The 72,089-nt window shown below is 43.9% G+C and overlaps 2 protein-coding genes across 6 annotated transcripts; one reads left to right on the forward strand and one right to left on the reverse strand.

Moving 5' to 3' along the window:
• Positions 1 to 6,119: 6,119 nt before the first annotated feature.
• On the reverse strand, positions 6,120 to 36,739 carry LOC110536408 (protein prenyltransferase alpha subunit repeat-containing protein 1). Of its 4 annotated transcripts, XM_090191183.1 has the most exons (8): positions 36,399 to 36,507; positions 31,785 to 31,954; positions 31,163 to 31,566; positions 29,469 to 29,535; positions 23,119 to 23,223; positions 15,653 to 15,893; positions 10,813 to 11,183; positions 6,120 to 9,228 (listed from the first exon to the last, which is right to left on the reverse strand). In XM_090191183.1, exons 6-8 carry the CDS (start codon positions 15,752 to 15,754, stop codon positions 8,838 to 8,840), a joined length of 864 nt encoding a protein of 287 aa, XP_090047309.1. In that variant the 5' UTR covers positions 15,755 to 15,893; positions 23,119 to 23,223; positions 29,469 to 29,535; positions 31,163 to 31,566; positions 31,785 to 31,954; positions 36,399 to 36,507; the 3' UTR covers positions 6,120 to 8,837. The 4 variants fall into 4 exon arrangements, with proteins under 4 accessions (XP_090047309.1, XP_021477846.2, XP_090047310.1 ...); XM_021622171.3 differs by lacking the exon at positions 31,163 to 31,566 and having other exon boundaries at positions 36,399 to 36,739; XM_090191184.1 differs by lacking the exon at positions 23,119 to 23,223 and having other exon boundaries at positions 36,399 to 36,495.
• Positions 36,524 to 46,374, forward strand: LOC110536409 (cilia- and flagella-associated protein 95). 2 transcript variants are annotated; one of them, XM_021622173.3, is made up of 6 exons: positions 36,524 to 36,969; positions 37,065 to 37,176; positions 37,404 to 37,537; positions 39,196 to 39,267; positions 44,767 to 44,827; positions 46,001 to 46,374. In XM_021622173.3, the coding sequence occupies exons 1-6, from the start codon at positions 36,920 to 36,922 to the stop codon at positions 46,184 to 46,186; spliced, it is 615 nt and encodes a 204-aa protein (XP_021477848.3). In that variant the 5' UTR covers positions 36,524 to 36,919; the 3' UTR covers positions 46,187 to 46,374. The 2 variants fall into 2 exon arrangements, with proteins under 2 accessions (XP_021477848.3, XP_090047311.1); XM_090191185.1 differs by lacking the exon at positions 37,404 to 37,537 and having other exon boundaries at positions 36,601 to 36,969.
• The last annotated feature ends 25,715 nt before the right edge of the window (positions 46,375 to 72,089 follow it).

Genomic DNA, 72,089 nt, shown 5'->3' on the forward strand with positions numbered 1-72,089 from the left:
CCAAATGTTAGGCTAGAAGCAGGGGGAGATGATGTCTAGATGCCTTTTTACACTTGGAGATCAAGTTAATGAATTGTCTGGCTGAGCTGAGGGATTTCTCAGATGGAACAGGGGGAAAAAAAGCCTATTTTTTTGCGTTACAGGCTTAGCCGTGCTAAACAGGTTTTTTAGTATGGCTTACACAATGCTTGTTTTGACCAACCCGTTGTAGAATCAGATTTTATGACTTTTGTGGCTGCACCAGTTAGTGACCACTATACAGAGCTGACTCCAGAACATTCATGGTGATACCTGATACTACCGCACTGTATAATAACCACTTTGACAGATGAGCTGGTGTGACTCAGGGGCAGATCACCAATCAGATCATAAGCGGGAGGTTTAAGAGATGTTAAAGTAGGTTAACCATTCCCTTTAAGAAGAGAGACACAGGTGGTGAACTATCCCATTTAAAGATAACCAGTTTATAATAGCAATAAGGCACCTCGGGGGTTTGAGGTATATATGGCCAATATACCACAGCTAAGGGCTGTATCCAGGCACTCCGCTTTGCGTCGTGCATAAGACCAGCCCTTAGCCGTGGTATATTGGCCATATACCACACACCCCCGTGCCTTATTGCTTAAATAATCCCTTAACCTTATGTGCTGAACTGCGTGTTACATACACCTCTAGGAAGAGGGAACGCAACACCCCAACTCCCCGTGGAGTGAAAGAGTTACGGGACTGTAGGTGCGAGTAAGAATGACAAAAACGCAGAGAATTACCGTTTACAAGGAATGTATTCCGTCACACGGTAATTTTGGGGAAATGGGGCTGGACGGAACCAAAGCAAAGAAAGTAAGTATCAAAGCCCCCAATCTCCTACCTTACCTGCCTACCCACTACTTACCTAACTAGCACCACCTGGTGCACTAACCAAAATACAGGGGATGGTCCGCCTCTAACGGCTTTCTTCCTGGGAAGGAGAGACGGACCAAAACGCAGCGTGGTTAGGGTTAAACATCTTTAATCAAGACGAATACCGAAAAAAACACTACAAATATACAAAACAATAAATGTGAAAACCGAAACAGTCCTGTGTGGTGAAACAAGCGCAGACACGGAAATAATCACCCACAAAACCCAACACAAAACAGGCTACCTAAATATGGTTCCCAATCAGAGACAATGACTAACACCTGCCTCTGATTGAGAACCATATCAGGCCAAACACAGAAACAGACAAACTAGACACACAACATAGAATGCCCACCCAGCTCACGTCTTGACCAACAATAAAACAAGGAAAACACACAAGACCTATGGTCAGAACGTGACACCGCCCAGGTCTTACCTAGTGTGCATAGACAGTAAATACTACGGGTATACGTATGCCCGCAGGCCTCTTGCCTAAGCACTCCCAAGGTGCCTTCCCCTTCGCCCTGGGAACAAAAACAGAATCACAAAAACAATTTCAAGAATCAAAACCACTACATCCTATTGGCACACACACATACCTCAGAAGCAGCGGCTACACAATACTGAGCAACAACTAACACAGAATTTACCCATCAGCTCTATTCTCTGCAACAACCAAGACAGGACGTCAAATAAGGTCTGAGCAACAACCCACACATTACATACCAATCAGCTCCCCAGCAACAATCAACACAGGACACACTCATCTCCCTTCAGAGCAACAGAACACTGGCTTATATTGCTTCAGAAGGAGTCTGTAATTGAAGACAGCTGCGTCCTCTGACGAGAGGACGGGGTCAGCTCCAATTTGCCATGGAGTCGACCAATCAGCTGCTTGGGGGATTCCAGGAAGCCATTTTCCTGAAACACACATATACAAAACCACAACACAGGAACTGGGGAACGTAACACACCCACTACAAAAAATGCAAACATACAGTTTGCAATAACAAAACCCAACATATCCCAACAAAACCCAACATATCCCAACAAAACCCAACATATCCCAACAAAATCCAACATAACCCAACATATCCCAACATATCCCAACAAAATCCAACATAACCCAACATATCCCAACAAAACCCAACAAAACCCAACATATCCCAACATAATCCAACATAACCCAATATATCCCAACAAAATCCAACATAACCCAACATATCCCAACAAAACCCAACAAAACCCAACATATCCCAACATATCCCAACAAAATCCAACATAACCCAATATAACCCAACATATCCCAACAAAATCCAACATATCCCAACAAAATCCAACATATCCCAACAAAACCCAACATATCCCAACAAAACCCAACATATCCCAACAAAACCCAACATATCCCAACATATCCCAACATATCCCAACAAAACCCAACATATCCCAACAAAACCCAACATATCCCAACAAAACCCAACATATCCCAACAAAACCCAACATATCCCAACATAACCCAACATATCCCCAGTTACTAAACCTTGACCACTTCAAATAGTGAATCTGTACATTGTATCCTTGTACGATCAGAGCCCAACGCATAAGGCGGCGGTTCTGATTGTACATTTGCTTCAAGAACACCAAAGGATTATGGTCTGTGAAGACCAGTATAGGCAAGGCACTGGAGCCCACATACTTCAAAGAACTCTAAGGCAAGCAATAAAGCCAGCTTCTCTTGTTCAATGGTGGAGTACCTTGACCGACACGAGTTGAACTTAAGGGAGAAGAAACTGACAGGCAGATCCACTCCATCTTCCTGCAAAAGAACCGCACCCACCCCCACTATACTTGCATCTACCTCCAGCTTAAAAGTTTTGTCAAAGTTGGGGGCGGCAAGCACTGGGGCACTGCAAAGTAGCGCTTTGGTGGACTCAAAAGCATAGTTACAGTCCTTGGACCACTTAAATGGTACCTTGGGACTAAGCAGAGATGAAAGGGGAGCTACTACCGTCGAGAAATTCTTACAGAACGTACGATAGTACCCTACCATCCCTAGGAATCTGCGCAACTGGCGGCGAGTCGTGGGAGCAGAAAAAGCAACAATTCCTCCACTTTGCCAGTTACTGACCTCTCGAGCTTTGGACATCTCGGCTTTCGTTGCACCTGATAACTTTGTACAATACACTGTGATGCCCTTTGGAATGTGTAATGCACCTGCAGCTTTTCAGCGGCTAGTTAACATTGTGTTTGCGGATGTGCCAAATTGTACTGCTTACCTTGACGATGTGGTGATTCATTCGTCTACTTGGTCTGATCATCTCTCCACCTGGGTGTTTCAGTGGTTGTTTCAGTGGTTGGAGAATGCTTCTTTAACCCTCAATTTGGCCAAGTGTGAGTTTGGGAAGGCTACTGTGACTTACTTAGGGAAACAAGTGGGACGAGGTCAAGTGCGCCCAGTAACTGGCAAAGTGGAAGCAATTGTTGCTTTTCCTGCTCCCACGGCTCGCCGCCAGTTGCGCAGATTCCTGGGGTTGGTAGGGTACTATCAAATGTCTTATATTAAGTAAAGCAGACGGCATCAATTTCTTGATTTAAAAATGTATGGATAGCAAGGGGCAAAACTCATTACTTACAAAAGATGCATGTGTGTTAAATGAGCCAGAACATAGGCAGAAGGGATGACCACATGTTCTCTTGATAATTGCGTGAATTATGGGTTGTCAAGGAAACTTTTACGGAGTTAAAAAGTAAAATATTTTCTTTAGGAATGCAGTGAGGTAAAAGTTGTCAAAAATGTAAATAGTAAAGTACATAAACTAATTTTCAGCAAACTTAACATATGTAAATGTTTGTATGACCATAAGATTCAACAACAGACATAAACTGAACAACTTCCACAGACATGTGACCAACAGAAATTGAATAATGTGTCCCTGAACAAAGGGGGGGTAAAAATAAAAAGTCAGTATCGGGTGTGGCCACCAGCTGCATTAAGTAATGCAGTGCATCGCCTAATGGACTGTACCCGATTTGCCAGTTCTTGCTATGAAATGTTACCCCACTCCTGGATATTTCTGCGGGGAATGGCCCAAGCCCTCACCCTACAATCCAACAGGTCCCAGACGTGCTCAATGGGATTGAGATCCGGCCTCTTCGCTGGCCATGGCAGAACACTGACATTCCTGTCTTGCAGGAAATCACCCACAGAACGAGCAGTATGGCTGGTGGCATTGTCATGCTGGAGGGTCATGTCAGAATGAGCCTGCAGGAAGGGTACCACATGAGGGAGGAGGATATCTTCCCTGTAACGCACAGCATTGAGATTGCCTGCAATGACAACAAACTCAGTCCGATGATGCTGTGACATACCACCCCAGACCATGATGGACCCTCCACCTCCAAATCGATCCCGCTCCAGAGTACAGGCCTCGGTGTAACGCTCATTCCTTTGACGATAAACGCAAATCCGACCATCACCTCTGGTGAGACAAAACCACGACTCGTCAGTGAAGAGCACTTTTTATCAGTCCTGTCTGGTCCAGCGACGGTGGGTTTGTACCCATGGGCGACGTTGTTGCCGGTGATGTCTGGTGAGGACCTGCCTTACAACAGGCCTACAAGCCCTCAGTCCAGTTGTTACACATGGTCTGCCACTGCGAGGACGATCAGCTGTCCGTTCTGTCTGCCTGTAGCGCTGTCTTAGGCGCCACACAGTACGGACATTGTAATTTATTGCCCTGGCCACATCTGCAGTCCTCATGCCTCCTTGCAGCATGCCTAAGGCACGTTCACGCAGATGAGCAGGGACCCTGGGCATCTTTCTTTTTTGTGTTTTTCAGAGTCAGTAGAAAGGCCTCTTTAGTGTCCTAACTTTTCATAACTGTGACCTTAATTGCCTATAGCTTAGGTATGATAATTTTCTTGTCCCTAAGAAGCTTAATCAATTGGGCCGATGTTCGAGCCGGAGCACAGCCTGGGGAGCACACTATCCTAGTCTACCGGTCATTCCATAATCTGATTATTAAAAATAAAATATATATATATATATATATTTCAGTGTAAATTCATTGGGTATAGGCTATTCACTGCATTATTAGGCCTTATTTTCAGCTGATGAATTATGGGTTGCATACGCTTCTACAACTTAGGCTAGCAACACCTGTCTTCACGTTTCTCTTTGCGCAATTACGCACCTGGCCTCTGCTGCCTCTCAGCTCCAGCTGTTCCTCTGAGCTTGTGGAGTCCCAGGAAAAGCTACACTACAATAGCTTGTGTACAATTAATTTGAGCATTTTATTTACTACTACTAGCCTATCAAGGAGAGATTCCAGAGACAGCGAGAGCGTGCGATCAAGATACACAAAAGTCCTGTCCTCGGAACATCTCATTCCAAAATCATGGGCATTAATATGGAGTGGCCCCCCCCCCCCCCCCTTTGCAGCTATAACAGCATCCACTCTTCTGGGAAGGCTTTCCACTAGATGTCACCACAGCAATGATCCAACTTGCTTCCATTCAGCTACAAGAGCATTAGTGAGGTCGGGCGTTCCAATTCATCCCAAAGGTGTTTGATGGGGTTGAGGTCAGGGCTCGGTCAAGTTCTTCTACACAGATCGAAAACCATTTCTGTATGGACCTTGCCTTGTGCACGGGGACATTGTCATGCTGAAAAACAAACTTTTGCCACAAAGTTGGAAGCTCAGAATCATCTAGAATGTCATTGTATGCTGTTGCATTTAAGATTCCCCTGCACTGGAACTAGCCTAGCCTGAACCATGAAAAACAGCTCCAGACCATTATTCCTCCACCAAACTTTACAGTTGGAACTATGCATTGGGCCTGGCATCCGCCAAACCCGTATTAGTGTGTAGCCCAAACTGCGTGGACGCTGCAGATTTTCAGGGATTGTCTCCTGGTCTGTAAAAAAACGCTGTAGCTTGGCCACCTTCCACCGCAGAAGTCCGACATTGGCGGATGGATTTTGACAGGGATGTAAAAAAATAAATGGCATAATATGCCTCAAGTGGAGAAATGCATTAGTTTTATGCCCAGCTCACGAGACCCCTTGATGAGGCCCGAGGCAATTACCTCTTCTACCTAATGGTAAGTCCGCCAGTGCTAACAGGCTGGTCATAAATTCTAATATGCTTTGCTATGTTAAACAAATCAATGGCATGCAGCTAGCTAGCAGAGGTTCAATGACGACAAGAGACAAGAACTTCAATAAATAATGATTTTAATAAATATTTTATAAATAGGCAACAACCAGCTGATTGTCGAGTCAATAAGATATTTATGGGATAGCTAGACTAACGTTACTTCTCCTTATGGGATAGCTAGGCTAACGTTACTTCTCCTTATGGGATAGCTAGGCTAACGTTACTTCTCCTTATGGGATAGCTAGGCTAACGTTACTTCTCCTTATGGGATAGCTAGGCTAACGTTACTTCTCCTTATGGGATAGCTAGGCCAACGTTACTTCTCCTTATGGGATAGCTAGGCTAACGTTACTTCTCCTTATGGGATAGCTAGGCTAACGTTACTTCTCCTTATGGGATAGCTAGGCTAACGTTACTTCTCCTTTGTTAGCCAACAAAAGCTAACACAGTCACATCAAGCAGCTGAAATGATAAACTAGGTGCACTTTCATTGGTTTCAACTTTGTTTATATTGGCATATCTTTGGATATATTAATTTTAAATAGTCATGATAAATTCATTTGCCCTGGATCAGAGAAGCAGTCAGTCTCGTCACGTTCATATATGCGTGACACGGTGGAGATCACAAAAAAACTGCAACATGTTGCACAAGTCAGATAGTCACACAGCGAGACTTAGCTATTACCCCGCTGTACCCAAACCAATGCTAGGCTAGTAGCATGGGGAAATCTTGTCTAGACGCTTTTTTCAAAGGTTGATTGACTGGCTGGGCTGACCATGTAATAGAAACCATTATGATCTAAGGGCCAAACTGATCCTATATAAAGGACTCGGAATATAACACTTTGTGAATACAATCCCAGGTATCATTGACTCTGTACCCTGTATATAGCCTCGTTATTGTTATTTTGTGTTACTTGTATTATTTTTTACTTTAGTTTATTTGGTAAATATTTTCTTAACTCGTTCTTGAACTGCACTGTTGGTTAAGGGCTTGTAAGTAAGCATTTCACAGTAAGGTCTAAACCTGTTGTATTCGGCGCATGTGACTGATAAAGTTTGATTTGATCACTAAGAGTAAGTACCACTAACAGGGTGAAATAGAACAGACAGAAACAAAGCAGCAACCACTCCTGGAAAGTCAATAGGATGCCTCCCAAATGACACCCTATTCTCTATATAGTGCACTACTTTTAACCAGAGCCCTATGGGTAGTACTGCACGAAGAAGGGAATAGGGTGCCATTTGGGACACAAAACAATGAAGATCAAACCTATAAGGGCAATTCCACAGCAGCAGGAGTGTGAAATGTTTTTTTTGGTATCTCAGATTGGTCTCACATAGGAACTCCACTGGGAGGAAGTATGTTTATTAACATTTGTATCAAACCATTTTTTTTTTTAGAAAATCAGGATGAAATTTAATTGAATAAGGCCCTTTTTAGACTTATACATGCCTCCTGTAAGAACCTATGATCTGTGAACCGTACACGATACAGACATCTTGGTGTCGTTATAGTACTTTGTGTTCTGAAATACACATTTTCACATTCATTTATTCAACATAAAAAATATTAATCTCAACTACCCTTATTGATTTTTTTTAACAATATACTCTTCAAACATCACATTTCCAGAGTTGGATCTCTGGTACTTTTCATAATATGACCCATTTTACACAGAAATTGACATTGGTCATGAACCAATCACAGCCCTTCTTTAGGATTGCACATTCAGCAAGTCACCAGCAGAGGGCGTTCCCTTTGAATCCATTTCCCATTCAATGTGCTGGTGGTGATAATAACATTGCTAAATTTGAAGGTATGATCAGAGAGCCCACTCTGGAAATGTGATGTACTAGTAGAGTATATTGTTCCAAACACATGAACTAAAAAAATAAACAATAATTACAAGGGGATAGTTTATGTTGAATAAATGAATGTGAAAATTGTATTTCAGAATCTAGTCATACTCCATATTTTAGAGCACACTATAAGGTTTATTAGGATGACACCAAGATGGCTAACTTGTACGGTTCACGGATCATAGGGTCTTAGAGTTTGGTTGGTTCATGATTGTGCTCTGTCTTAAGGTTTTATAGTTGTACGGTTGTCCGTAGCGACACATCAGTAATGGCTTGACTAGTTTTTCCTTCTTTGTTTTTGTATGTTGACAATTCATTATTTGCTGCACTGCTCATCTCAAAGTAAGTCAGCAGAACTGACTAGAAAACGACAAGATTAGTGATGGATAACCATGGCAGCTTCACATAGGCTATTCTTCTACAGTTAGTGGGAGAACAAAAGGAATGACACGATGAATGAAACCGAGACATGGATCTCATAAGTGAAACAACTAAAAGGACTGACAGAATGGTTGTTCTAGTCCCTAACATTGAGAGAGACCTGAACTACAAACAGGCCAAGGTGACACACTGTACTATTCCAGAGAAAAGCCCTTCTCAGATATCCATCCCCAGACAAAGCTCTGCGGATGAATCAGAGTCCAGGCATTTTTGGGAGGGGCCACAAATTACTTGACCTATCAGAGACCCCAGCCCCCTTCACGAGTATTGAAGAATAGGATGAATTGACCAGCCACTAGACGCTGATCTAGGGACAGTTCTTAGTAGTTCTCGCCCTAATGGTTAAGGTTAGGGGTTGTGTAAGGGTGAGAGGATGCTAGATCTGTGCAGGTGGGCAACTTCTAACCGCTGCCCATCTCCGGTGGAACAGGAAGTATATCCTCTCACTGACCAATGACAGAGTCAGTCTATATCTCACTGACCAATAACAGAGTCCAACCACTTCCTGTATGCGAGGGCGAAGCGTCCCTGCTCAGGGGAGCGGCAGCTGTCCAGGACACTGGCTACGAAGCTGTGCTCTGAGGGAAGAGCAGGGGGGCAGGGGCCAGGGGGACCCCTCTTCAGGCGCTTGGTGTCACGGGGGTCCGGGACCCCAACCCCGTCCACTTCCATGGCATCCTGACCCTCCTGAGCCTGTCCATTCCTGCGCTGCACCCTGTCTAGACCCACACCTCCAGGGCAGGCCGTGTGAGGGTGGCTGCTCAGCCCAGCATCGGTGTGGTTCGGTTGGGGAGACTCGCTGCCGAAGCCCTGGCCGTAGTGGTGGTCCCTCCTCCAGTGGTGCCAGAGGTAGAAGACGTGTCGCCTTGAGAAGATAGTTGTTATGAAATACTGCATGAGCATTAGACTGGAATCATGTCAATGTGAACCAGTACGCTACACTGCAAAGCCTTGAGGGTGCTTTATTATTTATTTATCTGTACGGAATGAGAAGCTTAAAAAATAAATAAGCACTTGATGTTTTTAAAGGGGGAAAAGATACAAAATTATGTAGGCTAAAAACAATATCCTTATTAATAAAGTATTTGAGGAAGAGCACAACTGTTGTGATCTATACGTGTCTCACACATTCAACAAGGATGTGAACACTGTTGCCATGGCACCACTCACTTCTCCCTATCACAACAAAGCTGGTCAGGATAAACACTTGACTGTGCAGCTGGTCTTTAGCCTCGGGGCAAAACATCTCTCTCCCTCCCTCTCATCTATCTTCTCTCTTTTCTTTCTCTCCCTTGCACTCTCCCTTTGTTTTCCCCCTCTAGAAGGAAGAATGTTCCACAGCAAAACAACATCAATGTCATGATAACCCCCAACACATCTACTCCTGAGAACATTGTCATGGTCTAACAGATTATAAACTGGGTGGTTCAAGCCCTGAATGCTGATTGGCTGACAGCCGTGGTATATCAGACCGTATACCACGGGCATGACAAAACATTTACTTTTAACTGCTCTAATTAGGTTGGTAACCAGTTTATAATAGCAATAAGGCACCTCTGGAGTTTGGTATATGGCCAATATACCACGGCTAAGGGCTGTATCCAGGCACTCCGCGTTGCGTCCTGCCTAAGAACAGCCCTTACCCGTGGTATATTGGCCATATACCACACCCCCTCGCACCTTATTGCTTAAATAAACATGATTGTCATAAAGCATTTGCCACCAATATGGAAGGTAGAGAGACAAACTCTGTACAGTATCTATGACTAAGGCTATGGCTGGAGTTAGGCCACACCCTAGATAAAGAGACATGGAGTTCCTGTATGCTCTTACCTGTGACGCCAGAGCATGTCAATATAAAACGTGTTCTGTGATTGACTAACATTGTAGTCCCAGGTTGAGTGACAGTAATATCTAAAAGACACTAATAACTAACCCAAGATTGGTGTCGTATTGGTGTCGTTTCCAATGGATGGAAATTAAGCATAGATCATAGACCAAGAAAGGAGGCGGGCACAGACAAGCACGAGCTTGTGAGATATCCAATTGGCCTATTTTAGCATGCATTTGCACATTTCCATTAGGTAAAGTCTACTCTGAAGTGTGTGTGGGGAAATAACTCAATTTACCCTCGCACTCCTTCTAACAATGCAACTCTTTCAAACTTGTAGAAAGGGGGCAAGTCTCCAAAGTGCACTGTTCGTAACAGATTATAGTTTTGGGAACAGAAAACGGTATTGAGATCAAATGTTTCATTGATGACAATTTGCAGAATGTCGGACAGGTTTTTATCTAGCTCCATTTTATCCCATTTCCCGCCGCTGGACTTCCTCTCATGACCATATTTGGTGGTGAGTGGAAGTTCTAAACGCATGCTTGAGATTTATGCCCCGTGACATATCTGGGTTTCCCTTTTAGTCTGCGGTAATATTGTCTTGTAGGCTCGTACCTGTGACACCAGAGTGTCTCGTGTCCCGGGAAGGACTTGATGAGGTCAGTACATAGTTCCACCTCCTGGTGGAAGAGCTGGGGCAATGCCGGCACCGAGGCCAGGTCCTCTGGGGAGGGGGGAGAGGGGCAGGGGGCTGCTGCTGTGGCCTCTCCGTTGGCCTGGTGGTGGGGGTTGGCTTTGTGGGGGCTGTGGCTAGGGTTAGAGCTGGGCTGAGGATGGTAGTGTTGGGGAGAGGAGGAGGAGGACAGGGACTGGCTGAGCTCCCTGACCAGAGCCTTGAGCAGGAACTGGCGGTAGTGGAAGCCACTGTGGTCCGACACGTGCATGGAGACCCACTGACGCATAGAGGAGAGCTCATCATGGAGGACCTGGAAGGAGGAGACAGGTCTTACAGCACTAACCATATGCATAACCATTAATCTCATGGTATGTTCATCATCATGGGTGATTTCATTCACCAGTTTCATTCACATGGGAGTTTTTTTTTTTACAAGCGAAGGGCACAGCATTATTCTGGAGCAGAATACAATAGCAAATTCACAGAGAAGAGAAGGAAATTAAAGATTAAATTTGACGACATTTGGATGAAACCAGATCAAAGTATGATGACAAAATTATTAAAAATGTATGTTGGTTCTAAACTGATAAAGTTGATCATATACACACCCCCCCCCCCCCCCCCCCCAACTCACCCTTAACTCTCATTTTAATACACCAATGGTAACATGATATTCTATTACCTAGTTCAAATACCGCTTTGTAACCAACATCGGACATGGGCGTGGTTAGGGCTGTGGCGGTCATTACATTATGTCAGCCAGTTATTGTAATGCAAATAACTGCCGGTTTCACAGTAACTGACCGTTAATTAACATGAACATGTTTAGCATCTGCGGGCCTTGGAAAATACACATACAATTCTATATGATACCCACCGTTACAATAAATCCATTATTTTAGGCAGAAACATTATGATATGAAGAAAATGCACTTCAGAAGAACAGAATATGAGTTTGCCTACTGCATGTTATCTGGCTATGCTCCGTGCCCTAGGCTGTAGGATTATTCATTTACCTGAAAAGATATGCTTATAAATCGCGTGCCATTCTTTTATATTATAGTATTTTACAGTAAGAAGAATATACCTTAGCTGAATAAAATAGAAAGGATATGTTTTCCCCATTCTGGAGCGAGTGCACATATGAAGTGGCTTATTTTTTTTTAAATATATATTTTTTAATTATACTTCCCAATTTCGTGGTATCCAATTGGTAGTAATTACAGTCTTGTATCATCGCTGAAACTCCTGTACGGACTCGAGAGAGGCGAAGGTCGAGAGCCATGCGTCCTCCAAAACACAACCCAACCAAGACGCACTGCTTCTTGACACAATGCACATCCAACCCGGAAGCCAGCCGCACCAATGTGTCGGAGGAAACACCGTACACCTGGCAACCTGGCCAGCGTGCACTGCGCCCGGCCCGCCACAGGAGTCGCTTGTGCGCGATGAGACAAGGATATCCTTACCGGCCAAGCCCTCCCTAACCCGGACGACGCTGGGCCAAATTGTGCGCCGCCCCACGGGCCTCCCGGTCGCGGCCGGCTGCGACAGAGCCTGGGCTCGAATCCAGAATCTCTGGTGGCACAGCTAGCACTGCGATGCAGTGCCTGGTGGCTATGGTGAGCATTAAAGTGATCATTAGAAACAGGTCCTAAATGCTATATTTAGAGTTATTTATTTGGCTACTTAAGTTGTGAATGATACAAACCTTAGAATGTCTTAGAAATCTAGGCATATATGGGCTGCATGATGCGACTACAGGATATTGATGATTTTAGAAGGTTCCGGGGGGGGGGGGGGGGGGGGGAATGAAAAAAGCTTGCTCTCTGTTCCTCGCCTCAGGCTGCACAGCTGTTCTCTCATCAAGTGATCACATTTTCACCCATCAGACTATTCTCACCGTAATCTTGTCTTTACTAATATGTAAAATGAGTTTTGATTTAGTATGGTCTGTGATTCAATAGACAGGATCAGAGGCAGGGGAAAAATACATGTCAGCCGTGTGCACTCGAATAGCGACTGGGTGTTTGATGTGGTCTTCCATTGCATTTGCATTGATGTCAGAGTGGTTAGAGGGACAATAGAGCCCCGAGTACCAGGCCGTCAGGACCCGATGGTCATTAGCAAGTTGGGCACTACCATAGCATGTTCAGAGTGCATAAAAGGAGATTATCGTGGAATATTTACTGTGGTCATGACCACAGACCTCTATCTATCCAACCCTGCCTTTCTAAGGTCATCGAAAGCCAAGTTAAACAGATCACCGACCATTTCGAATCCCACCGCACCTTCTCCGCTATGCAATCTGGTTTCAGAGCTGGTCATGGGTGCACCTCAGCGACGCTCAAGGTCCTAAACAATATAACAGCCATCGATAAAAGACAGTACTGTGCAGCCGTATTCATTGATCTGGCCAAGGCTTTCGACTGTCAACCACCGCATTCTCGTCGTCAGACTCAAAAGCCTTGGTTTCTCAAATGACTGCCTCGCCTGGTTCACCAACTACTTCTCAGATAGAGTTCAGTGTGTCAAATCGGAGGGCCTGTTGTCCGTACCTCTGGCAGTCTCTATGGGGGTGCCACTGGTTTCAATCCTCGGGCTGACTCTCTTCTCTGTATACATCAATGATATGGCTCTTGCTGGTGGTGAGTCTCTGATCCACCTCTACGCAGACGACACCATTATGTATACCTCTGGCCCTTCTTTGGACACTGTCTTAACAAACCTCCAGACGAGCTTCAATGCCATACAACTCTCCTTTCATGGCCTCCAACGGCTCTTATAATGCAAGTAAAACTAAATGCATGCTCTTTAACCGATCGCTGGCCGCACCTGTCCGCCCGTCAAGCATCACTACTCTGGACGGTTCTGACTTGGGAATATGTGGACAACTACAAATACCTAGGTGTCTGGTTAGACTAAACTCTCCTTCCAGACTCACATTAAGCATCTCCAATCCAAAATTACATCTAGAATCGGCTTCCTATTTCGCAACAAAGCCTCCTTCACTCATGCTGCCAAACATACCCTCGTAAAACTGACTATCCTACCGATCCTTGACTTCGGCAATGTAGTTTACAAAATAGCCTCCAATACCCTACTCAGCAAATTGGATGCAGTCTATCACACTGCCATCTGTTTTTTCACCAAAGCCCCATATACTACCCACCACTGCAACCTGCATGCTCTCATTGGCAGGCCCTCGCTTCATATTCATCGCCAAACCCACTGGCTCCAGGTCATCTATAAGTCTTCGCTAGGTAAAGCCATGCCGTATCTCAGCTCACTGGTCACCATAGCAGCACACAACCTGCTCCAGCAGGTATATTTCACTGGTCACCCCCAAAGCCAATTCCTCCTTTAGCCACCTCTCCTTCCAGTTCTCTGCTGCCAATGACTGGAATGAACTGCAAAAATCACAGAAGCTGGAGACTCATATTTCCCTCTCTAACTTTAAGCATCAGCTGTCAGAGCAGCTTACAGATCATTGCACCTGTACATAGCCCATCTGTAAATCGCCCACCCAACTACCTCATCCCCATATTATAATATTTTTGCACCCAAGTATCTCTACTTGCACATTCATCTTCTGCACATCTATCACTCCAGTGTTTAATTGCTAAATTGTAATTATTTCGTCACTATGGCCTATTTATTGCCTTACCTCCCTAATCTTACTTCATTCGCAAACACTATGTAAACTTTTCTATTGTGTTATTGACTGTACGTTTGTTTATTTCATGTGTCGCACTGCTTTGCTTTATCTTGGCCAGGTCGCAGTTGTAAATGAGAACTTGTCCTCAACTAGCCTACCTGGTTAAATAAAGGTGAAATATGACTTATTTTTGAATGACTGCCAGTGAAGCAGTAATATGGTCACTAACAGCCCTACGTGTGCTTTATATAGATTGGTGCCAACATTATACTGTAGGGTGTCAGCAAAAATAATTAAACATCTACCCTATTTGTTTACAAAGATAAAAAATATTTGGTTAATTTTGAACATTTCTAACCCACAGAATATTATTGTAGATATTTTAGCCACTCAAAAGGCTATTTTACATGGGAATCAGAATGACTGTTCGAACCTTTAAGACAATGTAGAGACATTCGACCAATCAAATGTCATCAGCCATTACATAACCCAAACACCAATGGCTGATCAGAGAGCAGGGCATCTTACCAATAACAGGAAGTGCATATTGCAGTTCCATATCCCTGGCCCTACCATCGCTCCATATCCCTGGCCCTACCATCGCTCCATATCCCTGGTCCTACCATTGCATCACTCCATATCCTGGGAATGCCACTGCGGCTTAAAAACAAGCCATGTGTTCACTGAGGCACAACAAAACACTCTCCATACACCTTTAAATCCCTAGGGCTCAGTCCAGAGGGGTTGGCTGTTCCCAGATCAGTTCAGTGGACCAGAAAGGTCCTATCGTCATGGTCACACAGCGACAGGCCAGAGAGAGATGAGACGTGAGGCAGGGAGGCTGGAGACACACTGTCCCTGTTGGTGATACACTATAGACCCTACTGACTGACACACAGAGCGGCCGGTCGGTCAGGATTCCTTACCTTCCTGGCAGTATAAGACCTGCTAGCTGCCTGCCTTGCTAGAACCCAGAGAGGTTACATTGAAAGAGCAGTTGTTTTAACAGAGACCGTGTACAATTAACATAAATATAGCCTAAGAGGCTGAGAGAGATGAAGATGGAGAAAGAAACAAGGGAGAGAGAGACATATGTAGAGCCCATCTCGTCCTACTCCTACCTTGAGGTTGCCCGGGGCCATGTTCTGCAGAACCCAGATACGATGCGACCAGGCATTGTAGTTGCTAGGGTAACGGCCGGCGGCGTCGGCACACACCTTCATCTCTTCGTGTAGGACCCTGTGGAGGTGCTCACTCAGACGTGTCTTCTCTGCTGCGTCATGCCGATCACCGTCCCCCTGCTCCTTCCTGTCCGGCCCGGGGGAAGAGCACTCCCGTAACACCTGCTGTAGTATCCAACGTCTGAAAACACAGGGGACATGTTGGAGTCACGCAGGCACACACACACACACACACACGCACTTCAATCACCCTCGGCTGGCATCCCAAAACAACAGCCCTAAACACAGAACCAACCACAACCTAAGCATCTGGTTAAACAACAGAGCCAGGACACAAACACAACATGGATAACACCAATATAAGATGGCTACTTCAGTGAAATATCAACTCCCATAGCATTTCTCTGTATACATGGGGCAATCGCAGTCTTCTCACGCTGCTAAACCCTTTGCTGGTAAGATGAGATGTTGTTTGGAGTTAGGGCTGACCCCAATTAGTCGACTCGTCAATTGTTTGGTGATAGGCTGTTGGTTTTTGCTTTGTCATTATGGGTTATTGTATATTGAGATTTGTTTTATTTTTTTTATATCAATTTTAGGAAAAAGGCTTTAACGTAACAAAATGTGGAAAAGGTCAAGAGGTTTGAATACTTTCTGAAAGCACAGACCACACACACAGTACCAGTCAAATGTTTGGACACCTACTCATTCAAGGTTCTCTATTTTTACTATTTTCTACATTGTAGAATAATAGTGAAGACATCCAAACCATGAAATAACACAATAACACAAATAACACTTCACCTGGAATGCTTTTCCAACAGTCTTGAAGGAGTTACCACATATGCTGAGCACTCGTTAGCTGCTTTTCCTTCACTCTGCGGTCCAACTCATCCCAAGCCATATAAATTGGGTTGAGGTCAGTTGATTGTGGAGACCAGGTCATCTGATGCAACACTCCATCACTCTCCTTCATAGTCAAATAGCCCTTACACAGCCTGGAGGTGTGTTTTGGGTCATTGTCCTGTTGAAAAACAAATGATAGTCCCACTAAGCCAAACCAGATGGGATGGTGTATCGCTGCAGAATGCTGTGGTAGCCTTGCTTGTTAAGAGTGCCTCGAGTGTCACCAGCAAAGCACCCCCACACCACCTCCTCCAAACTTCATGTGGGAGCCACCGGAGGTTGGAACCAAAAATCTCAACTTTCCACTGGTCTAATGTCCATTGCTCAAGTTTCTTATGCCCAAACAAGTCTCCTCTTCTTATTGGTGTCCTTTAGTAGTGATTTCTTTTGCAGTAATTTGACCACGAATGCCTGATTCACGCAGTCTCCTCTGAACAGTTGATGTTGAGATGTGTCTGATACTTGAACTCTGAGGTGCAATCTGCGGTGCGGTTAATTGCTGATTTCTGAGGCTGGTAACTGTAATGAACATATCCTCTACAGCCAGGGTAACTCTGGGTCTTCCTTTCCTGTGGTGATCCTCATGAGAGCCCATTTCATCATAACGCTTAATGGTTTTTGCGACTGCACTTGAAGAAACGTTGACATTTTCCGTATGGACTGACCTTCATGTCTTAAAGTAATGATGGACTATCATTTCCCTTTGCTTATTGAGCTGTTCTTGCCATAATATGGACTTGGTCTTGTCATGCCTTTGGCCTGTTGGGGGAGGTTTTTGACCCACATAAATACCACCCCCCCACCCCCCGTTTCTCGCTCTCTACTCTATAGAGTTGACTCTTGAAAAGCCCTTTGCTAACAGAGAGATTCTGGTAACATCAAAAGGTGGGAAACGGAACCATATTTCGGTAATCCAACCAGTTGAAAATATGCGTTGGTACGATCAGTTGGCGTCTGAGACATGATTACTGATGATAGGACGACAAACTGTATCTTGGAAAATCTACACATTAGTTATCAGATTCACATTGAATTGTTGTGCAATCTAAATGTTTAAATATGAAACTATTTGTGAAAAGATGAAATGTAATTTTAGCTTCTTAAATGAGAGAATGGTTTGTCAGAGAAACTCTGCTCACTCAGAGGCCCCGCCCAAGTGAACAGACATGGGTTGTAAACTATGAAACATGCCTTTCTTTCACCACTATATAAACCCGTTGACGAAAATTCAACTTCCTGTTCCGAGGATGACGGTCCTATGTTAAAAGGGCTCAGATAATAACCTAACGAAATTAGCATCGTGTTCAATGCGAAGGTGATGATCGACATGCCGAAAGGATGAATTTCGACTATACCAGCCAGAATATAGCACGAGCTTAAAAGTATGGCAACTTGGTATGAACTTTGAACTCTTACGCACTCCAGAAGTGATACCTCCTAGCCATTGAGTTAGCCGCTGTAAACGTGGGCTAGGAGAGGACGGACAGAGGATCCATTCTACCACCCTCCAGTTCACCATTAGACAGTCTTCAGAGGACAAGAAATCCATGCTGGACAACCCAATCTACCGAAGCACAGCTCAGAGTAAATATTTATTGCATTTTCCTTTTTCAAATGGCTGGTTATTTAGAATGCATAAGATACTGTATTTACGATAGCATAGCTGCCTACGGCCCGATAGAGAGGCAAAATACTTTTGATCCTCAGTCTTCCCGCTCTTTCATTCAAAACCCAGCCGCCTTTTCTTTGTGTAACCAGCCGTCATATCTGTTCCGTCCGCTAGGGACTTTTTCCTTTATGACATATATTGATTACAAATTATGATCCATTCTGTGTAGATGTAATTCTGTGTGATTATTTAGGTATTTAGTAAAAAAATAATTAAACCAAATGTTGTATTGCTGATTCAACTTGTTAGCCAGGGTTCATGAAGATAACCAAGAATTTACAACTTTCAGATGAGACTGAATAAATTGACAATTAAATATTGACTGCTACTGATGTAAAAGATTACTAGGTCTTTAAGAGTTTTTATTCGGAAGGTAACAGCTCTAAACATCCTTTCGTGGTGCCCCGACTTTCTAGTTAATTACATTTACCTGAATAGCTTAAATCAGGTAATATTAATTACAGAGAAATTATTTGATAGAATAGCATGTCATATCACTTAATCCGGCATAGCCAAAGACCAAATGGGGCAATCTTCTGTATACCATCCCTACCTTGTCACAACACAACTGATTGGCTCAAACACATTAAGAATGAAAAAAATTCCACAAATTAACTTTTAACAAGGCACACCTGTTAATTGAAATGCATTCCAGGTAACTCCACCTCACGAAGCTGGTTGAGAGAATGCCAAGAGTGTGATCCAGGCAAAGGGTGGCTACTTTGAAGAATCTCAAATATAAAATATATTTTGATTTGCTTAAGACTTTTTTTTGGTTCCTACATGATTCCATATATATATGTTACTTCAGTTTTGACGTCTTCACTATTATTCTCCGATGTGGAAAATAGTAAAAATGAAAAAGCCCTGGAATGAGTAGGTGTGTCCAAACTTGACTGGTACAGTGTGTCTTCATCCTCCATTACTATGACATAATAATCCCTCTTCACATGCTACTGCTAGATCAGTGGTAGTCAAACTTCTTATTTTCCCTCGAAATTATGAGTACCCCATTTTTTGGGGCAAAAACAATCCCGCAACCCCACCGCAAATCTAATGACAACCTTAAAAATTTTACATTTAGATTTTTACATCAGCAAATAACCTTCAATTCAATAGACTTTCATATCTTAAAATTAAAATTAACCAAATAAATACATTGACTTGATAAGTTGTATTTTTCTAATTATCTTTAAAAAATATATATATATATATTGTCACATACCATAATTTTAAGGCCACAGATTATTGTAACTTTTTTGTTTGAGTTTTTTGGGGGCGACCCCACTACAGACCTGACATGGAAGACCACTGAGCTAGAGGTGGAACCCCCATCTGGAACCTCCTCACCGGCAGGCAGCACACAATGACAGGATGTAACAATTCCCACACAACAGCCACGCCATGACCTTGCACGGCACAGATGTTTGGGGGTAATATAGCCCTACCTCTCTCTCTCTGGTAAACTGTGGGAATTAGGCTGACCTGCTCCATTCAGTCTCAAAATAAATATCTTACTCATCGCCCTCTCCCTCTCTCTGTTTCTCTCCCTCTTTCTGTTTCTCTGTCCTTCTCCACCCTTTTTCCTCTCCATCACCCCCTCTCCCATATGTTGCTTACGAGCTCTTTCCAACAATGCAGAGTTCAAAGAATATTTGGACAAAATAAAAACAGGTACGAGGCAGTTGAGGTAATATGTACATTTAGGTAGGGGAAAAAGTGTCGAGCCAATCAGGATAAATAAACAGCACAGTAGCAGCTGCGTGTGAAGCGTGTGAAAGAGCGTCTGAGTGTGAATTGTGTGTCATATGTGAGATATATATATATATATATATACACATATATATATATACACACACACACACACACACACACACACACACACACGGTAACACAAAAATAACACATCCTAGATCTGAATGAATTAAATATTCTTATTAAATACTTTTTTCTTTACATAGTTGAATGTGCTGACAACAATTATGTGCTCACACAAATAATTATCAATGGAAATCAAATTTATCAACCCGTGGAGGTCTGGATTTGGAGTCATACTCAAAATTAAAGTGGAAAACCACACTACAGGCTGATTCAACGTTGATGTAATGTCCTTAAAACAAGTCAAAATGAGGCTCAGTAGTGTGTGTGGCCTCCACGTGCCTGTATGACCTCCCTACAATGCCTGGGCATGCTCCTGATGAGGTGGCGGATGGTCTCCTGAGGGATCTCCTCCCAGACCTGGACTAAAGCATCCGCCAACTCCTGGACAGTCTGTGGTGCAACGTGGCGTTGGAGGATGAAGCGAGACATCATGTCCCAGATGTGCTCAATTGGATTCAGGTCTGGGGAACGGGCAGGCCAGTCCATAGCATCAATGCCTTCCTCTTGCAGGAACTGCTGACACACTCCAGCCACATGAGGTCTAGCATTGTCTTGCATTAGGAGGAACCCAGGGCCAACCGCACCAGCATATGGTCTCACAAGGGGTCTGAGGATCTCATCTCGGTACCTAATGGCAGTCAGGCTACCGCTGGCGAGCACATGGAGGGCTGTGCGGCCCCCTAAAGAAATGCCACCCCACACCATGACTGACCCCCCGCCAAACCGGTCACGCTGGAGGATGTTGCAGGCAGCAGAACGTTCTCCACGGCGTCTCCAGACTGTCACGTCTGTCACATATGCTCAGTGTGAACCTGCTTTCATCTGTGAAGAGCACAGGATGCCAGTGGCGAATTTGCCAATCTTGGTGTTCTCTGGAAAATGAAAAACATCCTGCACGTTGTTGGGCTGTAAGCACGACTCCCACCTGTGGACGTCGGGCCCTCATTACCACCCTCATGGAGTCTGTTTCTGACCGTTTGAGCAGACACAGGCACATTTGTGGCCTGCTGGAGGTCATTTTGCAGGGCTCTGGCAGTGCTCCTCCTTGCACAAAGGCGGAGGTAGCGGTCCTGCTGCTGGGTTGTTGCCCTCCTACGGCCTCCTGATGTACTGGCCTGTCTCCTGGTAGCTCCTCCATGCTCTGGACACTACGCTGACAGACACAGCAAACCTTCTTGCCACAGCTCGCATTGATGTGCCATCCATGATGAGCTGCACTACCTGAGCCACTTGTGTGGGTTGTAGACTCCGTCTCATGCTACCACTAGAGTGAAAGCACCGCCAGCATTCAAAAGTGACCAAAACATCAGCCAAGGAGCATAGGAACTGAGAAGTGGTCTGTGGTCACCACCTGCAGAACCACTCCTTTATTGGGGGTGTCTTGCTAAATGCCTATAAATTCCCCCTGTTGTCTATTCCATTTACACAACAGCATGTGAAATTTATTGTCAATCAGTGTTGCTTCCTAAGTGGACAGTTTGATTTCACAGAAGTGTGATTGACATTGTGTTGTTTAAGTGTTCCCTTTATTTGTTTGAGCAATATATATATACACACACACACAATATAGTGTGTCTATGTGGAGTCAATATAAAATATAGTGTGTGTGTGTGTGTGTGTGTGTGTGTGTGAAAGTGTCAGTGAAGCATGTGTGAGTCGAGTCCAGTGCAAGAGTCAAGAGTGTGTATATGTGTGTATTTACAGTGGAACCTTTAAATACCATCACTTTAGAGGCACTGAAGTACACTACATGCCCAAAAGTATGTGGACATACGGGGGCATTGTCATGCTGAAACAGGAAAGGGCCCCAAACTGTGGCCACCAAGTTGGAAGCACAGAATCGTCTAGAATGTCATTGTATGCTGTAGTGTTAACATTTCCCGTCACTGGAAATAAGGGGCCTAGCCCGAACCATGAAAAACAGCCCCAAACCATTATTTCTCATCCACCAAACTTTACAATTGTTACTATGCATTCGGGTAGGTAGCTTTCTCCTGGCATCTGCCAAACTCAGATTCGTCCATCAGACTGCCAGATGGTGAAGCGTGACTCATCACTCCAGAGACCACGTTTCCACTGCTCCAGAGTCCAATGGTGGCAAGCTTCACATCACTCCAGCCAACGTTTAGCATTGCGCATGGTGATCTTAGGCTTGTATGGAGCTGCTTGGCCATGGAAATTCATTTCATGAAGCTCCCAGCGAACAGTTATTGTGCTGACGTTGCTTCCAGAGGTAGTTTGGAAATCGGTAGTGAGGGTTGCAACCGAGGACATTATTTTTACGCTGTACACGCGTCAGCACTCGGCGGTCCAGTTCTGTGAGCTTGTGTGGTCTACCACTTGGTGTCTGAGCCATTGTTGCTCCTGGACGTTTCTACTTCACAATATCAGAACTTACAGTAGACCGGGGCAGCTCTAGCAGGGCACAAATTTGACAAACCGACTATGACGGTGCCACATTGAATGTTACTGAGCTCTTCAGTAAGGTCATTCTACTGCCAATGTTCGTCTATGGAGATTGCATGGCGGTGTGCTTGATTTAACACGCTTGTCAGCAACAGGCGTTGCTGGAATAGCCAAATCCACTAATTTGAAGGGGTGTCCAAATACTTTTATATATATATACACACTATTTTGGTCCACTGGCGATGAGACATGCATCGTAAAATCGCCACAGTTACTATAGGGCTGGGAATTACCAGGGACCTCACGATACCATATCACGATACTTGTGCATTGCGATTCTATATATGTATTACGATTTGATACTGCGACTCAATGTTCCAAACATATTGTTCCCCATACGCTGAAAACATAAATTGCTTCATTTAAGAAGATGAGAACAACCTATGAACGAAAAAGCCTGGAGATTTGGTGCCGGTACAGCTAACTAGCTAAAAGTTACCAAAAGGATGGTAACGTGGAAACTCCACCCCCCCACCAGTCCTACCTGTGTATCCATGTCTCAGGGCTCTTGGGGAACTTGGTGAGGGCCAGTTTTCCCAGGTACAGGTCTCTCTCTGGACTCAGGGCTCCGCATTGTAGCAGTTCCTTCCTGCCAGAGCAGACAGAGGAACTATTCAATGACATTACATCTAAATGTTGCTGATGTGAATCTTATGTTACCGCACTGTAGTTTTGTGTGTGCTATTTGTGTACTTCTGTTTGTTTTAAGAAACACTGCATAAAATAAATTCCCAAAAGAATAGATCAATCATCTCACACACACAGAAAAATTGTCTCTGAATTTTTTTATATATTTTTTTATGAGTACATAGACCATGGCAGGGCTGCTGACTGTGGTTACATTCTCTGGACAAGGTCTTGGTTTAAAATACAACAGGCACAGATTAGGTTGTGACCTTGACAGTTGGATACGGCATTTGGTATGACAGAATTATTTGACCGGGCGTTGTTTTGAAGGGAAGACCTGTGTCTTAACGGTGTTGGTTCACTCTGAACTCAGGGGAACACGTAGCTGAGCTGACTGGTGTTAAGACACAGGGCAGTGGAGAGTGTTGGGAGTCAGGTCAATGTGTTAAAGGAAATGTCATCAACAGAACAACAGGTTAGGAGACACAGATTAAACATAGTCCTGGTCAGTTGATAATCTCCTTTGAGCCTATTCCAGGACTAAGCTTAATCTGTGTCTGGGAAACCGGTCCACAGAGTCAAACACCCTTAAAATACCTCCCTGGAATGGTCTTCAACCCTAGTATTACAACCCAACACTAAATCACCTTGGTGACTAGTGATTAGCTGAATTAGGTGTGTTAGTGCCGGGATTTAACCAAACCCTGCAGCTCTCCAGGAAGAGGGTTGAATAAGACTGCCGTTATGTTGAGCCACTACCCACTGCATGTGGTTAAAATATGATATTTAGCTCCATCTCCTGGCCAAAACTGGAAGCACAAGTTGCAGGTATCAGGTGTAATTTCAGTGTGCAAACAGCTGGATTTTAAAACAGCTGCTTCACGTCTTGCATCCCCTTGACATAAAATCAACTGCATTTATGAACTTAAGTACTAAGCTTATAACGACAACTGCCTGAAACAAGAATCAACTACCAGGTCAAACATTAAGGCCAGGCTAGTCTAAAGAAAGTCTACTGTGACAAAATATATGAATCAAATCAAAGTTTATTTGTCACGTGCGCCGAATTACAACAGGACCTTACAGTGAAATGCCGAATTACAACAGGACCTTACAGTGAAATGCCGAATTACAACAGGACCTTACAGTGAAATGCCGAATTACAACAGGACCTTACAGTGAAATGCCGAATTACAACAGGACCTTACAGTGAAATGCCGAATTACAACAGGACCTTACAGTGAAATGCCGAATTACAACAGGACCTTACAGTGAAATGCCGAATACAACAGGACCTTACAGTGAAATGCCGAATACAACAGGACCTTACAGTGAAATGCCGAATTACAACAGGACCTTACAGTGAAATGCTGAATACAACAGGACCTTACAGTGAAATGCCGAATTACAACAGGACCTTACAGTGAAATGCCGAATTACAACAGGACCTTACAGTGAAATGCTGAATACAACAGGACCTTACAGTGAAATGCCGAATTACAACAGGACCTTACAGTGAAATGCATACTTACAGGCTCTAACCAATGATGCGGAAAAAGAAAGGTGTATAGAAAGGTGTGTATATATATATATATATATATATATATATATATATATATATGTATATGTGTGTGTGTGTGTGTGTGTGTGTGTGTGTGTGTGTGTAGGTAAGTAAAGAAATAAAACAACAGTGAAAAGACATTTGAAAATAACAGTAGCAAGGCTATATACAGACACCTGTTAGTCAGGCTTAGTGAGGTAGTATGTACATGTAGGTATCGTTAAAGTGACTATGTATATATGATGAACAGAGAGTAGCAGAAGCTTAAAAGAGGGGTTGGCGGGTGGTGGGACACAATGCAGATAGCCTGGTTAGTCAATGTGGGGGAGCACTGGTTGGTCGGGCCAATTTAGGTAGTATGCACATGAATGTATAGTTAAAGTGACTATGCATATAAGATTAACAGAGAGTAGCAGCAGTGTAAAAGAGGGGTTGGGGACACACAATGCAAATAGTCCGGGTAACCATTTGGTTACCTGTTCAAGGAGTCTTATAGCTTGGGGGTAAAAACTGTTGAGAAGCCTTTTTGTCCTAGACTTGGCACTCCGGTACCGCTTGCCATGCGGTAGTAGAGAGAACAGTCTATGACTGGGGTCTTTGACAATTTCTAGGGCCTTCCTCTGACACCGCCTGGTGTAGAGGTCCTGGATGGCAGGCAGCTTTGCCCCAGTGATGTACTGGGCTGTATGCACTACCCTCTGAAGTGCCTTGCTGTCGGAGGCCGAGCAATTGCCGTACCAGGCAGTGATGCAACCGGTCAAGATGCATCACGATGCTGCCAAATATTTTTAGTTTCCTGAGGGGGAATAGGCTTTGTCGTGCCCTCTTCACGACTGTCTTGGTGTATTTGGACCAATCTAGTTTGTTGTTGATGTGGACATCAAGGAATTTGAAGCTCTCAAACTGCTCCACTACAGCCCCATCAATGAGAATGGGGACGTGCTCGGTGCTCCTTTTCCACAACCATCTCCTTAGTCTTGGTTACTTTGAGGGATATGTTGTTATTCTGTCACCACCCGGCCAGGTCTCGGAGCAGCGAGCAAGAGTATAGAGACCTACAGCAGGGAAGAGAGAGGCCCGACTAGACTCTGAAGATGATGGGCCATATCGGGGAGGCAGGTAGCTTAGTGGTTAGAGCGTTGGGGAGGCAACCGAAAGGTTGCTAGATCGAATCCCCGAGCTGACAAAGTAAAAATCTGTCGTTCTGCCCCTGAACAAGGCAGTTAACTAGGCCGTCATTGTAAATAAGTATTTGTTCTTAACTGACTTGCCTGGTTAAATAAATAAATAAAAACTGGGTCAATACCATGCACTGCCTTGTTAGTTTCTCTGATCCACCTCTACGCAGACAACACCATTCTATATACTTCTGGCCCATCTCTGTGTTAACAAACCTCCAGATGAGTTTCAATGTCATACAACTCTCCTTCCGTGGCCTCCAACTGCTCTTAAACGCTAGTAAAACTAAACGCATGCTCTTCAACCGATCACTGCCCGCACATGCTCGCCCGCCCGCCCGCCCTGGACGGTTCTGTGGACAACTACAAATACACTGTAAACTCTCCTTCCAGACTCACATTAATCACATTAATCATCTCCAAACCAAAATTAATTATAGAATTGGCTTCCAATTTCACAACAACTCATGAATGCATCATTCACTCATGCTGCCAAAAATACCCTCGTAAAACTGACTATCCTACCGATCCTTGATTTCGGCAATGTAATTTACAAAATAGCCTCCAACACTTCTCAGCAAATTGGATGTAGTCTATCACAGTGCCATCGGTTTTGTGACCAATGCCCCATATACTACCCACCACTGCGAACTATATACTCTTGTTGGCTGACCCTCGCTTCATATTTGTCACCAAACCCACTGGCTCCTGGTCATCTATAAGTCTTTGCTAGGTAAAGCCCTGCCTTATCTCAACTTACTGGTCACCATCGCAACACCCACCCATAGCACGCGATCCAGCAGATATATTTCACCGGCCAAAGCCAATTCCTCCTTTGGACGCCTTTCCTTCCAGTTCCTCTGCTGCCAATGACTGGAACTAATTACAAAAACCACTGAAGCTGGAGACTCATATCTCCCTCTCTAACTTTAAGCATCAGCTGTCAGAGCAGCTCACAGATCACTGCACCTGTACATAGCCCATCTGTAAATAGACCATCCAACTACCTCATCCCAATACTGTAAACATTTTTTTTGCTTCTTTGCCCCCCAGTATCTCTACTTGCTAAATTGTAATTATTTCGCCACTATGACCTATTTATTGCCTCACCTCCCTAATCTTACTACATTTGCACACACTGTCAATATACTTTTCTATTGTGTTATTGACTGTATGTTTGTTTATTCCATGTGTAACTCGGTGTTGTTGTTTGTGTCCCACTGCTTTGCATTTATCTTGGCCGGGTCGCAGTTGTAAATGAGAACTTGTTGTCAACTAGCCTACCTGGTTAATAAATAAAGGTGAAATAAAATAAAAAAGTTCCTGACTGTACACACAATGGACAGTAGTAAGACTTTAAAAAGGTAAATGATTTACATGATATTCTGAGTTGAGTAGATTTAAGCAAAACTCTGAGTTGCGGGCCTCCCGGGTGGCGCAGTGCTAGCTGTGCCACCAGAGACTCTGGGTTCGAGCCCAGGCTCTGTCGCAGCCGGCCGTGACCGGGAGGTCCATGGGTCGACGCACAATTGGCCTAGCGTCATCTGGGTTAGGGAGGGTTTGGCCGGTAGGGATATCCTTGTCTCATCACGCACTAGCGACTCCTGTGGCGGGCCTCTAACCAAGGTTGCCAGGTGCACTGTGTTTCCTCCAACACATTGGTGCGGCTGGCTTCCGGGTTGGATGCGCGCTGTGTTAAGAAGCAGTGCGGCTTGGTTGGGTTGTGTATCGGAGGACGCATGACTTTCAACCTTCGTCTCTCCCGAGCCCGTACGGGAGTTGTAGCGATGAGACAAGACTGTAACTACTAACAATTGGACACCATGAAATTGGTGAGAAAAACAGGGTAAAAAGTCAAAAAATGTAACTCGGAGTAACACACATTTATCTTAACTCTGAATCAGGCCCGAACTAACAGACTATAGCTCCAGCATTTATGATGGTAGCTCCAGCATTTAAAGGCTTGTGTGGGGTATGAGAACAATGTGACATAAGAACATTCCTGAGAGGATAATCAAATATATCATTTACAAGGAGTAACTCAGAGTTCACCCTGTCCAGAAACAAGTTACCACAGAGATCATACATCCATTTAGAGAGCATCAGAGTTATCCTCAGAGGACAAGTTACCACAGAGATCATAATACATCCATATAGACAGCATCAGAGTTATCCTCAGAGGACAAGTTACCACAGAGATCATACATCCATATAGACAGCATCAGAATTATCCTCAGAGGACAAGTTTCAGACACAGATACTATAGTATCATTCTGTCACAATAGTCGTCTGGATTAGAGGTCAACCGACTGATTTTTCAACGCCGATACCGATTATTGTTGACCAAATAAAAGCAGACACCGATTAATCGGCCGATTTTTAAAAAATGTATTTGTAATAATGACAATTACAACAATACTGAATGAACACTTATGAATGAACACGAAGTTGGCTGTCTTCGTTAGGAAGAAATAGTCTTCACAGAGTTCGCAACGAGCCAGGTTAGCAGGCAATATTAACTAAATATGCAGGTTTAAAAATATACACTTGTATTTATTTTAAGAAAGGCATTGATGTTTATGGTTAGGTACACATTGGAGCAAGACAGTCCTTTTTCGCGAATACGCACCGCATCGATTATATGCAACGCAGGACACGCTAGATAAACTAGTAATATCATCAACCATGTGTAGTTAGTTATAACTAGTGATTATGATTGATTGACTGTTTTTTATAAGATAAGTTTAATGCTAGCTAGAAATTTACCTTGGATTCCTACTGCATTCGAGTAACAGGCAGTCTCCTCGTGGAGTGCAATGTAATCAGGTGGTTAGAGCGTTGGACTAGTTAACTGTAAGGTCGCAAGATTGAATCCCCAAGCTGACAAGGTAAAAATCTGTCGTTCTGCCCCTGAACAATGCAGTTAACCCACTGTTCCTAGGCCGTCATTGGAAATAAGAATGTGTTCTTAACTGACTTGCCTGGTTAAATAAAGGATGAATAAAGGTGTAAAAATATAAAAAATAAAAAAATTGTCCAAATCGGTGTCCAAAAATACCGATTTCCGATTGTTATGAAAACTTTCCATTCCGATGAATCGGTCGACCTCTAGTCTGGATACTGTAACAGAGAGACATTTTGTCCCCTCAGAGGGGGAAGGGCGTACTGACCCTAAGGCATCGTCTTGGCAGTTATTTCAAAACGTATAGGTTCATTATAATTTTGACATACTTAATATCTAGTTTTACATGTTGAAGAGTGGCCTGGAGTGTTTTTTAGCCCCAAATAATAAATCACCCCCACACAAAAAAACAAAAAAAATATCAAACCTCCCGCGGGCAATATGTTGCCCACCCCTCGCCAATGGGGAGTGAGGATGGAGTGGGGTCTATTTAGAGGGCTTATTATTGTGTCTTCAATGTGGCCACAACGTATACAGATCAGAATGGTGTGAGCCAGAGTCCTTACCTGACATTCCAAGCAGTGGTGAAGTCTGGGTTGAGCAGCAGCAGAGTGCAGGTGATGTCTACCAGAGCTTGAAGAGGGAGAGACAGGGCAGTATATCAACTGATTATCTTCAGTAAAAGTAAAGTCATTTATAATGCCCATTTTGTTTAGGTACAATAAATTCTGTCTGTCCAAAATGGTAACGAAAGGATTTTGCCACATCCCCAAAAAGCTCATTTATACGAAGTAGACTGAGTTCATCCTTCCTCTAGAAACCAACATGTTTTAGGTATAGGCCAGAGCTGTGTTCGAATACTCATACTAACCATACTATTTGTGGGGTAAATTCAGTATATAGTATTGCTTACTGGTCATAGTGTTGGTAGGCCAAAAGTTCCCGGATGTTGTACTACATTCGCCAAAATACGAAGAAAACAAGCAGTGGACACTATTTTTGTGCTTTTAGGACCCATAATGCAATTCTTCTGAAAATGGGCGTGGCTTCACATCATTTTCAGATTTGAAGAAAATTGTGTTAAATATGCAGCCGAAGTCCGACGAGAGCCCCTACAAATTCATTGCTTTAACTAATTATGACAAATGTTAAGAAAACGTTGGGCAATGTAATAAAGTAAGTACTTTTCAAATAAGTTACCTTAAACGTTATGTTGGCTGACAATTTGTTAGCAAAGCTATCCTTACGAACCACAGAGCATTACAGCAGTATGTACCAGTATGTTAGCTAGCTACCTAACGTTAGTTGGCTACTAATACATCGAACTTGCCAATATATTAACTATAGGCTAACTACCCAACGTTTATTTACTTGATTATTCCTGTTATTCTTAGCTAAGTGGTATAGTCGTTGGGCGTTCTCAATGGACATTCTCGGGTGCTTTCGTAAATTCGCTCTGGCTGTCTGACTTGCCTAGTTAAATAAAGTGTACCAGAGCGCAGAATAACTGATGAATTTACGAAGGCTCAACACCCGTTGAATACGGCCTGGGTCAGTAAACGTCGGCAAAAAGTGTAATTAAATTGTTGCCAGCAGCAGTTACAGTCACCAACGTTCTGGATAACATGAAAACAGCCTAACCAGCTCTGCTAGGGCAGGTAAAATGGTCAGAGTGGGGTGTTCTCTCATTTGTCTGGAAGTAGCTAGTAAGTTAGCCAGTTAGCTTGGGGGCCGTTGGGAGGTCAAAACGTTGGAATCAACCCTACTCCTCGGCTAGAGCATCCAGTTTGCACCCTGGACGCTCCCAAAGCGAAACACTATGAATTTACAAATGGACAATCTGACAACACTCTGAATTGACGAACGCCCAGAGTGCACTCTGGCACTGCAGATTGAATTTAAGAACACATCCGAAGTCGTAAAATGTCTAGCTAGTCATTTGTTATGCTAACAAGCTAGCAAGAGGTTGCATAGCAACAGCATCAACTTCCGGTAGACCAGCAAAGCGCTAGTACTCTCAACTGAAAGGATACCGTTTGTTTACAGTATACTAAAATGAACTAATAGTATGTAGTATATATTCATTAAGTATGTGGTATACCATATGTTAGTATGGGTATTCAAACACAGCTCAGGACTTCAGAGTACAGTAACCCTTGCAATCTACAGTGAGGAGTCTCCAAGCCAGCAACTGTACAAAAGGTTACTTCCCCTGTCCTAAAAGCAGCAGCTGTGAAAATGTGTTGATGCCATCACCAACCGTTGAGCCCTTGAGCAAGGAACTTAACCTCAAACTGTTCCAGAGGGCCTCCCGAGAGGTGCTAAAGCACTGTGCCACTAGAGATCCTGGTTCGAGTCACAGCCGGGCCGCGACCGGGAGACCCATGGGGCGGCGCACAATTGGCCCAGCGTCGTCCGGGTTAGGGTTTGTCCAGCCAGGATGTCCTTGTCCCATCACGCTCTAGTGACTCCTGTGGCAAGCCGGGTGCATGCACGCTGACACGGTCACCAGGTGTACGGTGTTTCCTCCGACACATTGGTGCGGCTGGCTTCCGGGTTAAGCGGGCATTGTGTCAAGAAGAAGCATTTCGGAGGACGCACGGCTCTCGACCTTCGCCTCTCCCGAGTCCGTACGGGTGTTGCAGCGATGAGACAAGACTGTAACTACCAATGAGATACCACAAAATTGGGGAGAAAAAGTGGAAAAAATAAATAAAAATAATCACTGAAAAACTGTCCCAGAGGGTAGAGCTGCACCATGCATGACCTGTGCTTCCAACCCCTCGGGGGAAATGTGTGTGTATCTTGGGGTGTTGGACTAAAATAAAAATAAAAAAGACATTTCTGAGGACAGTAAGGAAACTGGACAATAAAGTTCTTACCTTCCCTGTCCAGCCACTGTTTGCGCTGCCTGTAGAGCAGTAGCTTGTTGTGGACGTAGGGTAGCAGGTATTTGACACACCAGCTCTCCACCCCCAGCTTGTTCTCTACCAGCACGATGGGGCTGCGGTTATACCTGACCTCTGGACACGGGATCAGACCTATCTCATCACTGAGGGAGGGAGGGAGAAAGGTGAGTGAAAACCTGCATGCTATTTGCTCTAACACTACAAGGACACAACACTCCACTCTCGTTGGGATAGGCAGAAAAGAAATGTTTTCAGGGACACAGTATTTCAACGTAACTTCCTTTTCCCCTGAAAAACTGGACTGCTCAGGCGTCGTTTTACGGCTGCAACGTTAAGTTAGACAGACACACAGTAATAACAACCTCCAGCCCAGTCAAATGAGGGCTTTATTGACTGTCTGGTGTAGGGTTGTATTTAGCCCAAATGGGTCTCTAGTTTAAAGAGCTTTTAGATGCACAACATAACACTGGTCTGGACGGGAGACAAGCCTTGTAGAGCAACCTAGTTCGCACACATGCATCTCCAGAGTCTACGTCGTGAGCACACAGCAAAACTGCAGCACGCACACACAGAGTCCCTTTTGTATTAGGGTCATGTATAGTAGAGGTCGACCGATTAATCGGAATGGCCAATCAATTAGGGCCGATTTCAAGTTTTCATAGCAATCGGAAATCGGTCATTTTGGACGCCGATTTTTTTTACACCTTTATTTAACCAGGCAAGTCAGTTAATTAAGAACACATTCTTATTTTCAATGACGGCCTAGGAACAGTGGGTTAACTGCCTGTTCAGGGGCAGAACGACAGATTTTTGCCTTGTCAGCTCGGGGATTCAATCTTGCAACCTTAGGGTTAACTAGTCCAACACTAACCACCTGACTCACGAGGAGCCCGCCTGTTACGGGAATGCAGTAAGAAGCCAAGGTAAGTTGCTAGCTAGCATTAAACTTAATCAATCATAATCACTAGTTGGTTCACATGGTTGATGATATTACTAGTTTATCTAGCGTGTCCTGCGTTGCATATAATCGATGCTGTGCGCATTCGAGAAGGACTGTCGTTGCTCCAACGTGTACCTAACCATAAACACCAATGCCTTTCTTAAAATCAATACACAGAAGTATATATTTTTAAACCTGCATATTTAGCTAAAAGAAATCCAGATTAGCAGGCATGTGAAATTGTGTCACTTCTCGTTCATTGCACGCAGAGTCAGGGTATATGCAACAGTTTGGGCCGCCTGGCTCATTGCGAACCAATTTGCCAGAATTTGACGTAATTATGACATAACATTGAAGGTTGTGCAATGTAACAGGAATATTTAGACTTATTGATGCCACCCGTTAGATAAAATACGGAACGGTTCCGTATTTCACTGAAATAAAACGTTTTGTTTTCGAGATAGTTTCCGGATTCGACCATATTAATGACCAAATGCTCGTATTTCTGTGGGTTATGTTATAATTAAGTCTATGATTTGATAGAGCAGTCTGACTGAGCGATGGTAGGCACCAGCAGGCTCCTAAGCATTCATTCAAAGAGCACTGTCGTGCATTTTGCCAGCAGAGCTGCTGTTTATGACTTCAAGCCTATCAACTCCCGAGATGAGGCTGGTGTAACGATGTGATGTGAAATGGCTAGCTAGTTAGCGGGGTGCGCGCTAATAGCGTTTCAAACCCCACTCGCTCTGAGACTGAGTAGTTGTTCCCCTTGCTCTACATGGGTAACGCTGCTTCGAGGGTGGCTGTCGTTGTGTTCCTGGTTCGAGCGGAGAGGTACGGAAGCTATACTGTTACACTGGCAATACTAAAGTACCTAAAAGAACATCCAAAGGTATATGAAATACAAATGGTATAGAGAGAAATAGTCCTATAATTCCTATAATAACTACAACCTAAAACTTCTTATCTGGGAATAGTGAAGACTCATGTTAAAAAGGAACCACCAGCTTTCATATGTTCTCATGTTCTGAGCAAGGAACTTAAACGTTAGCTTTCTTACATGGCACATATTGCACTTTTACTTTCTTCTCCAAACACTTTGTTTTTGCATTATTTAAACCAAATTGAACATGTTTCATTATTTATTTGAGGCTAAATTGATTTTATTGATGTATTATATTAAGTTAAAATAAGTGCTCATTCAGTATTGTTGTAATTGTCATTATTACAAAAAATATATATATATATATATTTTTTTTTTAATTATTGTATGTATGTATATATATATATATATACATACATACATACATACATACATACATACATAATGGCCGATTAATTGGTATCGGCTTTTTTTGTCCTCCAATAATCGGTGTCGGTATTGAAAAATCATAATCGGTCGACCTGTAATGTATAGTAAGCAAAATGTCACAAATAGAACTGATGTCATTTCTAATTCTATATGCTAGAGAGGAATGTTCTACACAACTATATCTGAATGTTCCACAATGTTGTTATGCTGAACACAGCCCAGCTCTGGCACAGGCAGAGAGGGACACAGAACAAGGGAGGAATTTTAACTTTTGAGGGTGTGTGCGCGTAGTCTAGCTATGCATCAACATGAGTCAGGTGAATGGTATCAAACGCAGACAGTCTCAAAGCACTGCACTCAGTGCAGCTGAGCACAGCCCAGGTCACTTCCAGAGGGTTGGAGAAGCCTATGCAACATTATACACACTAACACTACAAATCAAGCTTAGATGTTGTTTTTTTGCCTCTTAACCTTATCATATAAAGTAGAAGTGTAGGTTATCAATCAGAGAAGTTCAGGCATGGTCTGACATCGTTCTACTTTTGATAATAATTATTTGGTGGGTGCTATGGTACTTGATATTTTTTCTATTTCATGTATCAGTGTGTATCAATAAACATGTGACGATTGGAAATGTGTTTTTTTGCATATCCCAACTCTCCCTGAGACACTCTTGGAGAGTGGCAGACCTGGCTCTCAAGAGAAGACAAACTAGGTGCACACTGCCCACAAAATATAGTGGAAACTGAGCTGCACTTCCTAACCTCCTGCCAAATGCATGAGCATATTAGATACACATATTTCCCTCAGATTACACAGACCTACAAAGAATTCGAAAAACAAACCCAATTTTTATAAAACTCCCATATTTATTTGGTGAAATACCACAGTGTGCCATCACAGCAGCAATATTTGTGATCCGTTGCCACAAAAGGGCAATCAGTGAAGAACAAACACCATTGTTTATTTATATTACAATGGCGACCTACCCGAACACGGGTCTGAGTGACGCCTCTAGCACGGAGATGCAGTGCCTTAGACCGCTGTGCCACTCGGGAACTTATTGTAAATACAACCCAGATTTATTTCTGTACTTTAATTATTTGCACATCGCTACAACACTGTATATAGATATAATATGACATCTGAAATGTCTTTATTCTATTGGAACTTTTGTGTAACTGTTCAATTTGATTGTTTATCTATTTTACTTGCTTTGGCAATGTTAATATATGTTTCCCATGCAAATAAAGCCCCTTGAATTGAAAAGCGTCACAGCCAGGGTCTGGATAAACTAACTGAACTGTATCAAATGAAAAGTTCATTTCCCACATTCTCTCTCTTTCTTTTAAATATGTGTATAGGCTTGTTTATAATGAGCTCTGAGCGGACTGTCAAAACAAACACAAACGAAAGAAAAGGTCTGGGATGTTCAGCATTAAAGTAAAAGCATCCACACCCTGTTCTTAAATGCGAATGTAGGCCAGTTCTAATTTAGAACACTCACTCAAGGACGCTTCTACACAGAAGCTAGTTACATTCCAGTTCTATTCTGCATTCTACACTCTACATCTGGGTTCCCCAACTGGTGGCCAGCAGGTGATTTTATTGTCCCCCAAGTTTTCTGAGCAAAGAAAATAAAAAAGACATGTTACTATTTAAAATAAATAAATAATTAAAAACATTGTTGGACATAAGACTAAAAACACCACGAAATCAGCTCCAAGTGATTTTGATTCTGGAAATATGTTCCCAACAGAACTGAGGAAACACTGACAAAGCTACCCTGCTATGACATGGCATGTTAGAGTCGCAAGCCGAGGAAGGTGTGACTCTTCCAACAATATTTGGCTGACTGGTTAAGTTACTTGTATGTGGTGAAAAGCTCTTTCTGATCACATGATTTGTGCATACCATTCCAGAAATAGGAACAACAACAAGGCTGTGTTATCCGTTTCTGCTAATCAAGCTAGATAGCTTTGGCCAATCGACTAGCTAACATTATTTGGCTAACGAATAGCTACTGTAGATAGCTAACTAGGTAAATGGCAAACAAATTCAGCAGCAAAGTCAAATATATTTCCTCAGCGATGTGGCTCAATGTAAGCAAAGACACTAGCTAGCTACCTTGCTATTTTTGCAAGCCTATACTGCCCTGGCTAGCCTTTTATCCTGCTAGCTAGTTAACGGTAGCTGACCAACAATCTGTGATGACTAACGTTAGCTAGCTAGCTAGCTTGCTAATGTAATGATATAGCTTGTTAGCACACCACGCAATGATTCATTTGATGTTATAGTGTAGCTAGCTTATCTTCGATAAAGTGGATATACGTACATATTGGGGTTTCTCTTGAAGGCGTTATTGATATCTTTTACAACTCTCTGAACCAATACCTCCACCTCGTTCTCCGTCTCCGCCATTTTTGTACACTGATGACGTCAACGGATTATCTCAAATTCATCCGGGTCATTAAAAATGAACACACTTGGCTAGGCAAAGTGCGCATGTGTAAAACAGGTTTCACCATGGTAACGTTGTTGCAACATTTGTAAAAAATTGAAACGCCACGCCGCCTACAATGTTTTTACAGTCCACAGTAATTCATTAATGAATTAGTTAATTTCATACAATTTGCGGGACTATGCTACACTCTTCCATCGATCGAATGCTTTACTGCTGTGGAATGTTACTCACGTTCTAATCTAACTGTCCCGTTCTATGACGCCACAGTAATTGGAATGGAATTTGGAAGCATCTTAATTTTGCTCGCTGAGAATCCTGAGTGCAAAAGGCTTCATTCAGTTCAGTGGAAGTGTTATTGGTGAATCACGGTTCAGTCTTCAAACTCAGTCACCATGTCTGATACCAAGATGTATTACAGCAGACCAACTCTTATTTCCAATTGGTAAGTAGACTAGCCAACTATTCATTCTAAAATATCTCTCAACATCACAGCTATCTGCATATCACATGAATGATGTACATATTATTTCCATCTAGGCATAAAAACAGAGAGGCCGAACCCAAAGACTATGACTTCACTCTGTGTCCGGATGGAAAGAAGAAACTCAGTAGATCTACCTACAAACACTTTGGAACCTACATGGATGCTGTGAGCAATACCTCTCCTTTGTGAAACAATAGGAGATTATGTATCAAGGCTTTTTATTTGATCTTGGTTGTTCATGTATCAGTTGGCCTTTAAAAAATATATATATATTTTGTTGTTGTTGCTGCTGTAACATAATCTCTTTACCGAAGTTCCCTTTGGGGAAAAACAACAAAATATTCCAAGAGTTCTATTCTATTCTATTCTATTCTATTCTGTTTAACCTCCAGGATTGGAGCACAAGCACAGAAACACAAATGTCACAGTATCTACTGAAGAGAGATTATGAGCCCAAGAAGATTCTCAAGTCTATGGTAGAGGCTGGCCACTTCCAGTCTGCAGACTTTGACAAACGTACCGTCAGGTAGGCTGTAACTGTAGAACTGTAGCATGGTGCCATCAGGTACAGTAGCTGGCTATAGGAGGACTGTAGCATAGTGCCGTCAGGTACAGTAGCTGGCTATAGGAGGACTGTAGCATAGTGCCATCAGGTACAGTAGCTGGCTATAGGAGGACTGTAGCATAGTGCCATCAGGTACAGTAGCTGGCTATAGGAGGACTGTAGCATAGTGCCGTCAGGTACAGTAGCTGGCTATGGGAGGACTGTAGCATAGTGCCATCAGGTACAGTAGCTGGCTATAGGAGGACTGTAGCATAGTGCCATCAGGTACAGTAGCTGGCTATAGGAGGACTGTAGCATAGTGCCATCAGGTACATTAGCTGGCTATAGGAGGACTGTAGCATGGTGCCATCAGGTACAGTAGCTGGCTATAGGAGGACTGTAGCATAGTGCCATCAGGGACAGTAGCTGGCTATAGGAGGACTGTAGCATAGTGCCATCAGGTACAGTAGCTGGCTATAGGAGGACTGTAGCATAGTGCCATCAGGTACAGTAGCTGGCTATAGGAGGACTGTAGCATGGTGCCATCAGGTACAGTAGCTGGCTATAGGAGGACTGTAGCATAGTGCCGTCAGGGACAGTAGCTGGCTATAGGAGGACTGTAGCATGGTGCCGTCAGGTACAGTAGCTGGCTATAGGAGGACTGTAGCATGGTGCCGTCAGGTACTATAGCACAAAAAACACAAGCACTAAAAGCTAAATCTACTTTGTCATTCTCACTGACCAATTAGGAGCACATTCTCACTGACCATTCAGGAGCACATTCTCACTGACCAATTAGGAGCACATTCTCACTGACCAATTAGGAGCACAGTCTCACTGACCAATTAGGAGCACATTCTCACTGACCAATTAGGAGCACATTCTCACTGACCAATTAGGAGCGCATTCTCACTGACCAATTAGGAGCACATTCTCACTGACCAATCAGGAGCACATTCTCACTGACCAATCAGGAGCACATTCTCACTGACCAATCAGGAGCACATTCTTCTCCTTCATGGGGAAACTCATAGCAAGGCTGCACCTTGTTTTTACGCTCACAGACTCTTTATTCAATTGATTTCAAATAACCTTTGTTTCCCGAGAGTGAACTTCATGTGTGGTAAAGGATTGGTACGTACAAGACACATAACACTGAGTACACAAACTTAATATACATGTATGCCGTTACCGGCTATACACCAGTGGAGGCTGCTAAGGGGAGGACGGCTCATAATTTGGGGCGGCAGGGTAACCTAGTGGTTAGAGCGTTGGACTAGCAACCGAAAGGTTGCAAGGTCGAATCCCCGAGCTGACAAGGTACAAATTTATCCTTCTGCCCCTGAACAGGCAGTTAACCCACTGTTCGGCCGTCATTGAAAATAAGAATTTGTTCTTGACTGACTTGCTTAGTAAAATAAAGGTAAAAAATAAAAAATGTTTGGAATGGAGCGAATGGAATGGCATTCCACCTTCTCCGCTCGAGCCATCACCACGAGCCCGTCCTCCCAAATTAAGGTGCCACCAGCCTCCTGTGCTAGTATATCTTTGATGTTGCAGTAGAATGTTGAGATGCTATGTATGCTATGTGCAGAGATTTACAAATGACAATGTGTTGATCCAGTGTTGTTTTACTGCAGAGACACAGCAGGACATGTGACTGGTGTGACCAATAGCATCCTGCCACATCATCGCCCCGGGCATGACAAGATGTAAGAGGCTGTTCTTTGTTCTTCTTGCTTCTACACACACTCAGTAACCAGTTTTCTCTTGTACTAGAGGACAGTGAGAATGGTGAACTCACGCTGTGTGAACTGTCGACTCCAAATGGTGTCGCTACTACTCTCTGCCAAAAGAGGGCGATATGACTGTTTGGTCGTTGAGGCCCCATTCTCCTTGTTGAATAAATCACATTATCTTACACAACAACAACAAAAATCTCAAATGTTGATATTGACAAGTTTGAAATATGATAACAGTAGAGAACACAAAGTTGGAGAGGTCTTGAACATCCTTTGTTTAAAGGGCAGGAGCAAACTCTTGACTTTTTGCACCAATGGAATCCCTTTGTTTCCAACCTAAAGCGGTCCAATAGGCCTGTAGTTGACATTCATTTCAAACACAATTGCATAAGACATGGAGAGCGCCTGTGGAAACAGTGATGTATTCCTGATGTCGTCGTCCATCCTTACTGTGTGGGAGGCTAGGGCTACAGCTCACAGCAACATTTGAAGTGTGTCTCACACACCACTCCGCTTTTAGAAGGCTTGGCAACACTTAACACAACATTCACTTAACAACATTTGAATCATGCCAAGAGACCTTTCATGAACATCTGTCTGTATTTTTTGGTGTAGGCTATAAAAAAAATCTCCCATTCACACACAGTCTGGGCATAGTGGCAATTTTATTTTACCTTTATTTTATTAGGGAGTCATACTGAGACCAATGTCTCTTTTACAGATGAGCCCTGAATGACATAAATGACAGCAAATACACACATCAATATAAATACAAAATGCACGCAGAAATAAAACAATAATACACTCAGTTGTTTATCAAATCAAACTTGATTTAAAGTTCATTTCAAATCAGAATAGACTTTACAGGAGAACAACAAATTGAAGGAGACAAGATGCATTAGTAATGGGCAGCACATGTAACAGATGTGAGCATAAACACCATGTTGACTAGAGCCTGGGAGTTTGCCTCTGGGGGTCTGCCCAAAGAGAGTTATTCAGCGGTAGATTCTTTCAGGTTTGCCTGTGAGGGTACCCATAGACCGGGTACCCATAGACCGGGTACCCATAGACCGATGGAGACTGCTGAGGGGAGGACAGCTCATAACAACAGCTGGAACGGAGAAAATGAAATGGCATCAAACCATGTGTTTGATGTATTTGATACCGTTCCACTGATTCCCATTCCAGCCATGAGCCCGTCCTCCCCAATTAAAGTGCCACCAACCTCCTGTGCTTTAGACCTAATAGGATGTAAATCAAATCATATCAATCAAATGACATGTTATTGTTCACATACACATGGTTAGCAGATGTTAATGCGAGTGTAGCGAAATACTTGTGCTTCTAGTTCTGACAATGCAGTAATATCTAACAAGTAATCTAACAATTTCACAACAACTACCTTATGCACACAATGTAAGGGGATGGAATAAGAATGTGTACATATAAATATATGAATATATATATTTATGGCCATGCGGCAAGATGCAATGGATGGTATAAAATACAGTATAAACATATGAGATGAGTAGTGTAGGATATGTAAACATTATTAAAGTGTCATTATTTAAAGTGACTAGTGATACCATTATTAAATCTATTTATTAAAGTTGCCAGTGATTTTAGTCTATGTTGGCTGCAGCCTCTCTATGTTAGTGATGGCTTTTTAACAGTTTTCAGTCTCTCAGTCCCAGCTTTGATGCACCTGTACTGACCTCGCATTCTGGATGATAGCGGGGTGAACAGGCAGTGGCACGGGTGTCCTTGATGATCTTTTTGGCCTTCCTGTGACATCGGGTGCTGTAGGTATCCTGGAGGGCAGGTAGTTTGCCCCCGGTGATGCCTTGTGCAGACACACTACCCTCTAGAGAGCCTTGCGGTTAAGGGCTTTAGAAGTTTGTGAGTGCTTTTGGTGACAAGCCAAATTTGTTCAGCCTCCTGAGGTTGAAGAGGAGCTGTTGCACCTTCTTCACCACGCTGTCTGTGTGGGTGGACCGTTTCAGTTTGTCTGTGATGTGTACGCCGAGGAACTTAAAACTTTCCACCTTCTCTGCTACTGTCCCGTCGATGTGGATAGGGGGGTGCACCCACTGCTGTTTCCTGAAGTCCACGATCATCTCCTTTGTTTTGTTGACGTTGAGTGAGAGGTTATTTTCCTGACACCACACGCCGAGGGCCCTCACCTCCTCCCTGTAGGCCGTCTCGTAGTTGTTGGTAAACAAGCCTACCACTGTCCTGTCGTCTGCAAACTTGATCATTGAGTTGGAGGCGTGCATGGCCTCGAGGTCATGAGTGAACAGGGAGTACAGGAGAGGGCTGAGAACACACCCATGTGAGGCCCCAGTGTTGAGGATCAGCGGGGTGGAGATGTTGTTTCCTACCTTCGCCGCCTGGGGCGGCCCGCCAGAAAGTCCAGGACCCAGTTGCACAGGGCGGGGTCGAGACCCAGGGTCTCAAGATTAATGATGAGTTTGGAGGGTACTATGGTGTTGACTGCTGAGCTGTAGTAAATGAACAGACAGCATTCTTACATACAGTTGAAGCCGGAAGTTTACATCCACTTAGGTTGTCATTAAAGTCATTAAAACTCATTTTTCAACCACTCCACAAATTTCTTGTTAGCAAACTATAGTTTTGGCATGTCAGTTAGGACATATACTTTGTGCATGACACAAGTTATTTTACCAACAATTGTTTACAGACAGATTATTTCACTTATTATTCACTGTATCACAATTCCAGTGGGTCAGAAGTTTACATACACTAAGTTGACTGTGCCTTTAATTAAAAAGCTTGGAAAATTCCAGAAAATAATGTAATGGATTTAAAAGCTTCTGATAGGATAATTGACATAATTTGAGTCAATTGGAGGTGTACCTGTGGATTTATTTCAAGGCCTACCTTCAAACTCAGTGCCTCATTGCTTGACATCATGGGAAAATCAAAAGAAATCAGCCAAGACCTCAGAAAAAAACCTCCACAAGTCTGGTTCATCCTTGAGAGCAATTTCCAAACTCCTGAAGGTACCACGTTCATCTGTACAAACAATAGTATGCAAGTATAAACAACATGGGACCACACAGCCGTCATACCACTCAGGAAGGAGATGCGTTCTGTTTCCTAGAGATGAACATACTTTGGTGCAAAAGTGCAAGTCCATCCCAGAACAACAGCAAAGGACCTTGTGAAGATGCTGGAGGAAAGTATCTACATCCACAGTAAAACGAGTCCTATATCAACATAACCTGAAAGGCCACTCAGCAAGGAAGAAGCCACTGCTCCAAAACCACCATTAAAAAAGCCAGACTACGGTTTGCAACTGCACATGGGGACAAAGATGATACTTTTTGGAGAAATGTCCTCTGGTCTGATGAAACAAAAATATAACTGTTTGGCCATGATGACCATCGTTATGTTTGGAGGAAAAAGGGGGAGGCTTGCAAGCCGAAGAACACCATCCCAACCGTGAAGCGTGTGAAAGGAAGGAGGCCTACAAACCTGACTCAGTTACACCAGCTCTGTCAAGAGGAATGGGCCAAAATTCACCTAAGTTAAACCCAAGTTAAACAATTTATAGGCAATGCTACCAAATACTCAATTAGTATATGTAAATGTCTGACCTACTGGGAATGTGATGAAAAGATTAAAGCTGAAATAAATCACTCTCCCCTATTATTCTGACATTTCACAATTTTAAAGTAAAGTGTTGACCTAAGACAGGACATTTCTACTAGGATTAAATGTCAGGAATTGTGAAAAACTGAGTTTAGATATATTTGGCTAAGGTGTATGTAAACCTCCGACTTCAACTGTAGGTATTCCTCTTATCCAGACGGGAAATGGCAGTGTGGTGGCGATTGCATCGTCTGTTGACCTATTGGGGTGGTAAGCAAATTGGGGTGGGTATAGGGTGTCAGTTAGGGTTGAGGTGATATGGTCCTTGACTAGTCTCTCAAAGCACTTCATGATGACGGAAGTGAGTGCTACGGGCGATAGTCATTTAGTTCTGTTACCTTAGCTTTCTTGGGAACAGGAACAATGTTGGCCATCTTGAAACATGTGGGGACAGCAGACTGGGATAGGGATTGATTGAATATGTCCGTAAACACACCAGCCAGCTGGTCTGCGCATGCTCTGAGGACGCGGCTAGGGATGCCGTCTGAGCCGGCAACCTTGTGAGGGTTAACACGTTTAAATGTTTTACTGACGTCGGCCACGTTGAAGGAGAGCCCACAGTCTTTGGTAGCGGGTCGTGTCGATGGCACTGTATTGTCCTAAAAGCGCGCAAAGAAGTTGTTTCAGTTGTCTGGGAGCGAGACGATGTCCATGACGGGGCTGGATTTATTTTTGTAATCCGTAATTGTCTGTAGACCCTGTAGACTATACTTTGTATATATACAGACGCTTTGCTTGTTTGATTGCATTGCGGAGGGAATAGCTAAAATGTATTCGGTCAAGTTTCCAGTTGCCTTGCCATGATTAAATGCGGTGGTTCGTGCTTTCAGTTTTGCGCGAATGCTGCCATCAATCCACAGTTTCTGGTTAGGGAAGGTTTTAATAGTTACAGTGGGTACAACATCTCCAATGCACTTCCTAATAAACATACTCACCGAGTCAGCGCATACATCAATGTTATTGTCTGAGGCTACCCGGAACATATCCCAGTCCACGTGATCGAAGCAATCTTGAAGTGTGGAATCTGATTGGTCAGACCAGCGTTGAATAGACCTCAGCACGGGCGCGACCTGTTTTAGTTTCTACCTATAGAATGGGAGCAACAAGATGGAGTCATGGTCAGATTTGTCGAAGGGAGGACGGGGGAGGGCCTTGTATGCATCGCGGAAGTTAGAGTAGCAGTGGTCCAATGTTTTGCCTGTTCTCAAATTTGCTTTGTTAAATTACCCAGCTACAATAACTGCAGATATATATGATATATGGTTTTCAGTTTACATAGAGTCCAATGAAGTTCTTTCAGGGCCGTCGAGGTGTCTGCTTGGGGGGGGGGGGGGGAGCTGTAGTCGAAGAAAATTCTCTTGGAAGATCATTCGGTCGGCATTTGTTTTGTAAGAAATTCTAGGTCAGGTGAACAAAAAAACTTAAGTTTCTGTATGTTGTTGTGATTACACCATGAGTCGTTAATCATGAGGCATACACCCCCGCCCTTCTTCTTACCAGAGAGATGTTTGTTTCTGTCGGCGCGATGCATGAAGAAACCCGGTGGCTGTACCGACTCTGACAACATATCCTGAGCGAGCCATGTTTCCGTGAAACAGAGAATGCTACAATCTCTGATGTCTCTCTGGAAGGCAACTCGTGCCCTAATTTCATCCACCTTGTTGTATTGAGACTGGACTTTGCAGAGTAATATGCTCGGAAGCGGTGGACGGTGTGCTCGTGCTGTATGATGTAATGCGTCCTTTCACTCTGCAACTTTCAAACCTGTTTTAAAGTGTCGGTCTCCAATTCCAGGAAGTTGGACTCCACATATGCAGTGGATTACCTGCCCCCGTGGGACTCCAGCAAAGAGGCGGTGAGTTTGAGCGTCAAACATAATCAGTGGACACCCCGTTCAAACCTCAAAAACACCTTTTCAAACGGACATCACCATTTCACAGTCTTCTGCTATTATTAAGCAATTACTATTCCTTACTTCTTCTCCTCCTGTACATACCGTTTCCTCTCATCTGACACACATCAACCATGTGATGAAATATACATTTTCGTGTACCGTCATGCATAGAATTTTATTAGCCGTTCCAGAAGCACTTGTGATAGGCTGCTCTGTCAGCAGTGGCAGGTTTTCCTCAGTGTAACTGTTCCCAGATGTGTAATATAGTGTCTAATGCTCTACAGGAGGACTAGTCTCTAGGATTCTGAGCTCTGGGCTTACCCTGCAGGGAGCTGCATACGTTTCATATTCAACTTTTCATTCCATTATTTTTTTTTTTTAACTTCTCATTTTCAACAGGAAATAAAAACAAAGTGTGGATTATAGTGCAATAGGTTTCCCATGTGGAGAGATTGTTGTGTGGATTTCTGATTCCCCTATTTTGTAAACGTTTGTGAACTTTTTTTTTTAGATTAATACATTTGAGGACATGTGTGTGCTGATTTCTGTTATCAATGTCCACCTGTTGCAGAGGTTGGCTACCTGTTCTTAGAAGACTACACTGCTGTTCAAGAATCTTGGCAATACTTTGAAAAGGGACCAAATCTGAAACGTTTATGTTTTAAGCTTTGATAAATGTAACTCCATAGAACCATGTTGAGGCCCACATTATTAAGCTAGTTTGCGATCAAAGCACAACATTTCCACAACTCTTTGTCTTGAGCAAAGAACTAGTGATAGACTCAAACCTTTATACCCCAGGGTTTTACACTGGTGCCTGGCCTACCCCCAGGGTTTTACACTGGTGCCTGGCCTAACCCCAGGGTTTTACACTGGTGCCTGGCCTAAACCCCAGGGTTTTACACTGGTGCCTGGCCTACCCCCAGGGGTTTACACCGGTGCCTGGCCTAGACCCCAGGGTTTCACACTGGTGCCTGACCTAACCTCAGAGGTTTACACCAGTGCCTGGCCTAACCCCAGGGGTTTATACCGGTGCCTGGCCTAACCCAAGGGTTTTACACTGGTGCCTGGCTTAAAGCCTTGATCCTGTGAAAAAGCAGCATCTACATCCACACATTGTGTCTCCCCCTCCAGAGGACCATGAAGAGCCGAGCAGCAGACAGCATTCCTGACTACAGGAAGCCCCAGTCCCAGTTCACAGACACCGCCGACTACCGTCGCGGGGGCAGGAACACCTGGCAGGATGAGAGCGGGGTCTATGGTACCCTGGGGGCCACATCCAGGGCCAAGGCTCAGCCATCCAACCCTATCTGCACCTAGAACCCTCCCCCTCCCTGGGGAACAACCACAGCATGGCCTCCTTAACCAGGTTCTCACTGACCAAGACTATTCTTCTCACTACAGACTTTACTGTAGCAACTTTTTACCTCAGTATTTATCTTTCTTTCACCTCGAGCTATTGCTGTTTTGTCATTGTTACATGAATAAAGCAAGTATTGCATGTACAATGTTTATGTTTTCCTACAACAGTGTTTCATAGGAGTGGTGTCAGTGGAAATGGATACACCGCTGTGCTCAGTATTGGTGTTGCATCCCTCAGTGTTCAGTCTTTTAGCATCTGGTGTCTCTCTGTGAGGTTTATAAAACTCCTGGTGTTTTCCCCTCCCATCTCCCAGGGCTAGGGTTGTCCAGACATTTATAATGTGTATCTCCCAGGGCTAGGGTCGTCCAGTCATTTATAATGTGTATCTCCCAGGGCTAGGGTTGTCCAGTCATTTATAATGTGTATCTCCCAGGGCTAGGGTCGTCCAGTCATTTATAATGTGTATCTCCCAGGGCTAGGGTTGTCCAGTCATTTATAATGTGTATCACCCAGGGCTAGGGTCATCCAGTCATTTATAATGTGTATCTCCCAGGGCTAGGGTTGTCCAGTCATTTATAACGTGTATCTCCCAGGGCTAGGGTCGTCCAGTCATTTATAATGTGTATCACCCAGGGCTAGGGTCGTCCAGTCATTTATAATGTGTATCTCCCAGGGCTAGGGTCATCCAGTCATTTATAATGTGTATCTCCCAGGGCTAGGGTCGTCCAGTCATTTATAATGTGTATCTCCCAGGGCTAGGGTCGTCCAGTCATTTATAATGTGTATCTCCCAGGGCTAGGGTCGTCCAGTCATTTATAATGTGTATCACCCAGGGCTAGGGTCATCCAGTCATTTATAATGTGTATCTCCCAGGGCTAGGGTTGTCCAGTCATTTATAACGTGTATCTCCCAGGGCTAGGGTCGTCCAGTCATTTATAATGTGTATCACCCAGGGCTAGGGTCGTCCAGTCATTTATAATGTGTATCTCCCAGGGCTAGGGTCATCCAGTCATTTATAATGTGTATCTCCCAGGGCTAGGGTCGTCCAGTCATTTATAATGTGTATCTCCCAGGGCTAGGGTCGTCCAGTCATTTATAATGTGTATCACCCAGGGCTAGGGTCGTCCAGTCATTTATAATGTGTATCTCCCAGGGCTAGGGTCATCCAGTCATTTATAATGTGTATCTCCCAGGGCTAGGGTCGTCCAGTCATTTATAATGTGTATCTCCCAGGGCTAGGGTCGTCCAGTCATTTATAATGTGTATCTCCCAGGGCTAGGGTCGTCCAGTCATTTATAATGTGTATCACCCAGGGCTAGGGTCATCCAGTCATTTATAATGTGTATCTCCCAGGGCTAGGGTTGTCCAGTCATTTATAACGTGTATCTCCCAGGGCTAGGGTCGTCCAGTCATTTATAATGTGTATCACCCAGGGCTAGGGTCGTCCAGTCATTTATAATGTGTATCTCCCAGGGCTAGGGTCATCCAGTCATTTATAATGTGTATCTCCCAGGGCTAGGGTCGTCCAGTCATTTATAATGTGTATCTCCCAGGGCTAGGGTCGTCCAGTCATTTATAATGTGTATCACCCAGGGCTAGGGTCGTCCAGTCATGTCTTTCTTTTGTTATTTCTACATCCCATCCTATTACCTCATTGTTCTATGTTCCTCCAACAAAAGCGTCCGTGTTTGTTTTCTCTCAGCAGAGGCAGAAAAGAACAAACCAATAATTCAACAATAACAGTCCAAGCAGGATTGAATGCCTCTAGGTGTGACGCTTTCAGACTCCTCTGGGTCTCTCTTCAACTTTTAAAACGTTCTTATTGAATTACACAGGTTGTTAGGCTGAACGTGAGCGAACTACCCTACCTCCCTCCTGGGGTTTGACCTGTACGTGACCAGGAAACAAACCCTTCTGTCGACCCTTAAAGCGTGTGTGTGTGTGTGTGCATGCATGGAGTGTGTGGGAGCCTGTTAACACATCCCTATACACCATGGACATGGCGGTGCTTTGTGTAAATTGTATTTACATGAAATTGTGAACACATACCCCCCCCCCTCCTCCTCCCCATGGGATCTGAACCATTTCCGTTGGCCTGTAAAGCACGTGTGTGTGGGTGTCTGCTTACTGTGACCCTACCTAGCCGACACCTTGGACATGAGAGAAAACACAACACATCCTGCCGTGTCGTCTTCTTGTCTTCTTCCAATGTGCAGTCAGTGGAACTGTGCTCGTTATACTGTCTCTGTATAACGTCTATACTGTATATCTCTGCTGCTGGGTGAAAAACGACAGTCGGAATTGTTCACGTTAAAATAAAACGTTTTGAAGGGACAAATCAGTGTGTGGGTCTCCTTCATGCATTTAGAAAAGCAGTGGATGAGTGATAGTGTAACTAGAGAGAGAAAGAGAGAGAGAGACTGCATGCAGAATTCTGCAAAAATATCCTCTGTGTACAACCTAAAACACCAAATAATGCATGCAGAGCAGAATTAGGACGATACCCGCTAATGACCTAAATCCAGAAAAGAGACGTTCAATTCTACAACCACCTAAAAAGAAGCGATTCACAAATCTTCCATAACGAAGCCATCGCCTACAGAGAGATTAACTTGGAGAAGAGTCCTCTAATAAGCAAGCTGGTCCACAATTAGACCCAAACAAATCATGAGAAAACAAAAAGATAATTACTTGACACAGTGGAAAGAATTAACAAAAAAACAGAGCAAACTAGAATGCTATTTGGCCCTAAACAGAGAGTACACAGTGGCAGAATACCTGACCACTGTGACTGACACAAACTTAAGGAAAGCTTTGACTATGTACAGACTCAGTGAGCATAGCCTTGCTATTGAGAAAGGCCGCCGTAGGCAGACCTGGCTCTCAAAAGAAAACAGGCTATGTTCACACTGCCCATAAAATGGTGGAATCTGAGCTGCACTTCTTAGCCTGCCAAATGTATGACCATATTAGAGACACAGATTTTCCTCAGATTATACAGACCCACAAATAATTTGAAAACAAATCCAATTTTGATAAACTCCCATATCTACTGGGTGAATTACCACAGTGTGCCATCACTGCAAGATTTGTGACCTGTTGCCACAAGACAAAGGCAACCAGTGAAGAACAAACACCATTGTTATCAAGTTTCAGGTAAGACCCAGATGCAGACAGTGTCGAAGAAACAACTGTTTATTTCTAGTACAGGGGCAGTCAAGCTCAGGGTCAGGGCAGGCAGAAAGGTCAAAACCGGGAAGGACTAGAAAACAGGCGCAAGACCAGACAGGCGCAGGGGCACAAATGCTGGTAGGTTTCACGAAACAAAATGAACTGGCAACAGACAAACACAGGTACAAATACACTGGGGATGATGGGCAACACCTGTAGGGGGGTGGAGACAAGCACAAAGACAGGTGAATCAGGTGTGACAATTGTAAATACAACCCATGTTTATTTTCCCTTTTGCACTTTAACTATTTGCACATCGTTACAATACTGGACATAATATGATATTCGAAACGTCTTTATTATTTTGTAAATGTGTGAGTGTATTGTTTACTGTTAATTTTGTATTGTTTATTTCACTTTTGTTTATTATCTACTTCACTTGCTTTGGCAATTTAAACATATGTTTCCCATACCATAGCCCCTTAAATTTAATTTGAATATATAGAGAGGGAAAAGGAGAGAGAGAGCGAGAGAGAGAGAGAGAGAGAGACAGGCAGACAGGCAGATCTAAAAATCAAATCAAATCAAATTGGATTTGTCACATACACATGGTTAGCAGATGTTAATGCGAGTGGAGCGAAATGCTTGTGCTTCTAGTTCCGACAATGCAGTAATAACCAACAAGTAATCTAGCTAACAATTCCAAAACTACTACCTTATACACACAAGTGTAAAGGGATAAAGAATATGTACATAAAGATATATGAATGAGTGATGGTACAGAGTGGCATAGGCAAGATGCAGTAGATGGTATCGAGTACAGTATATACATATGAGATGAATATGTAAACAAAGTGGCATAGTTTAAAGTGGCTAGTGATACATGTATTACATAAAGATGCAGTATATTGATCTGATAAACATGTTTTTGGAGTTCCCTACCAACGCAACGTTGTCTTTAACTCCTGGGGTGAGTGACATCATGTCCCCATGGTAACTATTTTTTTCAATGTGAAATAACAGGGCTGTGAATGTGATATAATTGTGGAGAGGGACATCCACAGAACACGAGCCTGAACTTATATCACTACACTAGAGCTGTGATAAGAGTATTTTTGAGGCTTGTGTCTGTTAAACACATCATGAAAAACATAACGGTCAGTTCGGTTGACAGAAACATTCTGTGCTGGATGTGTAATACGTTTGTCTTTACGAGTTACTATGAGAAACGGTTCACTTTGAAGCTGAAGCACTCAGTTGACAGCTTACTGAGTGTTTCACTATACATTCAGTAATTTAATACATACTGTTTTTTCAACTTCCATGTTGTTAAAAATAATTGTTAGTCTGATGTGATTAATAAGGAGCATCCAGACTTGATGAATTTATGAAATTACTTCTTCCAATTATTGATAAACATGCACCTGTTAAGAAACTGCCTGTTAGAACTGTTAAGGCTCCATGGATTGATGAGGAATTGAAAGACTGTCTGGTTGAAAGAGATGTGGGCAAAAGGAGTGGCTAATACATCTGGCTGCACATCTGACTGGCTGACTTACTGCAAATTGAGAAATGTTGTGACTAAACTCAACAACAACAAGAAGAAACTATATTACTATTACTATATAACTATATTACTATAAGAAAACTTCTGAGTACTTTAAATGATATTATGGGCAGAAAGACAAATGTAACTTTTATTGAATCAGATGCTTTATTCATCACACAACCATTTGATGTTGCCAATTATTTTAATGATTACTTCATTGGCAAAGTGGGCAAACAGACAGGAAAAGAAGAAACAGTGAGCCATCGTACTCACGCATAAAAAAAAACTAAGAATGAAAGGAAAGCAGTGCAAGTTTGAATTTTGTGAAGTTAGTGTGGGAGAGGTGGAACAATTATTGTTATTGATCAATAATGACAATCCTCCTGGCATTGACAACTTAGATGGAAAACTACTGAGGATGGTAGCTGACTCTATAGCCACTCCTATCTGTCATATAAACTCAGCAAATAAAGAAACGTCCTTTATTTTCAGCAAACTTAACATGTGTAAATATTTGTATGAACATAAGATTCAACAACTGAGACATAAACTGAACAAGTTCCACAGACATGTGACTAACAGAAATTGAATAATGTGTCCCTGAACAAAGGGTGAGTCAAAATCAAGAGTAACAGTCAGTATCTGGTGTGGCCACCAGCTGCATTAAGTACTGCAGTGCATCTCCTCCTCATGGACTGCACCAGATTAGCCAGTTCTTGCTGTGAGATGTTACCCCACTCTTCCACCAAGGCACCTGCAGGTCCCCGGACATTTCTGGGGGGAATGGCCCTAGCCCTCACCCTCCGATCCAACAGGTCCCAGACATGTTTAATGGGATTGAGATCTGGGCTCTTCACTGGCCACGGCAGAACACTGACATTCCTGTCTTGCAGGAAATTACGCACAGAACGAGCCGTATGGCTGGTGGCATTGTCATGCTGGAGGGTCATGTCAGGATGAACCTGCAGGAAGGGTACCACATGAGGGAGGAGGATGTCTTCCCTGTAATGCACAGCGTTGAGATTGCCTGCAATGACAACAAGCTCAGTTTGATGATGCTGTGACACACCGCCCCAGACCATGATGGACCCTCCACCTCCAAATTGATCCCGCTCCAGAGTACAGGCCTTGGTGTAACACTCATTCCTTCGACGATAAACGAAAATACGACCATCACCCCTGGTGAGACAAAACCACGACTCGTCAGTGAAGAGCACTTTTTGCCAGTCCTGTCTGGTCCAGCGATGGTGGGTTTGTGTCCATAGGCGATGTTGTTGCCGGTGATGTCTGATGAGGACCTGCCTTACAACAGGCCTACAAGCCTTCAGTCCAGCTTCTCTCAGTCTATTGTGGACAATCTGAGCACTGATGGAGGGATTGTGCGTTCCTGGTGTAACTCGAGCAATTGTTGTTGCCATTCTGTACCTTTCCCGCAGGTGTGGTGTTCGGATGTACCGATCCTGTGCAGGTGTTGTTACACGTGGTCTGCCACTGCGAGGACAATCAGCTGTCCGTCCTGTCTTCCTGTCTTAGGTGTCTCACAGTACGGACATTGCAATTTATTTCCCTGGCCACATCTGCAGTCCTCATGCCTCCTTGCAGCATGCCTAAGGCATGTTCACGCAGATGAGCAGGGACACTGGGCATCTTTCTTTTTGTGTTTTTCAGAGTCAGTAGAAAGGCCTCTTTAGTGTCCTAAGTTTTCATAACTGTGACCTTAATTGCCTACCGTCTGTAAGCTGTTAGTGTCTTATTGACCGTTCCACAGGTGCATGTTCATTAATTGTTTAAGCATGGGAAACAGTGTTTAAACCCTTTCCAATGAAGATCTGTGAAGTTATTTGGATTTTCACAAATTATCTTTGAAAGACAGGGCCCTGAAAAAGGGACGTTTCTTTTTTTGCTGAGTTTATTTAATCTCAGCCTAGAGGAAAGTCTTTGTCCTCAGGCCTGGAAGGAAGCCAAAGTAATTTGTGTTTTGACCAAATACAACGCAACTCTGTAAACAAATTAACAACAGACTCTCAGCATGCTTATAGAGAAAGGCACTCAACATGTACCCTATTGACACAAATGACTGATGATTGGTTGAAATAAATTAATAATAAATAGATTGTGGGAGCACTTCCGAGATTACATTTCCGTGAAGCCTTTCATATTATTGACCATAACAGGTTGTTAAGAAGATCTATGTGTTATGACTTTTCAAACTCTGCCATATCGTGGATTCAGAGCTTCTAAAATAACTCAGAGGGGTTTCTTTAAATGGAAGCTTCCGCAAGGCAAATCTCTAGGCCCTCTACTCTTTTCTATGTTTACCAATGACCTGCTGCTGGCATTAAACAAAGCATGTGTGTCCATGTATGTAGGCATCAACAACCAACAACAACAACAGCTAATGAAGTCACAGAAACTCTTAAAGAGTAGCAGTCTGTTTTGGAATGGGTGGCCAGTAATAAACTGGACCTCGACATCTCTAAAACTAAGAGCATTGTATTTAGTACAAATCATTCCCTAAGTTCTAGACCTCAGCTGAATCTGGTAATGAAGGGTGTGACTGTTGAACACGTTGAGGAGACTAAATTACTTGGCGTTACCTTAGATCGTAAACTGTCATGGTCAAAACACCTGTCTATATAAGGTCCAACAGTTGACAGTGCATGTCAGAACAAAAACCAAGCCATGAGGTTGAAGGAATTGTCCGTAGAGCCCCGAGACAGGATTGTGTCGAGGCACAGATCTGGGGAAGGGTACCAAAACATGTATGTAGTATTGAAGGTCCCCAAGAACACAGTGGCCTCCATCATTCTTAAATGGAAGAACTTTGGAACCACCAAGACTCTTCCTAGAGCTGGCCGTCCAGCCAAACTGAGCAATCGGGGGAGAAGGGCCTTGGTCATGGAGGTGACAAAGAAACCGATGGTCACTCTGACAGAACTCCAGAGTTCCTCTGGGGAGATGGGAGCATCTTCCAGAAGGACAACCATCTCTGCAGCACTCCACCAATCAGGCCTTTATGGTAGAGTCAGACAGAAGCCACTCCTCAGTAAAAAGCACATGACAGCCCACTTGGAGTTTGCCAAAAGGCACCTAAAGACTCTCAGACCATGAGAAACAAGAATCTCTGGTCTGATGAAACCAATATTGAACTATTTTGCCTGAATGCCAAGCGTCACATCTAGAGGAAACCTGGCACCATCCCTACGGTGAAGCATGGTGGAGGCAACATCATGCTGTGGGGATGTTTTTCAGCGGCAGGGACTGGAAGACTAGTCAGGATCGAGGGAAAGACGAACAGAGCAAAGATTAACGGTGCAAAGTACCGAGAGATCCTTGATAAAAACCTGCTCTAGAGTGCTCAGGACCTCAGCCTTCCATCAGGACATAAGCACACAGCCAAGACAACACTGGAGTGGCTTCGGGACAAGTCTCTGAATGTCCTTGAGTGTTCCAGCCAGAGGCTCTAGTTTTGTCTTATCTTGATTATTGTCCAGTTGTGTGGTCGAGTCCTGCAAGGAAATACCTAGTTAAACTTCAGCTGGCCCAGAACAGAGCAGCACATCTTGCTCTTGATGTAATCAGAGATCTGATATAAATACTATGCAGGCGAATCTCTCTTGGCTAAGAGTTTAGGAGAGACTGACTGCATCACTTCTTTTTATAAGAAATATTGATGTGTTGAAAATTCCAAATCGTTTGCATAGTCAACTTACTCTGACCCACACACTTATCCCATCAAACATGCCACCAGGGGTCTTTTCACATTCCCCAAATCCAGAACAAATTTAAGAAAGCGTACAGTATTATATAGAGCCCTTATTGCATGGAACTCCCTTTAATCTCATATTGCTCAAATGAACGGCAAAACTGGTTTCAAAAACAGACAAAGCAACATCTCACGACACAATGCCTCTCATCTATTTGACCTAGATAGTTTGTGTGTATGTATTGATATGTAGGCTACATGTGCCTTTTTTAAATTATGTAGTTCTGTCCTTGAGATGTTCTTGTCTATTGATGTTCTGTATTATGTCATGTTTCATGTTTTGTGTTGGACCCCAGGAAGAGCAGCTGCTGCTTTCGCAACAGCTAATGGGGGATCCTAATGAAATACCAAATCAGTGTAGATGAAGGGGAGGAGACGGGTTAAAGAAGGATTTTTAAGCCTTGAGGCAATTGAGACATGGATTGTGCATGTGGGCCATTCAGAGGGTGAATAGGCTAAACAAAAGATTTAAGGGAACGGGGGTATTGTAGTAGGTGCCAGGCGCACCGGTTTGAGTCAAGAACTGCTGTGTTTTTCACGCTCAACAGTTTCCCCGTGTGTATCAAGAATGATCCACCAACCAATGGACATCCAGCCAACTTCACACAACTGTGGGAAGCAATGGAGTCAACATGGGCCAGCATCCCTGTGGAACATTTGACACCTTGTAGAGTCCATGCCCTGACGAATCGAGGATGTTCTGAGGGGAAAGGGGGAGATGCAACTCAATATTAGGAAGGTGTTCTTAATGTTCTGTGTATAAACCGGATAATTAGTTAATTAATTGTAATTATTCTTGCAAAGCATGTAGACACTTTAAACCATTATAGTAATCGGTGCATGAAACCGTGCTCACTACTGTTTCCCCCAATTCCACAGAAATCACATTCAACAGATGTGTATTACTTCATTGTTCAATAATTCCTTTCACTTGGTCTGGACAGTTGTTCCGAAGACGTAAACTAACAAGATTCAGTTCAACTCTTTTCTGCACAAACCATTTCCATTAATGCAGATGGAGAGAAAATAAACTTATGTCTGGGAAAAGTCACTCAGTCTGAAACTAACTACAGACACACACGCATGCACATTCACACACACAGTACAGTACAGTGGAAAACTTGCAAAACACAGAAGCCTGCCCTGGACCAATCAGAGTAATCTGAATAATACAGTAGTTCCTGTGAGCCCTTTATTCTGTCTTCTAACCACTATGTCATCATGCCTCCACCTGTAGAGACTCACTGTCTGTCTTTCTTTCTGTCTGTCTGTCTCCCTGTCAGTCTCCCCGTCTGTCACCCTGTCTGTCTGTCACCCTGTCTGTCTGTCTGTTACCCTGTCTGTCTGTCTCCCTGTCTGTCTGTCTCCCTGTCTGTCTGTCTGTCTGACTGTCTGACCGTCTGTCTCCCTGTCAGTCTCCCTGTTGTTCTGTCTGTCTGTCCTGAGGAATAAAATTGAGATTGGGTTGTTGGCATGGCATTTTGGCATTCCCACAAACCCTTGCTAAAGATCCAAAGCAAAGGTACATATACAGTGCCTTCAGTAAGTATTTTTCCACATTTTGTTACGTTACAGCCTTATTCTAAAATTGATTAAATAGTTATTATTATCCCCTCAGCAATCTACACACAATACCCTATAATGACATCACAATACCCTATAATGACATCGCAATACCCTATAATGACATCACAATACCCTATAATGACAAAGCAGAAACAGGTTTTTAGACATTTCTGCTTATTTTTTAAATGTATTATTACTTAAATAATACATTTACATTAGTATTCAGACCCTTTACTCAGTACTTTGTTGAAGCACCTTTGGTAGCGATTACAGCCTTGAGTCTTCTTGGGTATGACGCTACAGGCTTGGCACACCTGTATTTGGAGAGTTTCTCCCATTCTTCTCTGATGATCCTCTCAAGCTCTGTCAGGTTGGGTGGGGAGCATTGCTGCACAGCTATTTTCAGGTCTCTCCAGAGATGTTCGATCAGGTTCAAGTCCAGGCTCTGGCTGGGCCACTCAAGGACATTCAGAAACTTGCCACGAAGCCACTCCTGAGAAGTCTTGGCTATATGCTTAGGGTCGTTGTCCTGTTGAAAGGTGAACCTTCGCCCCAGTCTGAGGTCTGGAGCAGGTTTTCATCAAGGATCTCTCTGTACTTTGCTCCGTTCATCTTTCCCTCGATTCCCAGTCCCTGCCACTGAAAAACATCCCCACCACCATGCTTCACCGTAGGGATGTTGCCAAGTTTCCTCCAGATGTGACGCTTGGCATTCAGGCCAAATAGTTCAATCTTGGTTTCATCAGACCAGAGAATCTTGTTTCTCATGGTCTGTGAGTCTTTAGGTGCCTTCTGGCAAACTCCAAGCGGACCGTCATGTGCCTTTTACTGAGGAGTGGCTTCTGTCTAGCCACTCTACCATAAAGGCCTGATTGGTGGAGTGCTGCAGAAATGGTTGTCCTTCTGGAAGGATCTCCCATCTCCACAGAGGAACTCTAGAGCTCTTGTCAGAGTGCCCATTTGGTTCTTGGTCACTTCCCTCCCCTGATTGCTCAGTTTGGCCAGGCAGCCAGCTCTAAGAAGAGTCTTGGTGGTTCCAAACATCTTCCATTTAAGAATGATGGAGGCCACTGTGTTCTTGGAGACCTTCAATGCGGCACAATATTTTTGGTACCCTTCCCCAGATCTGTGCTTGGACAATCCTGTCTCGGAGCTCTACAGACAATTCCATTCACCTCATGGCTTGTTTTTTCTCTCTGACATGCACTGTCAACTGTGGGACCTTATATAGGCAGGTGTGTGCCTTTCCAAATCATGTCCAATCAATTGAATTTACAACAGGTGGACTTAGATCAAGTTGCAGAAACGTCTCAAGGATGATCAATGGATGCACTCGAGCTCAATTTCAAGTCTCATAGCAAAGGGTCTGAATACTTACAGTCAAAAGTTTGGACACGCCCACACAATGGATTTTCTTCTTTTTTTAAACTATTTTCTACATTGTAGAATAATAGTGAAGACATCAAAACTATGAAATAACACATGGAATCATGTATTAACCAAAAAAGTGTTATTATATTTTAGATTCTTCAAAGTATCCACCCTTTGCCCTGAGGACAGCTTTGCACACGCTTGGCATTCTCTCAACCAGCTTCACCTGGAATGCTTTTCCAACAGTATTGAAGGAGTTCCCACATACGCTGAGCACTTGCTGGCTGCTTTTCCTTCACTCTGCGGTCCAACTCATCCCAAACCATCTCAAGTGGGTTGAGGTTGGGTGATTGTGGAGGTCAGGTCATCTGATGCAGCACTCTCCTTCTTGGTCAGATAGCTCTTACACAGCCTGGAGGTGTGTTGGGTTATTGTCCTGTTGAAAAACAAATGATAGTCCCACTAAGCACAAACCAGGTGGGATGGCATATCGCTGCAGAATGGCTCCAGGTCATCTACAAGTCCATGCTAGGTAAAGCTCCGCCTTATCTCAGTTCACTGGTCACGATGGCAACACCCAACCGTAGCACGCGCTCCAGCAGGTGTATCTCACTGATCATCCCTAAAGCCAACACCTCATTTGGCCGCCTTTCGTTCCAGTTCTCTGCTGCCTGTGACTGGAACGAATTGCAAAAATCGCTGAAGTTGGAGACTTTTATCTCCCTCACCAACTTCAAACATCTGCTATCTGAGCAGCTAACCGATCGCTGCAGCTGTACATAGTCTATCGGTAAATAGCCCACCCATTTTGACCTACCTCATCCCCATACTGTTTTATTTATTTACTTTTCTGCTCTTTTGCACACCAATACATGACCATCTGATCATTTATCACTCCAGTGTTAATCTGCTAAATTGTAATTATTCGCCTACCTCCTCATGCCTTTTGCACACAATGTATATAGACTCTCTTTTTCTTTTTTTTCCTACTGTGTTATTGACTTGTTAATTGTTTACTCCATGTGTAACTCTGTGTTGTCTGTTCACACTGCTATGCTTTATCTTGGCCAGGTCGCAGTTGCAAATGAGAACTTGTTCTCAACCAGCCTACCTGGTTAAATAAAGGTGTTCTCAACTAGCCTACCTGGTTAAATAAAGGTGTTCTCAACTAGCCTACCTGGTTAAATAAAGGTGTTCTCAACTAGCCTACCTGGTTAAATAAAGGTGTTCTCAACCAGCCTACCTGGTTAAATAAAGGTGTTCTCAACCAGCCTACCTGGTTAAATAAAGGTGTTCTCAACTAGCCTACCTGGTTAAATAAAGGTGTTCTCAACCAGCCTACCTGGTTAAATAAAGGTGTTCTCAACTAGCCTACCTGGTTAAATAAAGGTGTTCTCAACTAGCCTACCTGGTTAAATAAAGGTGTTCTCAACCAGCCTACCTGGTTAAATAAAGGTGAAATAATAAATAAAAAATAAAATAAAATAAATCAAATGCAGTGGTAGCCATGTTGGTTAAGTGTGCCTTGAATTTTAAATAAATCACTGACAGTGTCACTAGCAAAGCACCCCCACACCTCCTCCTCCTTGCTTCACGGTGGGAACATGCGGAGATCATCTGTTTACCTACTCTGCGTCTCACAAAGGCACGACGGTTGGAACCAAATTTCTCAAAAAGACAGATTTCCACCGGTTTAATGTCCATTGCTCGTGTTTCTTGGCCCAAGCAAGTCTCTTCTTCTTATTGGTGTATTTTATTGGTGTTTTCTTTGCAGAAATTCGACCATGAAGGCCTGATTTACACAGTCTCCTCTGAACAGTTGATGTTGGGATGTGTCTGTTATATGTGTCTGCATTTATCTGCAATTTCTGAGGCTGGTAACACTAATGAACTTATCCTCTGCAGCAGTGGTAACTCTGGGTCTTCCTTTCCCGTGGCGGTCCTCATGAGAACCAGTTAACTTAATGAACGTATCCTCTGCAGCAGAGGTAACTCTGGGTCTTCCTTTCCTGTGGCGGTCCTCATGAGAACCAGTTAACTTAATGAACGTATCCTCTGCAGCAGAGGTAACTCTGGGTCTTCCTTTCCTGTGGCGGTCCTCATGAGAACCAGTTAACTTAATGAACGTATCCTCTGCAGCAGAGGTAACTCTGGGTCTTCCTTTCCTGTGGCGGTCCTCATGAGAGCCAGTTAACTTAATGAACGTATCCTCTGCAGCAGAGGTAACTCTGGGTCTTCCTTTCCTGTGGCGGTCCTCATGAGAACCAGTTAACTTAATGAACTTATCCTCTGCAGCAGAGGTAACTCTGAGTCTTCCTTTCCTGTGGCGGTCCTCATGAGAGACAGTTTCATCATAGCGCTTAATGGTTTTTGCGACTGTACTTGACGAAACTTTCAAAGTTCTTGAAATTTTCAGAATTGACTGACCTTCATGTCTTACAGTAATGATGGACTATCGTTTCTCGTTGCTTATTGGAGCTCTTCTTGCCATAATATGGACTTCGTCTTTTACCAAATAGGGCTATCTTCTGTATACCAACCATACCTTGTCACAACACAACTAATTGGCTCAAACGCGTTAAGAAGGAAATAAATTCCACAAATTAACTTTTAAAAAGGCACAACTGTTAATTGAAATGCATTCCAGGTGACTACCTCATGAAGCTGGTTGAGAGAATGCCAAGAGTGTGCAAAGCTGTCATCTAGGCAAAAGGTGGCTACTTTGAAGATTCTTAAATATAACATATTTTGATTTGTTTAACACTTTTTGGTTACTACCTGATTTCATATGTGTTATTTCATAGTATTGATGCCTTCACTATTATGCTACAATGGAGAAAGTAGTAAAAATAAAGAAAACCCTGGAATGAGTAGGTGTGTCCAAACCTTTGACTGGTACTGTATGTAAATAAGGTATTTCTGTTTTTTTGGAAAACTACTTTTACATCAATGTTCTCTCTCTATCTTTCTCTTTATCCCAACTCTCTCAATTCAATTCAAGGGGCTTTTTTAAAACTCTCTCTCTATCTATCTTTCTCTTTATCCCCACTCTCTCTCTCAATTCAATTCAATTCAATTCAATTCAATTCAATTCAAGGGCTTTATTGGCATGGGAATCATGTGTTAACATTGCCAAAGCAAGTGAGGTAGATAATATATAAAGTGAATATATAAAGTGAAATAAACAATAAAAATTAACAGTAAACATTACACATACAGAAGTTTCAAAACAATAAAGACATTACAAATGTAATATTATATATATATATACAGTGTTTTAACAATGTACAAATGGTAAAGGACACACAAGATAAAATATATAAGCATACATATGGGTTGTATTTACAATGGTGTGTGTTCTTCACTGGTTGCCCTTTTCTCGTGGCAACAGGTCACAAATCTTGCTGCTGTGATGGCACACTGTGGAATTTCACCCAGTAGATATGGGAGTTTTTCAAAATTGGATTTGTTTTCGAATTCTTTGTGGATCTGTGTAATCTGAGGGAAATATGTCTCTCTAATATGGTCATACATTGGGCAGGAGGTTAGGAAGTGCAGCTCAGTTTCCACCTCATTTTGTGGGCAGTGAGCACATAGCCTATCTTCTCTTGAGAGCCATGTCTGCCTACGGCTACCTTTCTCAATAGCAAGGCTATGCTCACTGAGTCTGTACATAGTCAAAGCTTTCCTTAATTTTGGGTCAGTCACAGTGGTCAGGTATTCTGCCGCTGTGTACTCTCTGTGTAGGGCCAAATAGCATTCTAGTTTGCTCTGTTTTTTTGTTAATTCTTTCCACTGTGTCAAGTAATTATCTTTTTGTTTTCTCATGATTTGGTTGGGTCTAATTGTGCTGTTGTCCTGGGGCTCTGTAGGGTGTGTTTGTGAACAGAGTCCCAGGACCAGCTTGCTTAGGGGACTCTTCTCCAGGTTCATCTCTCTGTAGGTGATGGCTTTGTTATGGAAGGTTTGGGAATCGCTTCCTTTTAGGTGGTTATAGAATTTAACGGCTCTTTTCTGGATTTTGATAATTAGTGGGTATCGGCCTAATTCTGCTCTGCATGCATTATTTGGTGTTCTACGTTGTACACGGAGGATATTTTTGCAGAATTCTGCGTGCAGAGTCTCAATTTGGTGTTTGTCCCATTTTGTGAAGTCTTGGTTGGTGAGCGGACCCCAGACCTCACAACCATAAAGGGCAATGGGCTCTATGACTGATTCAAGTATTTTTTGCCAAATCCTAATTGGTATGTTGAAATTTATGTTCCTTTTGATGGCATAGAATGCCCTTCTTGCCTTGTCTCTCAGATCGTTCACAGCTTTGTGGAAGTTACCTGTGGCGCTGATGTTTAGGCCAAGGTATGTATAGTTTTTTGTGTGCTCTAGGGCAACAGTGTCTAGATGGAATTTGTATTTGTGGTCCTGGTGACTGGACCTTTTTTGGAACACCATTATTTTGGTCTTACTGAGATTTACTGTCAGGGCCCAGGTCTGACAGAATCTGTGCATAAGATCTAGGTGCTGCTGTAGGCCCTCCTTGGTTGGTGACAGAAGCACCAGATCATCAGCAAACAGCAGACATTTGACTTCGGATTCTAGTAGGGTGAGGCCGGGTGCTGCAGACTTTTCTAGTGCCCGCGCCAATTCATTGATATATATGTTGAAGAGGGTGGGGCTTAAGCTGCACGACCCTGTGTGAAGAAATGTGTGTGTTTTTTGCCAATTTTAACCGCACACTTGTTGTTTGTGTACATGGATTTTATAATGTCGTATGTTTTACCCCCAACACCACTTTCCATCAGTTTGTATAGCAGACCCTCATGCCAAATTGAGTCGAAGGCTTTTTTGAAATCAACAAAGTCTGAGAAGACTTTGCCTTTGTTTTGGTTTGTTTGGTTGTCAATTAGGGTGTGCAGAGGGAATACATGGTCTGTTGTACGGTAATTTGGTAAAAAGCTAATTTGACATTTGCTCAGTACATTGTTTTCATTGAGGAAATGTATGAGTCTGCTGTTAATGATAATGCAGAGAATTTTCCCAAGGTTACTGTTGACACATATTCCACGGTAGTTATTGGGGTCAAATTTGTCTCCACTTTTGTGGATTGGGGTGATCAGTCCTTGGTTCCAAATATTGGGGAAGATGCCAGAGCTAAGGTGTCATGTATTGTCATGTTGTGTCTTTCTGTCCTTTCCTTTCACCCTGTCTCCCTCTGCTGGTCGTACTAGGTTACCGTTTCTGTCCCTCTTTCCCCCAGCTGTTCCTTGTCTTCTCTGACTACCTCATTCACCCCTTTTCCCACCTGTTCCCTTTTTCCCTCTGATTAGGTCCCTATATCTCTCTCTGTTTCTGCTCCTGTCTTTGTCGGATTCTTGTTTGTGTGTCTCATGCCTGAACCAGACTATCATCGTGTTTGCTGCAACCTTGTCCTGTCCTGTCGGAATCTACCTGTCCATCTGAGCCCACGTGTGTTCATCATTAAAGAAACTCTGTTTGTTAATTCGCTTTTGGGTCCTCACTCACGCACCTGACAGAAGAATCCGACCAAGAATGGACCCAGCGACTTCGGATCCTCTCCACTCAGCCGTCGAGATCCAGGGAGCGATGCTAGGCAGACACGAGCAGGAATTGTCTGCTGCTCGACATGCCGTTGAGACCCTGGCCACCCAAGTCTCCAACCTCACAGAACAGGTTCACCATCTCCGCCTCGATCCACCGGCCACTTCCAGGGCTTTCGAATCTCCGGAGCCCAGAATCAATAACCCGCCGTGTTACTCTGGGGAGCCCACTGAATGCCGCTCGTTCCTCACCCAGTGTGATATTGTGTTTTCTCTCCAGCCCAACACTTACGCCAGGAGCACTGCTCGTGTCGCCTACGTCATATCTCTCCTTACTGGACGGGCTCGTGAGTGGGGCACGGCAATCTGGGAGGCAAGGGCTGAGTGTACTAACCAGTATCAGGACTTTAAGGAGGAGATGATACGGGTTTTTGATCGATCTGTTTTTGGGGAGGAGGCTTCCAGGGCCCTGTCTTCCCTATGTCAAGGCAATCGATCCATAACAGACTACTCTATTGAGTTTCGCACTCTTGCTGCCTCCAGTGGCTGGAACGAGCCGGCTTTGCTCGCTCGTCTTCTGGAGGGTCTCCGCGCAGAGGTAAAGGATGAGATTCTCTCCCGGGAGGTTCCTTCCAGCGTGGATTCCTTGATTGAACTCGCTATTCGCATTGAGCGACGGGTTGATCTTCGTCACCGAGCTCGTGGAAAGGAGCTCGCGTTCTCCGTTGCCCCCCTCTCCGCATCACTACCATCTTCCTCTGCCGGCTCGGGAGCTGAGCCTATGCAGCTGGGAGGTATCCGCATCTCGACTAAGGAGAGGGAACGGAGAATCACCAACCGCCTCTGTCTCTATTGCGGTTCCGCTGGTCATTTTGTCACTTCATGTCCAGTAAAAGCCAGAGCTCATCAGTAAGCGGAGGGCTACTGGTGAGCGCTACTACTCCTGTCTCTCCTTCAAGATCCTGCACTACCTTGTCGGTCCATCTACGCTGGACCGGTTCGTCAGCTTCCTGCAGTGCCTTGATAGACTCTGGGGCGGAGGGCTGTTTTATGGACGAGACCTGGGCTCGGGAACATGACATTCCTCTCAGACAGTTAAGGGAGCCCACGGCCTTGTTCGCCTTGGATGGTAGTCCTCTCCCCAGGATTCAGCGTGAGACGCTACCTTTAACCCTCACTGTCTCTGGTAATCATAGCGAAACCATTTCTTTTTTAATTTTTCGTTCACCTTTTACACCTGTTGTTTTGGGCCATCCCTGGCTAGTTTGTCATAATCCTTCTATTAATTGGTCTAGTAATTCTATCCTCTCCTGGAACGTCTCTTGTCATGTGAAATGTTTAATGTCTGCTATCCCTCCTGTTTCCTCTGTCTCTTCTTCACAGGAGGAGCCTGGTGATTTGACAGGGGTGCCGGAGGAATATCACGATCTGCGCACGGTGTTCAGTCGGTCCAGGGCCACCTCTCTTCCTCCACACCGGTCGTATGATTGTAGTATTGATCTCCTTCCGGGAACCACTCCCCCCCGGGGTAGACTATACTCTCTGTCGGCTCCCGAACGTAAGGCTCTCGAGGATTATTTGTCTGTAGCTCTTGACGCCGGTACCATAGTCCCCTCCTCCTCTCCCGCCGGAGCGGGGTTTTTTTTTGTCAAGAAGAAGGACGGGTCTCTGCGCCCCTGCATAGATTATCGAGGGCTGAATGACATAACAGTGAAGAATCGTTATCCGCTTCCTCTTATGTCTTCAGCCTTCGAGATCCTGCAGGGAGCCAGGTTTTTCACTAAGTTGGACCTTCGTAACGCTTACCATCTCGTGCGCATCAGGGAGGGGGACGAGTGGAAGACGGCGTTTAACACTCCGTTAGGGCACTTTGAATACCGGGTTCTTCCTTTCGGCCTCGCTAACGCTCCAGCTGTCTTTCAGGCATTAGTCAATGATGTCCTGAGAGACATGCTGAACATCTTTGTTTTCGTTTACCTTGACGATATCCTGATTTTTTTCACCGTCACTCCAGATTCATGTTCAGCACGTTCGACGTGTCCTCCAGCGCCTTTTAGAGAATTGTCTTTTTGTGAAGGCTGAGAAGTGCACTTTTCATGCCTCCTCCGTCACATTTCTCGGTTCTGTTATTTCCGCTGAAGGCATTAAGATGGATCCCGCTAAGGTCCAAGCTGTCATTGATTGGCCCGCCCCTAAGTCACGCGTCGAGCTGCAGCGCTTTCTCGGCTTCGCAAACTTCTATCGTCGTTTCATCCGTAATTTCGGTCAGGTGGCAGCTCCTCTCACAGCCCTTACTTCTGTCAAGACGTGCTTTAAGTGGTCCGTTTCCGCCCAGGGAGCTTTTGATCTCCTCAAGAATCGTTTTACATCCGCTCCTATCCTTGTTACACCTGACGTCTCTAGACAGTTCGTTGTCGAGGTTGACGCGTCAGAGGTGGGCGTGGGAGCCATTCTTTCTCAGCGCTCCCTCTCTGACGACAAGGTCCACCCATGCGCGTATTTTTCTCATCGCCTGTCGCCGTCGGAACGTAACTATGATGTGGGAAACCGCGAACTGCTCGCCATCCGGTTAGCCCTAGGCGAATGGCGACAGTGGTTGGAGGGGGCGACCGTTCCTTTTGTCGTTTGGACTGACCATAGGAACCTTGAGTACATCCGTTCTGCCAAACGACTTAATGCGCGTCAGGCGCGTTGGGCGCTGTTTTTCGCTCGTTTCGAGTTCGTGATTTCTTATCGTCCGGGCTCTAAGAACACCAAGCCTGATGCTTTATCTCGTCTCTTCAGTTCTTCAGTAGCCTCCACTGACCCCGAGGGGATTCTCCCTGAGGGGCGTGTTGTCGGGTTGACTGTCTGGGGAATTGAGAGGCAGGTAAAGCAAGCGCTCACTCACACTCCGTCGCCGCGCGCTTGTCCTAGGAACCTTCTTTTCGTTCCCGTTCCTACTCGTCTGGCCGTTCTTCAGTGGGCTCACTCTGCCAAGTTAGCCGGCCACCCTGGCGTTCGGGGTACGCTTGCTTCCATTCGCCAGCGTTTTTGGTGGCCCACCCGGGAGCATGACACGCGTCGTTTCGTGGCTGCTTGTTCGGTCTGCGCGCAGACTAAGTCCGGTAACTCTCCTCCTGCCGGCCGTCTCAGGCCGCTTCCCATTCCCTCTCGATCGTGGTCTCACATCGCCTTAGATTTTGTCACCGGACTGCCTTCGTCAGCGGGGAAGACTGTTATTCTTACGGTTGTCGATAGGTTCTCTAAGGCGGCTCATTTCATTCCCCTTGCTAAGCTTCCTTCTGCTAAAGAGACGGCACAAATCATCATCGAGAATGTTTTCAGAATTCATGGCCTTCCGTCAGACGTCGTTTCGGACAGAGGTCCGCAATTCACGTCTCAATTTTGGAGGGAGTTTTGCCGTTTGATTGGGGCTTCCGTCAGTCTCTCTTCCGGCTTTCACCCCCAGTCTAACGGTCAAGCAGAACGGGCCAATCAGACTATTGGTCGCATCTTACGCAGTCTTTCTTTTCGCAACCCTGCGTCTTGGTCAGAACAGCTCCCCTGGGCAGAATACGCCTACAACTCGCTTCCTTCGTCTGCGACCGGGCTATCTCCTTTTCAGAGTAGCCTCGGGTACCAGCCTCCGCTGTTCTCATCTCAGTTCGCCGAGTCCAGCGTCCCCTCCGCTCAGGCTTTTGTCCAACGTTGCGAGCGCACCTGGAAGAGGGTCAGGTCTGCACTTTGCCGTTATAGGACGCAGACTATGAGGGCTGCTAATAAGCGTAGAACTAAGAGTCCTAGATATTGTCGCGGTCAGAGAGTTTGGCTCTCCACTCAGAACCTTCCCCTTAAGACGGCTTCTCGCAAGTTGACCCCGCGGTTCATTGGTCTGTTCCGTATTTCTCGGGTCATTAATCCTGTCGCAGTTCGACTTCTTCTTCCGCGATACCTTCGTCGCGTCCACCCGGTCTTCCATGTCTCCTGTATCAAGCCCGTTCTTCGCGCCCCCGCTCGTCTTCCCCCCCCCCCCCCATCCTTGTCGAGGGCGCACCCATCTACAGGGTCCGTAGGATTTTGGACATGCGTCCTCGGGGCCGTGGTCACCAGTACCTCGTAGATTGGGAGGGGTACGGTCCTGAGGAGAGGAGTTGGGTTCCCTCTCGGGACGTGCTGGACCGTGCGCTGATCGAGGATTTCCTCCGTTGCCGCCAGGTTTCCTCCTCGAGTGCGCCAGGAGGCGCTCGGTGAGTGGGGGGGTACTGTCATGTATTGTCATGTTGTGTCTTTCTGTCCTTTCCTTTCACCCTGTCTCCCTCTGCTGGTCGTACTAGGTTACCGTTTCTGTCCCTCTTTCCCCCAGCTGTTCCTTGTCTTCTCTGACTACCTCATTCACCCCTTTTCCCACCTGTTCCCTTTTTCCCTCTGATTAGGTCCCTATATCTCTCTCTGTTTCTGCTCCTGTCTTTGTCGGATTCTTGTTTGTGTGTCTCATGCCTGAACCAGACTATCATCGTGTTTGCTGCAACCTTGTCCTGTCCTGTCGGAATCTACCTGTCCATCTGAGCCCACGTGTGTTCATCATTAAAGAAACTCTGTTTGTTAATTCGCTTTTGGGTCCTCACTCACGCACCTGACATAAGGATGATGTTAAAGAGTTTTAGTATAGCCAATTGGAATTTGTTGTCTGTATATTTGATCATTTCATTGAGGATACCATCAACACCACAGGCCTTTTTGGGTTGGAGGGTTTTTATTTTGTCCTGTAACTCATTCAATGTAATTGGAGAATCCAGTGGGTTCTGGTAGTCTTTAATAGTTGATTGTAAGATTTGTATTTGATCATGTATATGTTTTTGCTCTTTATTCTTTGTTATAGAGCCAAAAAGATTGGAGAAGTGGTTTACCCATATCTCCATTTTGGGTAGATAATTCTTCATGTTGTTGTTTGTTTAGTGTTTTCCAATTTTCCCAGAAGTGGTTAGAGTCTATGGATTCTTCAATTACATTGAGCTGATTTCTGACATGCTGTTCCTTCTTTTTCCGTAGTGTATTTCTGTATTGTTTTAGTGATTCACCATAGTGAAGGCGTAGACTGTTTTTGGTTGGACAGGTTTCTCAATTTCTTTCTTAGATTTTTGCATTCTTCATCAAACCATTTGTCATTATTGTTAATTTTCTTCGTTTTTCTATTTGAGATTTTTAGATTTGATAGGGAAGCTGAGAGGTCAAATATACTGTTAAGATTTTCTACTGCTAAGTTTACACCTTCACTATTACAGTGGAACGTTTTACCCAGGAAATTGTCTAAAAGGGATTGAATTTATTGTTTCCTAATTGTTTTTTGGTAGGTTTCCAAACTGCATTCCTTCCATCTATAGCATTTCTTAATGTTACTCTCTCTATCTATCTTTCTTTTTGTCCCAACTCTCTCTCTCCATCTTTCTCTTTATCCCAACTCTCTCTCTATCTTTCTCTTTATCCCAACTCTCTCTCTCTCTCTCTCTTTCTCTTTATCCCAACTCTCTCTCCATCTTTCTCTTTATCCCAACTCTCTCTCTCTCTCTCTTTCTCTTTATCCCAACTCTCTCTCTCTCTCTATCTTTCTCTTTATCCCAACTCTCTCTCTCTCTATCTTTCTCTTTATCCCAACTCTCTCTCTCTCTCTATCTTTCTCTTTATCCCAACTCTCTCTCTCTCTCTCTCTTTCTCTTTATCCCAACTCTCTCTCTCTCTCTCTATCTTTCTCTTTATCCCAACTCTCTCTCTCTATCTCTCTATCTTTCTCTTTATCCCAACTCTCTCTCTCTCTATCTCTCTATCTTTCTCTTTATCCCAACTCTCTCTCTCTCTATCTCTCTATCTTTCTCTTTATCCCAACTCTCTCTCTCTCTCTATCTTTCTCTTTATCCCAACTCTCTCTCTCTCTCTCTCTTTCTCTTTATCCCAACTCTCTCTCTCTCTCTCTTTCTCTTTATCCCAACTCTCTCTCTCTATCTCTCTATCTTTCTCTTTATCCCAACTCTCTCTCTCTATCTCTCTATCTTTCTCTTTATCCCAACTCTCTCTCTCTATCTCTCTATCTTTCTCTTTATCCCAACTCTCTCTCTCTATCTTTCTCTTTATCCCAACTCTCTCTCTCTCTCTCTTTCTCTTTATCCCAACTATCTTTCTCTTTATCCCAACTATCTTTCTCTTTATCCCAACTCTCTCTCTCTATCTTTCTCTTTATCCCAACTCTCTCTCTCTATCTTTCTCTTTATCCCAACTCTCTCTCTCTCTTTATCCCAACTCTCTCTCTCTCTTTATCCCAACTCTCTCTCTCTCCCATATAAAAGGGTTTCCTCCACTGTTGTGCCTGAGCATCCACTGAGCCATTGGGTCCTGGAGACCAGATATCGTCCTTGCATGATGCCTGGCACAGCTGCCACGGGGCATAACTACCCACAGGCTCTCCGTCATGCTGCTGTGAAGCCCTATCAGTTAGAGGTCAGGAAACAGAGTTGCTTCAGGGAGCATCTGCAAGACATTTGAGCATTCAGTAATAAATATAGCAGTGCAATGATGTTATTTTACCCTCAGCACATCTCAGAGTGAGCTAGTCACTGAAATCGTGTTCTGACTGTCTCTTTTTCCATCCGACAGAGTTGAACTGTCTTTATTGGCCTGACAGAACACATTCACAGCCAATGTAACGTTGCCGTACACGCAGCAATAATCAACTCAAATCATTCATTTGGGATTTTAACGGATAGTAAACAAAACAGCAATTGAGGATGCACAGCCGTGGAATCAAATCAAATCAAATGTTATTTGTCACATACACATAGCAGATGTTAATGCGAGTGTAGCGAAATGCTTGTGCTTCTAGTTCCGACAATGCAGTAATAACCAACAAGTAATCTAACTAACAATTCCAAAACTACTGTCTTGTACACAGTGTAAGGGGATAAAGAATATGTACATAAGGATAAATGAATGAGTGATGTACAGAGCAGCATAGGCAAGATACAGTAGATGGTATCGAGTACAGTATATACATATGAGATGAGTATGTAAACAAAGTGGCATAGTTAAAGTGGCTAGTGATACATGTATTACATAAGGATTCAGTCAATGATATAGAGTACAGTATATACGTATGCATATGAGATGAATAATGTAGGGTAAGTAACATTATATAAGGTAGCATTGTTTAAAGTGGCTAGTGATATATTTACATCATTTCCCATCAATTCCCATTATTAAAGTGGCTGGAGTTGAGTCAGTGTCAGTGTGTTGGCAGCAGCCACTCAATGTTAGTGGTGGCTGTTTAACAGTCTGATGGCCTTGAGATAGAAGCTGTTTTTCAGTCTCTCGGTCCCAGCTTTGATGCACCTGTACTGACCTCGTCTTCTGGATGATAGCGGGGTGAACAGGCAGTGGCTCAGGTGGTTGATGTCCTTGATGATTTTTATGGCCTTCCTGTGACATCGGGAGGTGTAGGTGTCCTGGAGGGCAGGTAGTTTGCCCCCGGTGATGCGTTGTGCAGACCTCACTACCCTCCGGAGAGCCTTACGGTTGAGGGCGGAGCAGTTGCCGTACCAGGCGGTGATACAGCCCGCCAGGATGCTCTCGATTGTGCATCTGTAGAAGTTTGTGAGTGCTTTTGGTGACAAGCCTAATTTCTTCAGCCTCCTGAGGTTGAAGAGGCGCTGCTGCGCCTTCTTCACAATACTGTCTGTGTGAGTGGACCAATTCAGTTTGTCTGTGATGTGTATGCCGAGGAACTTAAAACTTGCTACCCTCTCCACTACTGTTCCATCGATGTGGATAGGGGGGTGTTCCCTCTTACAGTATGTGTGAAATCTTTGTTTATCAAAGATGATTATTTATTCTCGGCTCACACTGCAGACATCCCTCCCAGCTGTCTGTCTCTGTCTCCTGCTCCTCTCAAAGCCTATAGAAAATCTTGTCACAGGATGGAATTTCACTGGATATTTGTGGTTGTCAGATTATTTCTCTCAATTTCTTAATTAAAGACTGTGGATTTTGAATGACTATTTTGATGGATATTGTGACTGCTTTCTATAGGCCAACTGGATGAATAGATGTAATACAAATTCTGTGTCTGTCTCAACCCCTACACATCTCTCTCTCTCTCTCTCTCTCTCTCTCTCTGCTACATACACATTAATCTGTCTCATCCCCTACACATCTCTCTCTCTCTCTCTCTGCTACATACACAGTAATCTGTCTCAACCCCTACACATCTCTCTCTCTCTCTGCTACATACACATTAATCTGTCTCATCTCCTACACATCTCTCTCTCTCTCTGCTACATACACATTCATCTGTCTCAACCCCTACACATCTCTCTCTCTCTCTCTGCTACATACACATTAATCTGTCTCATCCCATACACATCTCTCTCTCTCTCTGCTACATACACATTAATCTGTCTCATCCCCTACACATCTCTCTCTCTCTCTGCTACATACACATTAATCTGTCTCAACCCCTACACATCATCTCTCTCTCTCTCTCTCTCTCTCTCTCTCTCTCTCTCTGCTACATACACATTAATCTGTCTCAACCCCTACACATCTCTCTCTCTCTCTGCTACATACACATTAATCTGTCTCAACCCCTACACATCTCTCTCTCTCTCTGGTACATACACATTAATATGTCTCAACCCCTACACATCTCTCTCTCTCTTTCTGCTACATACACATTAATCTGTCTCAACCCCTACACATCTCTCTCTCTCTCTCTCTCTCTCTCTCTCTGCTACATACACATTAATCTGTCTCAACCCCTACACATCTCTCTCTCTCTCTGCTACATACACATTAATCTGTCTCAACCCCTACACATCTCTCGCTCTCTCTGCTACATACACATTAATCTGTCTCAA

This window comes from Oncorhynchus mykiss, chromosome 11 (assembly GCF_057628025.1).
Source record: "Oncorhynchus mykiss isolate SJ-2025 chromosome 11, ASM5762802v1, whole genome shotgun sequence".
Lineage (NCBI taxonomy): Eukaryota > Metazoa > Chordata > Actinopteri > Salmoniformes > Salmonidae > Oncorhynchus > Oncorhynchus mykiss.

Bases quoted from the DNA above. Each gene is read 5' to 3' on its own strand.
- LOC110536408 (XM_021622171.3), bottom strand. From the start codon at position 36,484: ATGGCGGAGACGGAGAACGAGGTGGAGGTATTGGTTCAGAGAGTTGTA. The intron at 29,536-31,784 runs GTAAGAACTTTA...TCCCTCTTCAAG, and splicing joins ACAGTGGCTGGACAGGGAAG to CTCTGGTAGACATCACCTGC. The intron at 15,894-23,118 runs GTAGGACTGGTG...CTGTGTTTTCAG, and splicing joins CCTGAGACATGGATACACAG to ACGTTGGATACTACAGCAGG.
- LOC110536409 (XM_021622173.3), top strand. From the start codon at position 36,920: ATGTCTGATACCAAGATGTATTACAGCAGACCAACTCTTATTTCCAAT. The intron at 37,177-37,403 runs GTGAGCAATACC...TTTAACCTCCAG, and splicing joins TTGGAACCTACATGGATGCT to GATTGGAGCACAAGCACAGA. The intron at 44,828-46,000 runs GTGAGTTTGAGC...CTCCCCCTCCAG, and splicing joins GGGACTCCAGCAAAGAGGCG to AGGACCATGAAGAGCCGAGC.